General features: G+C 44.5%; 1 protein-coding gene across 1 annotated transcript; it reads left to right on the forward strand.

The window, feature by feature from the left end:
• Positions 1-23,562: 23,562 nt before the first annotated feature.
• GABRP (gamma-aminobutyric acid type A receptor subunit pi) lies at positions 23,563-50,762 on the forward strand. Its single transcript, XM_017849398.1, has 11 exons — positions 23,563-23,810; positions 24,589-24,772; positions 29,457-29,551; positions 30,013-30,131; positions 34,135-34,202; positions 35,069-35,286; positions 37,332-37,414; positions 43,296-43,433; positions 46,188-46,340; positions 47,176-47,363; positions 48,663-50,762. Exons 3-11 carry the CDS (start codon positions 29,499-29,501, stop codon positions 48,963-48,965), a joined length of 1,323 nt encoding a protein of 440 aa, XP_017704887.1. The 5' UTR covers positions 23,563-23,810; positions 24,589-24,772; positions 29,457-29,498; the 3' UTR covers positions 48,966-50,762.
• The last annotated feature ends 21,327 nt before the right edge of the window (positions 50,763-72,089 follow it).

The raw sequence follows: 72,089 nt of genomic DNA on the forward strand, positions 1-72,089 counted from the left end.
CGGATACTGATAAGTATTTGCTGGCTGGCTGGCTGGCTGGATGGATGGATGGGTGGGTGGGTGGATGGATGGATGGACAGGTTAATGGATGGATGGACGGATGGATGGATGGATGGATGGATGGGTGGATGGACAGATGGATGGATGGATGGATGGATGGATGGATGGATGGATGGATGGATGGATGGATGGATGGATGGATGGATGGATGGATGGATGGATGGATGGATGGATGGATGGATGGATGGATGGATGGATGGATGGATGGATGGATGGACAGACTGGTGGATGGATGGATGAATGGATGGGTGGAAGGATGGACGGATGGATGGATGGATGGATGGATGGATGGATGGATGGATGGATGGATTGGTGGATGGAAGGATGAATGGGTGGGTGGTTGGCTGGCTGGATGAATGGATGAGTGGATGGATGGATGAATGGGTGGATGGATGGAAAGATGGGTGGATGGATGGGTGGGTGGGTGGCTGGATGGATGGATGGATGGATGGATAGAAAGGTAGACAGGTGGATAGGTGGATAGATAGGTGGGTAGGTGGAATGATGGATGAATGGACAGATGGTTGGATAGAGAGATGTTTCCCTTGTGTCATCCTGGCAGTTTTATCTGATGCTTCCCCTCTCATTCTTACAGCTTTTCTAGCTCCTGACACCATACCCAGTATTTTAACCACTTACCTTGCCAGCTATTTTCCTGGCTCAAACCATGTGATGTAGATAATAAGACTCAAGTACTCTACATGGGGCCTTGGATTTGGATGTCAGGGAGCATCCTGGATTATTGCCTAGGTCTGGACATCTGTCCTGTCCTGCCCTCCCAGCTTTGTCCTAGCGTTGGCTCCACTCCCAACTTCAGGACCTCATGGTGATGTGCAGTTCTAATAAACCCAACCAGATACCAGTCCAGGCTACCAAACCACATGTTGGTCACCTCTGAACCAGTCAAACAAGATGTTTGTTTCTCACATTTGCTCCTGTTAGGCTAGAAGGGGTCATAGTGCTGGGCACATAGCAGGTACTCTGTTAACATTTATTTCATGAATGGATGAATAAGCCTTGAATTCATTGCCTCCTTCTTATATTATTGAAGTCAGCCTCCTGGACAATAAGACCTAAAAATATAACCAAAAGGAGGGAAACTGGAGATATCGCCCCAGACATTCCTTTTGGCTCGGCATCCACATGGCAAACACAATCTCCATAACGGTGCGGTGATGGCATTGGATGTGCCAGCCAGTCTTCCCTGGGGTAAGAACCCCCGCCTCTGTGCACAGTTTCCTCACAGATCATATATGATGTATAAGGTGATTACAAAGGTATACCTGCTCTATATGCATTTGCAGTTGCAAACAGCTTCTCCCTTTTTCCACAGCCACACAGAATGTTTGACCAATTGGCATCTTGCCAAGAATAGCCTGGCAGTGAATAGCTGTTTAATGTAAAGGCTCTGGGGCCCATTTTTCAGATGGCTGAGAGAATGGAATGTCCAGCAGGCAAACTGAAATGCCAAATCTGTGGTGCTGGGGTCCTGGACTCATTAGCCGTAGGGACACTGCCTCCCCTCGCCTCAGTTCGCCTAGGAGGGCTGAATTTTTTTTTATTTTAAAGATAATATTTAGCTGGATAAGATGCCTAATATTCACTGATGTATTAGTTTGCTTGTTTGTACCTCCTTTTCATTTGTGTAATTCTATAAGAATTCACATAAAGTGGAACGAAACAAGATTGGTTAGAAAACACAAAACTGCATATCATATGTTCTCCTGACCAAGTTCAAGAGAACGCAGAGGTGTTGCCAGGCCAGGCAGAAGGCCTAGGTGTGGCTGCTGTGTTCCAGGGCCTGCCCTCCAGCATGCCAAGCCCAGGAACTTGATTTTGCCAGGGCTCTGAGAGTTATCCAGCCTTAGAGGAAATCAGCTCATACAACCCAAGTCACAAGAGGCTCTTATACAAACTGGAATTAACTCCACTTGAAAAATGTATTCTAAGAATTAGATCACAAGAAGGACAAGAACAACAACAACAAGAGGAAAAAGAACAAGAAGCTGGGGAAGGAAGGAGAAAAAGGAAGGAAGGAGAGAAGGGGAGAAGGAGGGAAGGAGGGAAGGAGGGAGGAAGGGAGGCAGGGAGAGAAGGAGGGAAGGAAGGAGGGAGGGAGGGAAGGAGGAAGGGAGGGAAGGAAAGGAAGGAAGGAAGGAAGGAAGGAAGGAAGGAAGGAAGGAAGGAAGGATGGGAGGGAGGAAAGGAGGATAGAAGGAAGGAAGGAAAGAGGAAGGAGGAAGGAAAGGAAGGAAGGGAGGGTGGGAGGGAGGAGAGAAGGATGGAAGGAAGGAAAGAGGAAGGAGGGAAGGAAGGAAGGAAAGGAGAGAAGGAAGGAAAGAGAGAAGGAAGGAAGGAAAGAGGAAAGAAGGAAGGAAGAAAGGAAGGAAGGGAAAGGGAAGGAAGGAAGGTAGGTTATGCAACACAGTCAGTGCTGGTAACCCCAAAAACAAATTCAAAAGGGAAGCCAAATTATAAAAAGAACATCACTTCTTGAGCTGAAATAAAAGCTAAGGAAAAGGAAGTTGGTGGCAGTTAGAGGGACTGTCACCCAGACCTGTGCTGAGGTCTCGTGAACTACCCTTTCTCCATCAGTGACAACCTTTCCAATGTCCTAAAACATTTCTGGCAGATTACAGCCTCTCTCCCTTGGAAGGCCCTGGAAAAACACTACCGAATTCTTGTTCTGCGAGTTTCCTATCTCAAGGCTCCGAGCTGACCATCCCTACTGGCAAACTCTGCTGTTCTTCAGAGACCATGTAATTCTACCGAAGACATGTCAGCCTTAGTCACAACTTCTTTCCTCCGCCAGGACATTACCCAGGTCACCTCGATTAGAGTTTGGGGCATTCCAGAAACTCTTTTGCCATCCTCTTGGGTAATGTCCACAGACGATTTAATTTCCTTCACTGTGTGTGAATTTTATTCTGTAACTTTTAAAGGGTTACATTAGTTCTAAATGACTGGGGTTGGGAAGGGAGGATACTTCTCTCAGATATGAGCAAATTATTAATAGTTCAATCAGTAAAGATATGGCTTAAAGAGCAGGGACAAGCCCTGGCTTCAAGCAGGTGTTTTCCATGGTCTAATTACACATTAACCATAATGGTTACCAACACCAAAACAGCCCATTGAAAATCGAAGGTGCTTAATGGCCTGGGCTCCGGTAGAAGTCGGTGGCTGGCTATTGTTTTTCACTCCTCTGACCTTTCAGTCCAGTCAAAGAAGGAACTGGCAGCAGGCACATACACACCGCTGGTGACTCATCAGCAGAAGTGTTGCCATTTGGATTCCATTTCTCACACTATTCTAGAAATGCAGGCATCTGAACTCACCAGGCACTTGTATATTTTGACCAATTATTTTAACAAGTTCCAAGGAGAGCATCGTAGCAAAAACGAGTGTAAGCAATTGCTCTCTAGGCAGAGAAAAGGGATACGGGCCATTTTCCTTATGGTAGGAGTATAGTTGTCACATTAAATACCAGGATGCCCAGTTACATTTAAGTTTCAGATAAACATCAAATGATACACTATTTAGGACATACTCATACTAACAAAGCATTGATTGTTTAATTTAAGTTCAAATTTAACTGGATGTCCTGGGTTTTTATTGCTAAATATAGCAGCCCTAGATAGGAGTAAAAGAGAACATTTTGAATTCATCCTTCCTAGTGAGTTACGTGTAAAATACATACCTGCAGAGATGCCCCAGTGACCGTAGCAACAGATTCACCCTGAGGCAGCAGCCGAGAGCCAGAGCAGGGAATCCTGGCTGTGAGGAGTAGGAAGCCTTCCTCCCTGTTTTGTAAACTTCTCTGGCATGGAAGAAAGAAGGAGGGCTGCATTATTTAATACAGTACTCTCTACTGAACCCTCTGTTAGCATGCTCAGAGGAGAAAGGCCGCTTTTGGAGTCACACAGGTTCCCTGACCGGAACAGGCAGCAATGAAAGAAGGGGGGTGTTTTCTCCACTCCTCTCACTGTCCTGTTATCTCTTCTCGGGATATGAAGGCCAATCTTGCAGAAACTGAGAAAACATGGCTGGCAAACCAATAACCTCTGGTCTGGGGATCGAGATAATTCAAGAAGAGGAGAGTGGGTTTTTTTTCTTCCACGAGTTTCCTAAGCGATTGTATCCGTCTATCCCCACCTGTAGGTACTTTGCAGCAGTATCCTTTCATAATCGGAAGAGTCACAGCCCCACGTGTGTCTTTGGGCGTTCTAACACTGCCGTTGGCCACAAGTGGGATCCGGGGCAATTCGTGTACATTTTCAGGATCTCAATTTTCCCATCTTTAAAATAAAAGTAGGTCTTTGATCATTAGAAAAGGGGGAAAGGAGGAGGATTATTAGTCTCAGAACTCAATGGAAAAATAAAACTTAATGAAAAGATGGTATAAGACCCTTCCTGCTCTAAACTTCTGTGAGTTTATGTCGACGTTTATATATTGGCTGGAGCATGATCTACTGCTAATGATTATGTGCCGCCCTTAATGGGACAAGATGTACGTCCGGCACTGCTCTTCCAACCAGCTCTAGGGACTGAAGTTTGTTGAGTCATCTACACTTTTCTTTTTTTTTTGAGATGGAGTCTCGCTCATGTCACCAGGCTACAGTGCAGTGGCGTGATCTCGGCTCACTGCAACCTCCATCTCCCGGGTGCAAGAGATTCTCCTGCCTCGGCCTCCAGAGTAGCTGGGATTACAGGTGCACGCCACCACACCCGGCTAATTTTTGTATTTTTAGTAGAGACGGGGTTTCACCATATTGGCCAGGATGGTCTCGATCTCCTGACCTCGTAATCTGCCCGCCTCTGCCTCCCAAAGTGCTGGGATTACAGGCGTGAACAACTGCGCCCAGACATACCTTTCTTACTGGTCCACAGAGTTGATTAGCAAGGGGGGCAGCACAGTTGGTCTGCAGCCTCATCATAAAGGTTTCTCCATCTCAATCTCACTGCCTCTCCAGGCACCGACCACATGACCTGCACCCTGGCGCCCTTCTCTAGCAGATGAGCCTGTTCCCATGCTCTGTATGCCAAGTGAGCAGCTCTCCAGTTAAATCCTCTGTTGGCTCTCCATTGCCTATGTGATAAAGCCCAAACTTGTTGGCTTCTCCCAATGGGTCACAGGCCCACCTCTTGACACTCCTCTTTCTGTCTCCTACCCTGATGTCTTCCTAAGACTCCTTCTTACCCTCACAATCTCTGGCCTTTGCACAGACTGTTCCCTCCACTGAGAAGGGCCCTGCTGCTCATCCTCAAGAACCAGTTCAGGTGTTACCTCCCTACTGAGTCTGCTCAGAGTCCCAGGTAGTCACGCCCTCCCGCCTCTCTTCTCCCACCTCCTCAGGCCCCTTTCTCTATCGTGGCACTTCCCGCCTTACATCGTGGGTTGCTTGTTTACAACTTTCTCTCCTCCAGTTGTCTGTGAACCCCTCCCTCCGGGGGTCTTATATACCATGTCTTATACCTCTTTGAGTCCCCAGGACCTACCACAAGGCTTAGCCCAGAGCAGGTGCTAGCAAATGTTGACTGAATTAATGAGTGAAGAAGCCACATATAATTCAAATAATATTTCCCCAGCCTGTAAGTTATGGTTGAACAAGGCAGTTCATAATCTCTGAAGATTCTACACACACCACGATCTCACTAGCTAGTAGGGACAAGTCGCTGTGGAGTGCAAGTGCAGGACAATGTCATCATGATCTCAGCAGGCAAGTCACGGGCAGGGCCTCTGCTTCATTCTGATCTCAATCCCTGAGTCCCTCCTTCGAGGACCTGGCTCCAGGTCTTTCTGTCAGGGCCCACGGTGCTGGGGTCATCCTGGTGGAGGCTGGGGAGAGCAGCTAGAGCTCAGCCTGAGCCTCTAGGTGGGAACTGCTGCTGAGCAAAACCAGAGACGGGAGGGAGCTGGCACTCTGTGCTCAGGTCACAGTCCCTGCCCCATGGCCATTTGCCAGCTCCCAGATCCATCGTGTTCCCACAAATCAGAGATATTTTCTCATGAGTCATTGTCTGGAAAAACGAGTTAACTGCCTTGCCTGAGAGCTGGTCTGGCAGAGGCCCCTGTGGGGTTGGGGGACATGACCCAAATGGTCATATGGAACAGGAGCCAGCTGAAGTGGAGGGAGATTTACTGCAGATGGCACTGTCGGTGATGCCAGGGACAATAGCCCAGATAACCACACTGAACAGGGGTCAGTTTACACTCCTGAAGGGTCAGACAACCTCCACCTTCACACATGTGTGCGCACGCACAGACACACACACACACACACCAGCAGAGCAACCCTCTCCCTCACAAGAGCTTTGGGGCTCTGGCTTCAGGGACCCTTCAGAGGATTGTCACTGGCCCCCATCTGCCCCTCCTTGGTGGTCCCTTCAGGATAAATGGCCCTGAGGCCTCACCTCCTGGCCCATCTTCTTGGGCTCAGGGACTCTTTGCAGGTAAGGTAACCACAGACAAAGATGAGGCAGAGCCTACCTACAGAGACCCCTACCACTCTCCAGGCTCAATGTAACCTTCTCCAGGCATCGCCCTTTCCCACCTCTTGACCTAATTTGTATCTAATGACAAAGATTCTTTGCTTGATCAAACCTTCACCAGGCTACTGGACCTTCTCTTAGGTCCATGTGTGCATTTTCTTGTAAAATCCAGTTTTAGCAAGAACCCCCACCCCACCTTTGATATCTGAACACGCTTGATGTCTGCTCAGCTTCTGCACCCTCTGCCCTCTCCTAGGTGAGGTCTGATCACCCTGGCCTGCCTTCAGCAAAAATCTTTTAGGTGGGTTTAGCCAGAATCCTTCTCACTTCTGATAGTTCCTCTTAGTCATTTTCTATCCACTGACCCCACCCTGCTCCCTGGTTATAAACTCTTACTCTCCCATGGTGTATTTGGAGCTGAGCCCAATCTCTCTCTCACACTGCAAAACCCCATTGCTGTAGTTTCTCTACCTATTGCAAGCGTCCCGAAGAAAGTCTTCCTTACTGTGCTCTATTACGTGTCATTAAGTAATTTTTTTTTTTTTTTTTTTTTTTTACACTGAGACCCTTCTGCCTGGTACCGATGGAGCCTGGGGTCATTGGTAGTGCTCCTGACTACGCCTGTGCCTTCAGCTCCCTCATCTCACTTCCTCATGGGGCCATCCCAGACTCCCTCTGGATCTTTCTCCACACTCTTTTGAGGAGTGCAGTAGAAAAAGAGCAGTGGCCTCAACAAGGACCAGGGATCCTCGGGTCAGATTTCACCTCGGCCAGCGATGTGAACGTGGGCAAGTTATTTGAACTTTGGGACCACTGACTCACCTTATGTGGGGATATTAACTACTAACAAGGCAGCCGGAGCACTTGAGCCACAGTCCGCATGAATTCCTTTTCATTTCCTCTAAGCAAGTCACCTGGCTGCTTTTTGTCTTTCTAATTTCCTGACCCAGGGTCTGTGGGAGATGAGTAAGGGTGGAATGGGAGGAGGTTTCTTATGCACAAGCCATTTACAGCTATTGAACATCTATAAACAGAGGCATCCCATATTAAAACAATCTGCTCTGAGAAGCAGAAAGGTACCAGGTGCGGTCTCCAGCTTCCATTTTTCATAACTCTCTCCTCCCTACTTCCTCTCCCTCTCCCCTTTCTCATTCATCCACACCCAGAGGGTATGAGATACCAAACATTACTCAGGAAGAGGAAGGACCAATTCAAAATGACTCTGTCCATTCAACACTGAGCCCATGCCGGGAGCTGGGCTTGACTCTGGCGATGCAGGGATCATATGAGGGTCCCGAATTTCCTCCCGAATTTCCTGTCTAGTGGGTTTATATATAGGTGGGATGTATGTGGAGGGGGTGGGGGAACAGGTACAGATATACAGGTACATAAACTACTACAATATTATGTGGTAAATGTGGTAGTAGAGATGGATCCACAGGCACAAAGGAGGGAGGGGGACAGAAGGGCAAGGTCGGGGCAGGGTTCACAGAAGAGGAGCTAGGGCTGATGGGTGAGCAGCAAGTTAGCAGGTGGCTAAGGCTGAGCAGAGGAAGTCAAGGGTGCACCTCAGCTGCAATGCTATCTTAATGCGGGCTTCAGTGTCAGGATTCAGGAGTAGTGACGGGGCACACTGCAAGAGAGCAGTGTTGGGGGTGCAGGCACACTGAACCCAGCACAAGGAGGTCTTGAGCCCTGACCCAGAGCCACCCCTTACTTAGAGCAGTGACACCTCAGCCACATATGCCAAGCATCTGAGCTGCGGCAGCTGGTACAAAACGCATTCCATAAACGTTCGTGGAATGAATGAGCAGACGAATGAATGAATGTTCCCGTCTATCAAACGGGAGTGACACTATATTTACTCCAGCTCTGCCATGGGATTATTGGGAGGGTGAAATGAGATGATAGAGATGGAAAAGCCCTCTAAACTGTAAAATACTATGCAGATGTAAGGATTATAGTGTGAACTGATATGGTTGATTGCCAGAGAAAAAAAATTATCTAGCAATCAGCTGGTGATGGTGCAGTGACTTTCCTGGACTGCAGGAGGCAGCTTTAATTGGAGCTCTTAAGGGAAATCTCTTCTCTCCATCGTCGAATTACTAGGACTGTTAACGACTATTATTGGAGACATTTTTAAAATTTTTTACATCACTGAATGGAACAAATCAAGCAAGATTTTGGGTGATAAGAAATAGCAGGAGAATTGGGCACATAGTCAGGGTGGAGGGAAAACCTAAGAACGGTCGCATCTTAGCATTCCAGATGAGACTTAATGATGGCCAAGTCCCACTCCCTATTTTAGAGTGAGGGAAACCGAGGCCTGGAGAACATGCAGTGTCATGGTGCTCACCTGGATTAAGTAATAGTCATAACAGCTCACATTATGGACTGAACATCTGTGTATGAGCTTATTTGATTCATACAACAACCCTATAAAGTAGATATCATAATTATCTTCATCTTACAGTTAAGAAAACAGAGACTCACACCCAGTAGCTAGTCCAGGTGTACACAGTTAGTAAGTAGGGGTAATATACTAACAGGGTATCTCCCTGTTGCCTGAGCAACTGGAGGTCCACAGGTAAGAATATCACTGTGGGAAGAAATACATTGTTTCATTGACTTGGGGTTCGGCGAATATTTGACTAAAATGATGACCGATGTTGGACACAGAACGGGGGAACCCCTACAGTGATGTCTCTTACCTCAGCGTGAAAACATGCGCAAGGACTCTCTCAGGGTTTGGAAGCCAATCAGCTCCAGCCAGGCCCCGCAGAAAGGAGAGCTGTTAGAGGCGCTGTAACTCCTGAGCCCTCCTGCTCCCTCTCTGATTAGCTGACACCATCAATTCAAGGTTAATGCATGCCAGGTTTGGGAGCTAATTATTCCACCATTACAGATATAAATTTCCCCTGGAGAACAGCCAGAGACGGGACCCGGAGAGAAGAGGAAGAGGCTGAGGAAGGAAACAGGCCGCCCAGTTCTGACAGATGGGAAAATAGCATGTCATCATGGGAAGCGGGCTTCCCGACCACTAGAGCATGCCTCCAGGAAACCTCCGCATCTTTCCTGGTCGTTCTCCAGGCTGACTCCTCTGCCCACACTCCTATTTGCCTGGATTTCTGCCAGTCACCGAACCCCCACCCTCATCTGTCAGCCTCCATATTTCCTAAAACAGCTTGCAGAAAACCCTTCAATTCCACAATTTATCTAGTCCCTAGTCTATGCCAAGCAATGGGATGTGGGACAGGGGGTGCTGCCCACAGTGATTAATAACACATAGTAGCTTTTACTACTGGGGAAGACAAATGTGCATTCAGTGAATTCTAGCACTTGGCTGTATTATGGGGACAAAGTGCTATGGGACAAGAGAGTCACTTGAGATAGCAGGTTCTGAAAAGGAAGAGCCATTTGAAGTGTGTCTTGAAGGATGAGAAAAGTTTCAAAAGCAGGGAGATGGGAAAGGACGGGTATTACTCCAGGTAAAAGAAACAAAAGCATAATGGCAAAGAAGGCAGAAATTACTTGCTGTGTCTGGGATATAGGTTAAAGCATGCTGAAAGTGAGCCTGTAGTGGGACTAAGGACTAGGGAAGGCAGCTGGAAGAGACCATGAAGGGCCTGAACAAGCATGATTTGGAATTTAGAATTTCTATTAAGAGTCAATGGGGAGCCACTGATGGCTTCTGAGGAAGGGAGTGACATCATGGGATCTGCATTTTAGAAAGAGGGTGGGGCGGTGTGTAATAAAGGGGAGCAAATGGAGGGATGCAAGAGGACCCAGCTTCAGGAGGAGTCCTTGAGAGACTCCAACAGGAAGGAGTGGGAATTGCAATTAGTGGACATGTTGGTGACCTCGTAAAAGGAGGTGACCTTTTAAGATGAGAGAGGCTTTCATCCACCCATTCAAGTTCATTTAGTGTCTCTTTTGCGTGAAGACAGCTCGAGCCAGATTTCTGGCCAGTTGTTGTGGCTGGGCATTTCTGTGTCTGCCTTAAGGTGTCTTCTGGAATAGGCTGCCCACTGGCCAGGGCAGGTAGCAGGCAGGGTTGTTTGACCTGGAGGCCTCCCAGGGTGAGTGATGGAAAGATTCGTCATGGGCAGGTAGAGGGCCTGCTCAGGTGGGAGACAGCAGGTAATGGGTGGGTGGGGAGAGCACAGAGGCTGCTACAGCCCAGCCCTGCTCAGCGGCTGAGGGCTAGGGGACAGGGGAGTGAGCGTGTCAGCTCAGCCCTCAGAACTGGCTGCCAACCGAAGGCAAAGAGCGGTTCTCCAGAGCAGGACAGCAAGGCAGGGCACAGTGACCTGATCGTCCAGCCTCTGAGACCCTGGCAACTTTGAAGGAGAGTGTGCTCAGAGCAGCCTGGGGCAATGGCCCCTACTGTGGGTTTGCACCTACAGAGAAGAGATCAGCTCATCCAGTGAAGAGAGAAAGGCTGGGCTAAGCACTCTCCATGGAACTTCTCTTCTGGACCTGGCTCTTCGGTGGGCTATCCGGAGACCTCTCACAGGTATATTGAACTCCTGAGGCAGACAGGAAAGCATCAAGGCCCAGAGATGCTTGGGACTGGGAAGCATCCTTTGCAATCTCCTTCTGGAGTTCCTTGACATTGTTCTGTCCAAACAAGTGTGGCAGATTCCTCAAAAACCTAGAGCAAGGTGGAGCAATACTGGAGAAAAGGAAAGTTTCACTTGTGGTTGTAGGCCTTTCTAATTTTCAGATGGTGAGTACACCTAAGGATGTACATTCAGACATGTTTACAGATGAAATGCTGTGCCTCCAAATCAGTGATGCCCCGTCATCATCTTGCTGAAACTCAGACCAGAGAGAAAAGTGTAGAAATGCTCATGAGTGGATACACACACACACACACACACACACACACACACTCCATGTGCCCTATGTCCGACACAGATATGTTTGTATATTCAGGGTGGGAGGATTGAGGAAGATGATGGACTCAGAACACCCTCCTACATGCACATGAAGTTCAAAGGGAGGAAGGCCTGGACAGAGCAGGGTTACCTCCAAAGTCAAGAGATCAGGGAGATGCTAGGAGGCAGATCCTGAAAAATCTTGGCATAGGGGAATATGGAAGTCTTCAGGAAGAAAAGAAAAGGAAGGTGGAATTTCGCCGCAGATGCAGAGGATGCTCCGGAAAGCCACCGTTTATTAAGCACCTTCCATGTGCCCTGTGTTGGGCTAGGTGCTTTGCAGTGAAAACTGATTCTCACGATAACCCTATGATAGGTGTGATTATCGCCTTTGCAAACAAGAAAATCCAGGTTCAGAGGTATCAGGGAAGTGATTTGTCCAGGGTCACACGCAGAGCTGGGATATCTTTCAAAAGCCCGTGTTCTTCTGTCTACACCAGGAGTTCTCAACCGTGGCACTGCTAACTTTTTTGGCTGGATAGTCTTTGTTACGGAGGCTGTCTGTGCATCACAAGATGTTTAGCAACAACCTTGGTATCTACCCCAGGTACAAATAGCACCTGCCCCCTAACTGGGACCATCAAAAATGTCTCCAGACATTAATTGCTCCATGTCCACTGGGGGCAAAACTACCCCTGACCTAAGGCCACTGCTCTGCACCTGCTACTCCCCAAACAAAGGCATTTAGGATTCCCACCCCCAGCAATCCAGAGCTGGTGCAGATCAGCCCTCCTGTCTTCTTTCTGCCTATGGAGTGATCATCCCACAGCCTGCACACTTCATGAGCTCTGTGAGGCAGGCTCAGTCAACACCACCATGCCTGGACTCAACTCCTGACCCTACTGTATGGGGTGGAACCATCTGCTTCTCCTGTGTGTAAAAAAAAGGGGGCTGGTGGTCCCGACCGGCAGTTCTCAACCAAGGATGCACATGAGAGTCACCCAGGAAGCTGTTTTATTGTTTTGTTTCTTCTTTGTTTGTGGTTTTGTTTGCTTGTTTGTTTTTGATATTCAAAGCAAAGATACCCTTGTCCTGTCCCAGTCCTCTGATGCCCAGGGTTGCACTCTCCTGGTTGTTACGCCTGGCCTGAATCATTTCTTGGGCTCATTTCAGCCTCACCTTTCACTTCTGAGCTCCCTTGGATTCATACATTCACCTCCCAGTCAATTTTCCCTCCTGTGTGCCAGATGCCAGTGTTAAGGACTGGGGCTCAGACACGGCTGTCAGTCAAGGAGTGAGGGACAGGGAATGAACATGTCATGGTACAGGGCAGGACCTGCTGAAGGATAGCCAGGCCCAGCAGCATAGAGAAGCGGTGAGCAGCAGCATAGGGAAGCAGTGAGCAGCAGCGTAGAGAAGCGGTGAGCAGCTGCTGTTGAGGGGAGGGAGTACGGGGCTGAGGCGGGTATGTGATGAGTGTGGGGAAGAAGGGGTGGTGGGGCACATCTGCGTATGTGAGTGGGGGTATTTGGGAGGGAATACGGGACTGTGTGCATGTGGAGAGGAAGGGGTTTATGGGTGTATGTGCATATGTTATATGCATGTGACTGTGTGAATAGTGTATACAGTACAGGTGTCTTGTCTGTGTGTACAACTGCATGTCTATGTGTGAAGAATCTGGGTGCTGTATGTGTCTGTGCCCTTGTATGTGCATGTGTCTGTGTGTGTGTATACAAGGTATGTATGTATACAGAGTATCTTTGTGCACGTGTGTGTGTGCGTAGAGGGCCAGGCAGCAAGAAGGCCTCCCAGAGAGTGCAGCCCTTGTTCTGGCTCTTGTAGGAGGAGGAACAGTTCAGTAAGTGGGAAAAGAAGGGGTGGGTCTTCCAGGAAGAGGGACAGGCAGGCAGGGTGTGTACAGGCAGAGGTGTGACTGAGCCTGGCATGTGTGAGGCATGGTGGCAGGGGGGTGGGGGGTGGCGAGGAGATGGGGGCATGGATGGGAGAAGGTGAGGACTCAGTTTGGGGGGCACACTAAGTGTGCCTCACTGGAGCCCTCAGCACGCCTTTAGAATTTTTTTTTTTTTTTAAATGGAGTCTTGCTCTGTCACCCAGGCTGGAATGCAGTGGCGCTATCTTGGCTCACTGCAATCTCTGCCTCCCAGGTTCATGCCATGTTCCTGCCTCAGCCTCCCGAGTAGCTAGGACTACAGGTGCCCGCCACCACGCCTGGCTAATTTTTTGTATTGTAGTAGAGATGGGGTTTCACCATGTTAGCCAGGATGGTCTCGATCTCCTGACCTTGTGATCTGCCTGCCTCAGCCTTGCAAAGTACTGGGATTACAGGCATGAGCCACCGTGACCGGCCCCCTTTAGAATTTGAGGTGGGCTTGCCAGAGTTTTGGAGAGACAGCAGCGACAGCAGGGCAGCACCTCTGAGAAGTCCCGGGAAGAGGTCTGGCTAGGCCAAATCAGGGCCACACCTGAGCTGGCTGCAGGACTGTTTACAAAGCAAATGCATGCTGAAGGGATTAGCAACCTGAATTCTTGGCCAGCCAAGGTGGGTCACACCTGTAATCTCTGCGCTTTGGGAGGCTGAAGTGGGAGGGTCTGTGCAAACCAAGCCTCTCCACCAAATCACCTGCCAGCCTCCCACCCACCCCCAATCCCCACCCTAAGCCAGGTGTCTTTAATCTCTACTGCTGAGCATGAAGAAATCCAGCACAATCCCACCACCAGCAGCAAGTAGAGCACCAGCTGTAACCAGGGCACAGCTCCTGAGCCAGCGGGCTCACTTTTCAATCTGGTTGTGGAGCAGGACACTGAGAAGCAGCCCACAGAGCTGCAAGAGTTCAGGCTGTGAGGGGACTTGAACCTGCCGTCAGCCTCACTGGTTGTGCCTCCGTGGGCAAGGCTACCTCCCTGGCTCTCTGTTCCCAAGCAGGAATCCTGAAATGCCAGCAGCATTGAGTTGCTGTGATTCATTCAACAAATGTGTTCCCCTACTATGTGCCAGGCACTGGAATACAGCAGGGAGAAAACAGATAAAGACCCCACCCATGTGAAGCTTGTGCTCTACAGGGAGGAGGTCAATCAGTACTAAACAATCAATATAACCAATGACTCCATGGTGGAGGGTGCTAGAGGGAGATAAGGCAGGAAAGAGCAGGGTATGGCGGACAGAATGCCTGGGATGGTGAATATTGGAATATGAAATGTGGTTGACATGTAGAGGCAGTTAGGGAAATGCTGATTTTGCAGATGAGATCTTGTCATTTCCAACATGGATGGAACTGGGGGACGTGTTAAATGAAATAAGCCAGGCACAGAAAAGCAAACTTCTCATATTCTCATTCATTTGTGGGAGCTAAAAATTAAAACAATTTAATTAACGGGGATAGAAAAGTAGAATGATGGTTAACAGAGGCCGGGAAGGGTAGTGGGGTTGGGGGGATGTAGGGATGCTTAACAGGCACAAAATATGCAATGAAAGCAATACGATGAATACGATCTGTTATGGATAGCAGAACAAGGTGACTACAGACAACAATAATTTGTTGTACATTTTCAAATAACTGAGGGAGTACAATTGGAATGTTTGTACCACAAGGAAATGATGAATGCTTGAGGTTATGGAAACCCCGTTTACCCTGACATAATTATTACACATTGCATGCCTGTATCAAAGTGTTTCATGTACCCCATAAATATATATACCTACTATGTGCCATAAAAATATTTTAATAAGCCATGCTGAAAAGGGCTCCATCAAGCGATGGAGAATAAACAGAATGAATTATTCTCCACTATTTATTAATCCAGTCAACACTTACTATGTGTTTGGTTCTGTACTAAGGATTAAGGATGGATGCAAATAATTTCTGTAGGGGCTCATAGCCTGGTATGGGGGACAGGCAAGGATACCAACTAAGGATCCTGTGGTTAATGGTATGGTGGGTGCTATCCAAGGGGTCAGCCTAGAGAATGGGGAGAAAACCTGGTTGGGACAGGAGGGCCTCCAAGGGACCTACTGAGGCTGGCCTCATGGATAAGAGGGAGAAGACAAAGGGCGTTCCAGGCAGGGGAACAGCAGGTGCAAAGACTAAGGGAAGGTAGGGGTTGAAAAAAAAGAGGCAGAGTGAGCCACCTGGCGGCATTTGGAGAAGTGTGAGTAGTTCAGGGTGGGTTGAAATGGAGGAGTCACAGAGTAAGTGATCTTTGGGACCATATCCGGAAATCTTTTGAGTGCCATGCCAAAGGTGTTCCGGCTTTTTCAGAAAATAATCACTGAAGGATCTTTAAGCCGGGAAGTGACCTGATTGTAGTAGAATTCCAGGAATAATGCTGACCAGAGCAGAATGAGGGTGGAGGAGGGGAGTGAGAATAGGACAGCATTCTTTCCTTTGGGCCTCCTTTTAATGTCACCTCTTCAAAGAGACATTCTATTTTAAGTCCATCTGAATAGAACCCTCATCATGCCCCATCCCCGTTAGCCAGCTTTACATTTCTTTATAGCGCTTATTCCTACCCAACATTGCATCGACATCTGTATATATTTCTTTATTTTCTGGTCTCTTCTCTATAGGATATACATTTCACTTAAGCAGGGACTCTACCTATTTTTTTCACAGCTGTGTCACTAACACCTAGAAGAGCACCTGACACACAGTTGGCTTTCAAATTTTGTTGAAAGGAAAAAATAATAAAATTCCTACCTTTTAAGAAATGGAAAACTTTGCTGTGGGCCTGTTTTAATCTGAAGTGGTTGGCAGCTGCGACTTGGGTTTGCCCTGAGGATGGTGTTGAGCTGCTGTGAAGGTCAGTGAAGTGAGCCCCAGCCCATGAGATCTGTATCCCAAGGCTCTGGAGCCAACCAAGCAGGCCCATGCTGTTGCAGAACCCTAAGAACCCGGGGCTGCAAAGATCCCGTCCACGTGTGCTGACCCTAGCACCTTGGGGCTGGTAGGCTTCTGGCGCTGGGTGCCATGCCAGCATCTTACAACACCAAATAGTTACAGGGAGGGTGCAACTGGCTACTCAGGGCCCTGGGTCTGAAATTACAGATTAAAAAATACATTTTGAGTGGGGCGTGGTGATTCAAACCTGTAATCCCAGCACTTTGGGAGGCCAAGGTGGGCAGATCACTTGAGGTTAGGAGTTTGAGACCTGCCTGGGCAACATGGTGAAACCTCATCTCTACTAAAAAATACAAAAAGTAGCCAGGCATGGTGGCAGACACCTATAATCCCAGCTACTTGGGAAGCTGAGACATGAGAATCACTTGAACCTGGGAGGCAGAGGTGACCCAAGATCTTGCCACTGCACTCCAGCCTGGATGACAGAGCAAGACACCATCTAAAAAAAATAATAATAATAATTTAAAAAAAAAAAACATATTGAGCACAGCCTGTACCAGGGAAAATGTAAGATAGCCTACTTATACTACAAAGTAGGTATTGTTATCCCCATTTTACAGAAGAAAAACTGAAACTGAGAACTGAAAGTTGGTGATTTGCCAAGATCACAGAGCCAAGAAACCAGAAGCCAGGTTTGACTCCAATGTTTGTGTTCTGTTTCACTCAGCCACATAGACTAAAATGTCTAATCCCAATCAAGACCCACCATCTCAGAGCTCCAAGCTCAGCTGGCCTCACCGCAGAGACCTTCTATCCCCTATGCTACACAGACCCTCAGCACCCCTCACCCAGCAGTGCCCTTTAACTCCCAGGGAAAATGCCAAGCCAAGGTGTGCAGGGTCAACTTGGTGAACGAAATGGAGAAATAAGAAGCCCCACTCAGCTCTAAAACATGCTGTAGAAGATGCAGAAGGATATTTGGAATCAAGAACCCCTGGAAATTGACCAGGGACGCATTTTGATAAATGAAACTAACGCATGCATAGCCTGACCCTCTGGCAATGACATTAATGCTTTTTCATTTTTTAATGTATTTTATTATTGATTTGAGTTAAGGGAACCTGGGAAGGCTGGGTGTGCTGTGCCTGAGCTCTTTACAATGGGTAAAGTGATGCCGGGGACTTGGTGAGGTTGTTTCCCTGGAACAGTCCCCAGTCTCCATGGCTGGGATTACAGTGTTGGCCACAAATCTTTCATCCAGGCCGCCCCTCCTTGGGAGCAGCTTCCCACGATGCACAGTAAAGGGTGTGGACTGTCTGTCCTCAGCAGGGACTCAGACTGCTTTCAGGAGATCCAACCCACCTTCCCTCACCTGCCCTGGGACCCACAGTGCCAGTGATTGTGTCTGTGGCTTGAGGTCTTTAATAACCTCAGCTTCTGACAGTCTTCTAAAGGTGCCAGTGACTTAGCAGCTCAGAAGAAAAGGCTGATTGAGAGAAAGAGAACAAAGCACCAAGGGTTGGAGAGAGTGGGTGGAGACCTCCCCTGGCTTTGGGGGTTCTCAGACTGTGGGAGTCTGGCTGAACCCCAAGAGCTGTGAAAGATTCCAAGTCTAACCTGGGGTTTATGTTACCATAGCTATTCCAGTTTCCCAGGGTTTGAGATGGAGAAGCTGCTGAGGAGGCGGAAGGCCAGCCACTGCTTCTCCTCCAGTCAGGACCCATTTGCCTGGGCTAGGGGTGTTCCCTGAAACCCTGAGAGAGCTCTGCCCCAAGCCCCTGCCCAGCCTTCCTGCAACCCCTGAGAGAGATCTGCCCCCAGGCCCTGCCCTGCCTCCCCTGCCCTCCTCGACACATGGCTGACTCCTTCCCACCCTCTAGGAATCAGCTTAAATGTCACCTCTCGAAGAGACATTCCTAGGTCGCTCCATCTAACCTGGCCAGCCCTGCTCCATTTCTTGTATTTCAGAGCTCTTATCACACAGTGTAGTTAAATATGCCTTTCTTTCTTTCTTTCTTTCTTTCTTTCTTTCTTTCTTTCTTTCTTTCTTTTTCTTTCTTTCTTTCTTTCTTTCTTTTTTTCTCTTTCTTCTTTCTCTCTTTCTCTTTCTTTCTTTCTCTTTCTTTCTTCTTTCTTTCTTTCTTTCTTTCTCTCTCTCTCTCTCTCTCTTTCTCTCTCTCCCTCTCTCTCTCTTTTCCTTTCTTTCTTTCTTTTTTGAAATAGAGTCTCATTCTGTTGCCCCGGCTGGAGTGCAGTGACGCAATCTCTGCTCACTGCAGCCTCCGCCTCCCAAGTTCAAGCTATTCTCATGCCTCAGCCTCATGAGTAGCTGGGATTACAGGCATGCACCACTGTACCGGGCTTATTTTTGTATTTTTAGTAAAGATGGGGTTTTACCATGTTAGCCAGGCTGGTCTCAAACTCCTGACCTCAAGTGATCCACCAACCTCAGCCTCTCAAAGTGCTGGGATTACAGTGTGAGCCACTGTGCCCAGCCTAAATGTGTTTCTTAGGTATTGTCTGTCTCTACCTCTAAACTGCAAGCTTCAAAGGAAAGCTCAGGTGCGACTGAAGCAGCATTATTCCACCAGCACTTAGCACTGTGCCTGGCATGGAATGAGTAGGTATTCGGTAATATTTATTAACTGAATCAATGATAAATGAAATGAGAGCTCTACGTTATACCATAGTCCTCAAATTTTAGAATAAATAAGAATTATCTGGGAAGCTGATTGACATTCAGATTCCTAGGTCTCATTTCTTGATCTTCTGATTCTGTAGGTCTGGGGAGAGGCCCAGGAATGTGCATTTTAACAAGTACCCCTGGTGATTCCTTCTGACAGAAGCACTTCTGGACAGGCCACATCTTGGGAAACACTGCCTTACCTACATGGTTTGTCTCCACTGCAGTGACATGGCTGAGAAATGAGTTTTTACCACCTGCCATTGCCTTTTTTCTCTAGTCCTTTAAGCATCTCTAGAATCTAGAGGTTTATGCCTTGGAGCTGCGGCAAGGCAGGGGGTGTGGTTCTGCAGTGTAGCAAGAGGAAGGTATGCAGTTATTATTATTAGAAATTAGAAGCAGGCTGGGAGCAGTGGCTCACACCTGTAATTCCAGCACTTTGGAAGGCCAAGGCAGGCGGATCACCTGAGGTCAAGAGTTCAAGACCAGTCTGGCCAACGTGGTGAAACCCCATCTCTACTAAAAATACAAAACTTAGCAGGGCACAGTGGCAAATGCCTATAATCCCAGGTACTCTGGAGCCTGAGGCAGGAGAATTGCTTGAACCCAGGAAGCAGAGGTTGCAGGGAGATGAGATCATGCCACTGCACTCCAGCCTGGGCGACAGAGTGAGATTCTATCTCAAAAAATAAAAAATAAAGAAATTAGAAGCAAATATAAGAAGCTCATAATACTAATGCTGTTACCCAGATGTGCAGATACCATTGATTGCATTTGTTCATTGGCTCAGTAGACTTTTTGAAGACCCAAGATGTGATCAAGGCACTGACTTCAACATTAGGGATGTAACAATTAATAGAACAAGGTGCCTGACCTCAGGGAGCCCTAGCTAAGCCATTGCTTAGTGGTAGAGACAGGAAGGTCCATGACTGTTGAGCCCAGTAAGGCCCAGCAAGAGCAACGTACAAGGGCAGCACAAGGAGAGAAAGTTACCGAGGGAAGTCAAGGCGCTCCAGAGAGGAGAGAACATCAGGGCCAGTTTTAGTTTAGCTAAAGCTTCCTTGACCAGGAAGAAGATATCACAGAGCAAAGTTAGTACAAACTAGGAATGACCACAATGCACAGAGTGGGAGGAAGCCGCAAGGGACCTGTCTGGAGAGATGCACAGCGTTTTCCAGAGAAACAAGGTTGGTCTTGACCTGCTCCGAACTTATAATTGCCAGCTCCCACATAGGATCCAGGCCACAGTGGTATTTTTTGTTGCCTGTCCACGTTTACATTTTTTCAAATTGGAATGTTTTTAGGCAAAGAACTCTCCGGTTCACCATGGTTCCCACCAGTCGTTACACTCAGCCTTCATACATCACATTACCTGCCCAGCCCCTGAAGTTGCCCAGCAACTAGGGCTGCCACCCTTTGCCACCCACTCACCTCAACACAGAGCTGAAATCAGAGAAGCTGCTTGATCCCCTCTGGGTTTTTATGAAGATCAGCCTGGTGATTGACAAGAGGGGAATATATTTGGAGGCTGAAAAAACAGTCAGGAACTTCCTCAATAGCCTGGCCCAACTGTCTCCACACTTTTTTGATCCTATGCTCTCAACCTGTGTACATTAATTTATTTAGAAACTGTCTTATATCCTAATACATGGTATGTGTGGTAAGATATACAAAAAAAAAAGAAGCATTTAAATGGGTGAGATAAAGATGAAAGACAACATAACACTACTTTTTAAGCTTTTATTTTGTTGACTATACCCAGGAAAACCCTTTTCACTGAAACAAATTTTATGAAAACTAATATTTGTACCGAGGTTGTTATGTTTTATCATGTTTGTATTATTTTCATATTAAACTTTTGTATTATGATATTTAGAAGACTAGTTTTAAGTTCAAATTATTTTGATATTTAGTTCTAATCGCTTTCAGAAATGAAAAAAATGATACCTTACTAAAGTGCAGAGATCCAAATGGAAAAGGCACTACATTGGCTGTGCTCACTATAGTAATAATTTTTCTATCTTGCCAACTATGCAAATTGATAATGTAGGCAAATAGAGAAGTAAAATAACATAAAATAACATATGGTTGCTGTCCAAAAATAAGACAAACCGGAATATAAGGCTATCTTCTAGTTTCCCAATGAGGAGAAAACAGAAATACTTAGGGGCAAATCGTGTCTAAATTCAGTTAGGAAAGGTCATCTTCTCTGGTGTTGATCAATTCTTCTTCCACATTTGTCATTGGCACTTTTATATTTTTAACAAGAGTTTGAAAACTCTTCATTTGGAAGATGTTTAATTAGGTGAAGATGAGGGAACTGTCAGTGCTACCATTTTCTTGCTGTTTCCATTATTAGTGTTATCTTCTTTCAGTAGTTTGTTTTTGCAAAAATCTTTTTTTAAGCCACACATCAATTTAGGGTTAACTTGGTGAAAACAAATCATCAATCCATTTAACCTGGTCCTAAAGCAAAGGAGTGCAAGACCAAGCCCTCCATGTTGTAAAGCCCCTGCTCCATCCTCAGGTTCACATGGCTTGGCCCCGCTGTACATGACCTTGGACAGTCTGCCCATCACACTGGTGAGCAGCCAGTATCCATGCACATAGTAAATATTAGTAAAGTACAATATCTCTCCCATTGTTTGAAGCCATAGAAGTTCTCATATTTTCTCCTATAATTCAAAGCCTCATCTTGCACAGAGCCATTCAGGCCTCTTTTTGGAGATGTCCATTTCTAAGATGAGGAGATGCTGAGCCAGGCATTGGGAGATAAGACAGAACGAGGTATCAAAAGTGAGGGTCCATCAGGTGTTGAGGGTGGGGGAAGAAGGAAGACGAGAGGGTTGAGATTATCCTAGAATTTCCAGCTGGGATTGCAGGAGAGAAGGGTATTCAGTTCTGACAGGTAGTATTTCCCGGGAAGCACAGGTGCAAAAAGTAATCTTTTGCCACCACAGTGTCCCAGGCAAGGGGAAGACCCAAAGAGTTTCTCTGTCCCCTGCTTTAGTTGAACTCTGTTTCACTGTACTCCCCACTATTAATGAATGGACTTGTGGAGTAAGTGGCTGATTTGAAATTCAAAGACCCGGATTCCAGTTCATGCTGACTTCACCCCTTAATAGCTGGCTGACTAGCGCAGCTTCCTCATCTGCAAAATGACAATTTAAAAAGAAGCCCTGCCTGCTTCACAGGATTATTATATGGCTCAAAGATAAAGCATATGCACAGTCAAAGGCTCTGAAAACTGCAAAGCACTATGCAAATGTATGGTGTTATTGTGACTTAGTATCCCGCATGCATTATGATTGAGGTACAAGGCAAGACATATCTATGTACCCTCGCCTGTGTTTTTCTGGGACACCTTCTAGGACAGAGCATGACCATGTGGAGTAAGAGGTGGATACTAAGATCAGTATCCTGTGGGCAGTACATCTGAACATCCTGAACATCCTAACACTGACCTTAGGCCTCCTGAGACCAGAGGTCACACTTGGAAATGAGGTGAACTGGATGGTGCAGAGGTTGCTGGGGTTTCTGGATCCACGGAGCAAGAATGCCTGGGAATACTGGAGAAGAACCTAGTTTTCCTGGAAATTCCCCTTCCAGGCATTTCTTCATTTGATCCGAAGAAAATCTAAGAAGAAGCTGGCACTAAACTGAAGCATTGTTTGAAAGTGGGAGATAAGACGTCTTATCATACCTAATTTAACTTAAGATCTGGCTTTCCCTGACCACCAGGGGTAATCAGTCTCTTAACATATTTACTGGATGTCTACACAGAAGTACAATTCAAGCCCCTTGCAATGAAAATACTAACAATATGATTGGGAAGATTAAACAGAGGATAGGTAGACAGATTGACAGATAATGGTGATGAAGATAGATAGATAGATAGATAGATAGATAGATAGATAGATAGATAGATAGACAGATAGATAGATAGATAGATACCTGGATGGAGGTTTGGATAGATAAAGTACAAACTTGACAAGATACTACACTCTCAGGAGAAAAAGAACGATTTTTTGAGCACCTACAATGTGCCAGGTCAAGGTGCCAGGTGCTTTCAGATGTGTTAGCACATCTGTCATTGCTGACTCCTTACAGTAACCCTGTAAGGAAGCATCAGCCCCATTGGTCAGATAAGAAATGGAGATCCAGAGAGGTTCAGCAACTTGTCCAGGCCATGCAGCTAGCCAGCCCATGTTCCTTCATCTAAGTCTCACTGTTCCTGAATCAGAGGAAACCCTCCCACCCCCACCTCCCGACTCTGAATTGTCTTTGTTACTCTGGAGCTTTTGTTCTGTGTGAGAACATCTTAGACTTTTTGAGAAAAGCCCCGGATCACTGTTCATTCATTGAGAACCTGAAACCGGCTCCTCAGCCATTCCTGCTGTAGCCACCCGCAAGGTTCCCAAGTGAAAGTGAGGCTTCTCCGGAGAAAGGAAAGCGCTGTCTCTTTAGGTGCCCACTCCTTACCCACCAGCAGAGCAATGTTTTCCAGGCTGGCCAGGCTCCAGAAGCTCACTAAGGAAGTTGGTTTGGGGCCAAAGGCATCTATGGTGTATTGTATGCTGAGGCCCTCCCCTTCCTGCCCCTTCATTTGCTCCTCTTCCTTTCTCTCTCTGGGTCTCTCCCTTCCCAGCTCCTAGACTGGGTCTAGGCAGGAGCTTCACCATAATGTCAGGAGGGAAGGAGATGCCTCTAGGCCTCTCACCACAGCCTCAGCTCTCTCCCTGCCCCTCCATCTCAGTCCCTCCTGGCTCCCAGCTCCCTCAGGGTGCAAAGCCAAGCCTCCAAGGAATCCCCTACCCCCTACCTGCAGGACTGGAGCCAAGAGTGAGTTTAGGGCCACTGGCTATCATGAGGGGATGACCCAGGGCTCAGTGAGCACTGTCCAAGCACTTCTCTTAGGAGGTTTGCTTGGCCAGGGAGGAAGAAGGCCTCCCTCTCTGGGATGCTCCTGAAAGGACTTTGTGGGGAGTTAAAGAATCCTCTGTGTGAGGGCGGAATGGGGGAAGGTGGAGGGTTGGAGAAATCCAACCCATGTCTTCCAGTCTCCCCGCTTCCTCCTGCGTTGACCTCCTGCGCCCCTATCCTGCATACTGTTGCCTTCTGTGAGTCTTTTTGAAACTTCCCAGGCTGGAAAGCACTAGGTCCTGGGATGCGAAAGTCTCTTTTAACGTAGAATAGGCTTTCTATTGATCCCAAAGATGCTCTTAAAATACACAACAAGAAATCAGAGTTTTCCACACAGTCGGCTTCTCATTTTATAGATGGGAAGCTGAGGCCTAAGAAAGTGAGTGGCCACTATAGCCATTCCATTGCACCAGGATGGAGGGCTGTCCACCAAATCCAGAGCCTGGCATAGTCGGTGGGGTCACCCACTTCATCTGACTCTCATGGGTCCTTGATCTCAGGGGTCTTTTCTGGCAGAGGTCTGGGAGCAAGACTGAGACATGATCTCAGAATCAAACCCCTGGAGGCAGTAGCTATAGCAAGAGCTGACAATCTCCAGACATGCAGGACCAGATGATCTCCAGACACTCAGGACCAGTCAGCGCCCCGACCAAAGACGGGGCTTTGAGAGGCTCCGCCCACCCCTGTTTCTGCACAGCAGGTTCAGCAGCTCTATTCTTCCGCAGAGAGCCACTCTATCTGAGGGTGGCTGCGTGTCCACATACTAGGGGACAGGGCTGAGGATGGGGAGAACTCTGGGGACCCAGAAGACTGTGCCTTGCCCGAAAGTCCTGCCTGTAGGCCTGAAGGACTTGCCCTAACGAAGCCTCAACAACTGCCTGGTAAGGAAACCGCTGGCCCCTCCAGTTGCCTGGAGAGGGGAGGGAGGGAGATCTAATACAAGCCCTGCTGGGACCAAGGGATGGGTCAGGTCTGGTCTCTGCTGAACACCTAATGTGCGTCAGGGAGTGCCACTGCAGGACGAGCAGCAGAGCCAAGATTAGAGCCCCTGCTGTCCTCACTACAGCCACAGTCATTCACTCCTCTGCACCAGCCGGCCAAGACCCAGCAGACACAGGGCACAGGCCACACTACTTTATCTTCTGGGATTTTCTTAAGGAGGACCCATGGCAATAATGCCTTTCCTCACTTTAACCTAATTCAGGCTCTACTCCTGCTTTCCAACAAATGATTCTGTCTATGCTGAAGTGACAAGCATAGGAAAACAGTGCCTGCATAGGAAGGAAGCTAGAGGTGACAACTGGGAGAGTCACTATATTTACGTGGTAGAAATTCTGGGAATAGAGTAGAAACGGGAGTAGAACCCTGCACATCTTGGATTACTTCCCAGCCTGGGAAGTGTTGAAGAGACATAGAGGCCAAGAACACAGAGTATAGAGGCCCAGCAGGCCAACCCAGGAAGAGGCAGGGGAGACTGGGAGACACTGGGCTGGATTTCTGGTTCAGAAAAAGGTGCCATCAGCTCCCTACGTGACCCTAATGCCCTGTGCCTGACCCTGTCCTTCCTCGGGTGGTGCCAGGTAGCTAACACTCTGAGTGGCACCTGGGGTGTATTAGGAAGAGCTTGAGCTTTAGGTTGTGTTAGCCATAATGGAATCACTGAATTCCCATGGACGACATGGAAGGCAGAGGAGAATGAAAACTAATGTTTATTGAGTGTTTTCTATTCCCATTTGTCAGATGGGAAAACTGAGACTCTGAGAGATTAAATGACTCGGGTGTGTCGGAATCCAGAGCTCAAGGTCTCCTCTACAAGTGGAGGTAGGACCTTGGCCAGAGATGCCCTCAGGGCAGAATAATGCATGGGCTACCCCTACTCAGGAGCCTCCTAGGACCTCCTGAGTACCATGTCTCTGCACATGCAGAAGACTAGGTGCTTTCAGTCAACATCTGTGTTGCAGCTTTGGGGACAACCCTTAGGACACTGCCCTCTGGTGGCTCAGCACCTCTCCACTAAATGCCCTCCCCCAGCATCTGGACCAGAACTGGTGGCCTGAGCCTCCAGTGGAGGCTAGCCGACACATAAATAGCCACTGTGGCTCTTCTGCCACAGGGGTTGATGGCATCAGCTGCACTTGTCATTTGGGATGTGCCGCGGATGCAACACTCCATCCCCCAGATGGGTTTGGTATAAAAACGACAAGATTCAAGTGGAATCCAGTTCAGCTTGGGGGTGCTGGAGGTCCTCCTCCTAGATACAGGGCAAAGAAAAGGGACTTGGAAAACAGATTTAAATCATGCCACTTAACTGTGTGACCTCAGCCAAATCCCTTTGCAAATCTGAGATTTGACTCTAAAAATTAACACCTACTGGGCCAACAGCCATGAGAATTGAATGAAGTTAGGCACCAGACATGGCTTCTAACAATTCATGGGCATTTAGAAGGCTTGTTCCTTCTTCTCTTTTCTTCCCTTATAAAATGAGACGTGTTTAGCAAGTTAACCAAGCAAACAGGGTAGGATGGGATTCCATTTCTGGCTCTAGCCTGGGCGAAGCTTCTCAGATCACGAGACTCCCTAGAGGAGGCTGAGAGGCCCAGGGCCAAATGTTACATTTCCCTAACAGAAGTTTGGCCACCAGGAAAGCACTATGCAAGAGGAGTCTTGGAACTGAAGACTGGATGGTTCCCCAACTCACTCGATCGAGGGCCGTTTCCCATAGGAGGAGGAGGAAATGAGGAATATGCTGAAGTGGAACCATGTTCATTCAGGCCAGACCAGGAGAAAGACACAGACAGCCAAGGGCTGGTGGGAGGAGGCTGATAAGCATGTGGGAGAGAGGCCATGGGCAAGCCTCCACATCTCTGTCCAACATTTGGAGGGCCCCCACTCTCCTTTGTCCACCTGGCAAATGCAACACACTCTTCAAGAATCAAATTATCTTCTCTGTGACTTCCCTTTTGACATTGCCCCATCCTCCCTGCTCTTTTTCATACCAAGTTTCCCCTGTCCTCTGCTCCTGTTATAGGATGGCTATAGGGAATGTTCATTTACCACTCACACATGTCTCTTCCTCACTAGATGGGTGTTCTGGTGGTGCCTTTCACATGCCTAGTTCATAGGAGGAGCTCAATAAACCTTTGGAAAATTGAATGAGGCAATGGAGAGCATGGGAGCTGCTCCATGGACCCCCTTAAACTCAATGCTTGGACAGCGAAAGGACAGGGACTGGGGAGATGGACTAAAGGAAGAGGATATGGATATGATTGTTGGTAGATTTATAATGTTGATTTTACAGCTGGTATTTTCAATGAGTGGAACAAAAGAGCTAACACAACAGAGAATAGAATGATAAGAGTTTACCTGTGTGCAAAACTGTTCTTCCCTGATTTTGTAATAGTAAAACTTTGGAGATAACAACATTCATGGTAGGAGCTGTGTTCTAGAAATGTTGGTATATTCAGACTATGAGATACCTCACAGCCATTAGAAAGAATAAGGCGGATTATGGGAACTGACATGGAAGGTGTCACTGATACTGCAACACAGCATGTTTCATGGTGCACTCATTAAAAGGACTTAGGTCAGCTTGCTTAGATGCACTTTTCTGCCCCTCATGTGCTACTTAACCTTGGAAATATTCCTTATCCTCTCTAATCCTCAGTATTCTCACCTGTAAAATGGGGAGAATGTTACACCCTACTTCAAAAAGTTGTGAGGATTGTAAATATGCATGGCACAGTTGTAAGCATGCATTAAGTGTTCAATAAATGTTTGCTATAATTATTAAGTTAAAAAAGTAAGCAGCAAAAAAGCATGCTATTGCCCCAATTTTGCTTTTTAATTTTTTTGATACAGAGATATACATGTATATAAATATATATATGTGTATCTGTAAAGCAACTGTTATCAGTAGTTATTTCTGAAGTATGAGACAAAAGAGAAGAAATGAGGGGGGGTGCTTTTTTTGTGTTTGTTTTTGTTTTTAAATAGACTTCTTTTTTAGAGCAATTTTGAGTCACAGCAAAATTGAGTCTTCCCTACACATAAAACTTTCTTTACTGTCAACATCTCACATCAGAGGGACACATTTGTTTTCATCGATGAATCCATATTAACACATCATTGGGACTTACACTTTTAATTTCTGACTTGTTGCCATTTCTACAATGAGCGTGTATTGGTTTTGAAAGTAAAATAATACTAATGAATGGCTGAATCACACCCTAAGCTCCAGAATGGCCAGATTCTAGAAAGTGGCTTGTTTCACAGAGGTTGCCACAGAGAAGGTAATCAACCCAGGGCTGCCTGAGAATGGGGCCTGAGCCTGAGCACCCCCATTCTGCTGTCACCAGCATGATAGGTCACAGGCTGGCCTGCCTGGCTGCCCCCTGCTCCCTCAGAGGGAGGACTGACAGCAGTTCCTGAATCTGAGGAGGCCGGGCCCCTGGGCCATGCCCCATCAATGGTTCTCACGTACACACCAGCTGGAAGGCTTCAGGAAACACAGGGACAAGGTCTAGGAGGTGACAACAGCAGCAAGGATCCTCAGGTGAACTAAGGCCCAGGCCCCAGCCTGCTGTGAAGGAAGAGAGTACCCAGGGGAGGCAGCCAGCCCTCGATTCAAAGTCTCCCCTGGCGCTCACTAGCATGTGTCCTTCCCATGCACCTGTTTCCTTGTCGTAATAATACAGGGATTAACCCACCCACTACACAAGGCCACGGTGAGGATGGAGTGAGCTCTGTGGGACAGCATCTAACTCATGACTTCCTGACACTGGAGGCTCTCAGGTTTTTGTTTCCTGTCTACACTACTGGCCCCACAAGCCAAGACCTAGGGATAAATAAGAGAATGTCTGGCTTGGTCGAGGTGAGTATAGAGTTGAGAGTGTCCTTCCTGGTAAAGCTGGGACAAGGACAGGGCAAGGATAGCCTTGGCTCCTAGCAGATGTGGCCCAGGGGATAAACTGGCTGCCTTTCTGATGCTAATGAACCACTCTCCACACAACGTCCCAGTCTTAATCTGGGGTAGATTTAAAACATAATCCTGGGCCGGGCGTAGTGGCCCATGCCTGTAATCCCAGCACTTTGGGAGGCCAAGGCAGATGGATCACTTCAGCTTAGGAGTTCGAGACCAGCCTGGGCAACATGATGAAACCCCATCTCTACCAAAAATACAAAAAAAAATTAGTCGGGTGTGGTAGTACGTGCCTGTAGTCCCCGCTACTTAGGAAGCTAAGGTAGGAGCATTGTTGGAGCCTGGGAAGTAGAGCTGCAGTGAACCGAGATCTCATGCCTCTGCACTTCAGCCTGGGTGACAGAGTGAGACCCTGTTTCAAAAAAAAAAAAAATTTAATTTAAAAAAGAACATAATCCTCCAAAATGAAGTCATTCCTGGAGGGAACACAGGGAGAAGGAGCTGTAACCAAAAGGTATGGAAAGAGGCTGCCTCCTATGCATGCTGAGAAAATGCTGCACCGGCCACCCACCAGAGAGAGAGGCTAGCCAGGAGCCAGTGAGCCTGTTGCACTGCCTTCCACTTACCTTGCCCCCTCTGTTTCCCAGGTGATTCTTCCTTCAACCCCTCGGTGGGAACAGCTCCTCAACATGAACTATAGCCTCCACTTGGCCTTCGTGTGTCTGAGTCTCTTCACTGAAAGGTGAGCCTTGCTACCCCCAGAATGGCCCCCATCTTGAGTTGCTTTGCATTCAGGCATGTGGTGGGAGGGGCCAGCTCTTCCTACTCACCCACAGCCAGGCAAAACCTGGTCTCCTCACTTCCCTGGAGCACCAAACAATAAAACTTCCCGCCATTTACTCTATTTATAGAACACAAGCTTCCAATATGGTCATAGATGGATGAACCCTTATGTTTTTAAAGAAGACACTTGGAGGATCCCCAAATTACCATGATATTTTGATCTATCACAAATGGGTAAAAAATGGAGATACTAACTCAATAGCTGAAAACTAAGAGATTTTTCTGTAGGAATGTCACTGCTGGTACATGGGCACGGCACATACATCCACACACACGTGGGCAAACACAAGTTCAAGGGTGTGTACACATGTTGATTCACACATAAACAAGCAAATGCAACAAAGTCCATTTCTTTTCCAGGATGTGCATCCAGGGGAATCAGCTCAACGTCGAGGTCGGCAGAAGTGACAAGCTTTCCCTGCCTGGCTTTGAGAACCTCACAGCAGGATATAACAAATTTCTCAGGCCCAATTTTGGTGGTAGGTCATCCTCTGTGTCCAAGACATCAATTCAAAGGGACGAAAACAGAGACAATAAGCAGTGGAGGGCTTAGGGAGGTTTTAGTTGACTCCATTTTCTGATCTGCAGCCTGTTAAGGACTGGCAATGTTGGATGAGGATGGCTACCAATGATTTTTCACACTGCCTTGAAAAGGCACCTTGCCTTTTAGGCAAGTTCGGACTATGTCTATTTAGGGGGACTATGTCTAAGAGGGAGAATGGGGCAGGGGGAGAGGGAAGCTAGGAGAGCTGTCAGACCTACTGGTCTGGCCCCAGGGAAGGAGAGAGGGAAGGAAGGAAGGTTGGGTGGAAGTGTCTTAGAATGTAGGGCAGTCCTCGTGTGTTTGGAATGACCACCAGGGAATCTTTGAGCTACGGTTGCATTCAGAGGAGTCTCCTGTCTCTGTGCCTCCCAGGAACAGGCCGCTTTGATATCCCCACTGTGTTCAGTCTGTGGTTGGCCGTGGCCCATGAAAAGTGTGGCCTTGGGGCCATGGTGATAGATTCCAAAGCACAGTAGCCGGGGCCCTCAGTCAATCACACCTGCTCCGTTGGAGATGGGAGAGATGCATTTTCTTTCAGATTTGAGACACAATTAAGATGTGAGATCCTTACATTAAGGAACCTAAAGAGGCTTCAACATCCCCTGGTTTTCCCAGGCCCTACTGAACACGAATGACAAGCATGTGAGTCTGCATGCCTTAGTTAGTACCACTCAACAATTTCTCTTGCCTCCCAAAGCCCAAACAATTAATCCAGAACACACCCCTTCTTGTTTGCCTACTCACTGGCCAACAAGGTACGGGGTTCTCGGGCAAGGAGCTCATTCTGAGAACAGGGAGCCTGGGGGAGGCTTAAAGGGATGTGATGCCTCATCCCACCTCGAGTGAAAATGGGGCATGGAGTCTTCAGTTTAAAAAAGGGAACAGTACAACCCCATGCCCCTTGTTTTGTGCCTCTTGGCACTTCACTCCTGAAAATCCCTATACTTGCATGGCAGCCTGGAGGCCCATGGAGGGCCATTGCTCTCTGTAATATCTGTGCACCCAGTTTCCAGGACCCCAAAGTCCAAAAGAGACAAGACCTTCATAGGATTTCTCAGGGACTGAGCTAGATAAAGCAAAGGTTTGTAAGCAGGCGCTAGTGAACACTACCCAGGAGCTGGCTTTGACCTCGTTCCTAGGAGAAAGCTGCCCTCTGGTGGCACAGCTTGCTTTTATAACTCAAGGGGAAGAAAAGAGCACGCTCTGGTCCACTAAAAAAGCCAATTGAGGCAAAGCCTAGACAAAACTGTGTAGAAATAAACTGGACAGAAAGCACAGTGGGACTGGGGCTCTCATGTCTTTTCCATTCTCTACATTCTTCAGGGAGGGCAACTAACATGGATCTATGGCACTTAAAGCAGATGCCGTAACTGTGCCAACGCAACCCTCGATGGCAGGCACTTGTCTTAGTCTGTTTTGTGCTTCTATAACAGAATACCTGAGACTGAGTATTTATAATGAGCAGAAGTTTATTGGCTCACTATTTTAAAGGCTGAGGAGTCCAATATCAAGGTGCTGGAATTTGGCAAGGGCCTTCTTGCTGTGTCATCAGATGGTGGAAGGAGAGACGGTGAGAGAGAGGACAGGAGGGGGCTGAACTTGCCCTTTTATGATGGCACCAATTCTACCTCTGAGGCTTAATCACCTCTTAAGGGTCCTACCTCTTAACATTCTTACAATGGCAATTAAATGTCGACATGAGTTCTGGAGGGGACAAACATTTAAACCACAGTGGCTCTAGTGGCTCTATTTTACAGGTGTGAAACTGCAGCACAGGCCAGGCGCGGTGGCTCAGGCCTGTATTCCCAGCACTTTGGGAGGCCGAGGTGGGCAGATCACCTGAAGTCAGGAGTTCGAGACCAGCCTGGCCAACATGGTGAAACCCCGCCATTATCAAAAATACAAAAATTAGCTGGGCATGGTGGTGGGTGCTGTAATCCCAGCTATTCTGAAGGCTGAGGCAGGAGAATCACTTGAACCCAGGAGGCAGAGGTTGCAGTGAGCCAATATCACACCACAGCACCTCCAGCCTGGGTGACAAGAGGGAGATTCCATCTCAAAAAAAAAAAAAGAAGAAAGAAAGAAAGAAAGAAAGAAAGAAAGAAAGAAAGAAAGAAAGAAAGAAGGAAGGAAGGAAGGAAGGAAGGAAGGAAGGAAGGAAGGAAGGAAGGAAAGAAAGAAAAGAAAAGAAACCACAGCACAGAGAAATTTGAAATTTGCTCAAGGTCACAAAGCTGTTAGGTGGCCCGAGTGGAATTCAGACACCTGTCTCTGACTCCAGGCTTCTAGTCTCAGAGCTGCACCTTGCTGCCCTGCGAGGCAGAAAGCCACTTAGCACCACACCACTTCAGCACCTTCCAGGTTCTGCCCTCAAAGATCTCGCCCTTTTCCACCAGATATTAACATTCAAGTGTTGTTTAATTGCGTTGGCTCTAACACTTCATTTCCAAATTCCTACCTATATCCTATGGCTTAGTTTCCTTAGATTAATAAGTAGGTTGCTTTGCCCTATTCCTACCGATGAGATGTTTTTAAGCTTCTTTTGAATTCCGCCTGGCCTCTTCCTGGTTAATGCATTATCACAGTCCCCTGAGGCACCCCCAGGAGTTATTTATTGCAAGTGAATGCTATTGCATCTATTAGCCTGGTGAACAAAATTGTCCCTTTTCCAAAATTAGCTAGGATTACGGAAGAGAGGGGGAAGGGAAGGGAAATGCCATTTATTGAGTGCCTGTTATTACATGACTGATGGATGTGATGCTGGGAGATTTGTACAGATAACCAGTAATGAACACCTTCAGGATGTCCGGCTAGGCAGGCACTTCTCTTTTACTCCCTATTGCCACCACCCCACAAAGACACTGTCACGTGTCTCATCTCATTTAACCCTTCCCATGACATCCACTTGCAGGTAAGAGAACTGCAGTTCTGAAAGATTTAGTAACTTTTCCAAAATAAAGAACTGGGAGGTGACAGAGCTGGGATCTAGGTCCATTATTCCACATCTCCATATAAAGAGGAGTAAACTTCCCCGACCTGGCCTGGCTTCTTGAAGGTGGCTCTGATACCTCCTTCTCTAGAGATAGAACTGTCTCTCTCTGAAGTTCAATCTGTCTGCTGAGAGTCCAGGATTGAGGCCCAACAGTCTGCACATTGGACCAAACACAGAGGTTCTGACATTCTAAATTGTTTAGGGTTCCAGGAGAGTAAAGGAAGAGAAGCAACCTGTCAGGAGGTCAGCAAAACCTCAGCCATGAGTCTTGAATGCCTCTTGTGGTAAATTTACTTAGCCAAGGAGGGAAACAACAACTTGTGTGCACAATTAGATTACCAAACCCGTTACGTTTCTAAACAATTAGTTCCTTGCAAATGCCATAGGAAAAACCCTCCATGTAAGAAGTGGCAAATATCTCAGCACTATGTTCTTTAAAATATGCTTTAATTGACCAGCGTGACCAACATGGAGAAAAAAATACAAAATTAGCCAGGCATGGTGGCACATGCCTGTAATCCCAGCTACTTGGGAGACTGAGGCAGGGGAATCGCTAGAACCCGGGAGGTGGAGGTTGCGGTGAGCCAAGATCATGCTATTGCACTCCAGACTGGGCAAGAAGAATTCAACTCTGTCTCAAAAAAAAGAAAAAAAATTAATTAAAAAGCATTAATTATGCAGTGTGGTCTCCCTTGCATTTTAAGATACCTATGTATTTTGTGCATATTTTTCATACAAAAGAGAGGCACACCATACACAGTGGTTATTCTTGAGAGGGGATAAGAAAATTTTCTTTTATATTTATAGATGATTTAAATTTTTCTAACAACCAAGCACAACTTTCATAATTTTAATCTTTTTTAGAATGCACTGATGTAGTATTAGGACAGCTCATGTTTGTGTTTCCATTTTTTCTTGTTTTTTTTTTTTTCTTTTTTCATCTTAGGAGAACCCGTTCAGATAGCGCTGACTCTGGACATTGCAAGTATCTCTAGCATTTCAGAGAGTAACATGGTAAGCGCTGTTGCTTTGTACTCCACCCAAGTAGTCCCTCTCCGTGTATTTAATGGGAATATGCTTTCTAGCCACTCAAAAAAAAAAAAAAAAAAAAAAGCTCATGGCCCTCCTGCATTTGAAATGGCAGAAGTTGGAGTGCTGTCTCCAAACTCAAGACAATGGAAGATTCTTGTAGAGCAGATTTTCTGAGTATTAGGAAGAAAATCAGTTCAAGAGCCAAGATGATAGAAACCAGGCAATGAAGTGGATACACTTGGTGATGGATAAAATCTGGGGAAAGGAATAAAAGTGTAGTAGGCAAGCCAGGCCATCACGTGGTCTTTCATAACGGGGGAGACAACCCGAGGAAAACTGACAGCTGGTGCTGACAACGACCCTCTCCCTTAAGAGAACATATTCGAGACAAGGGCAAACTAAAGGCAGTTTGCCAAGAGGGCATGCTGTGCATTCCAGATAAATCGTGGACAACCTGAGCACTTAGCCCACAAAAAATTCAACAATTTGATGGGGCCTTAGCGATCAGTGCAATGTGAGCTGTCACGCCACATAAGTTAAAGTCTCAAACATGGGGCTCCCTTTTGGCAGGGGGAGCTATTATCTCAAATAAATAAGATGATTTGTTCTCTTATTGCAATATGCCACTACCCCAAGACTGGGGTAACCAGAGTGACTTATCAGTTACCCCAGTCTTGGGGTAGTGGCATATTGCAATTAGAATGGTACCTTTATTCACCAACATCTGTGTACTCTTGCTCTAAGTGGAGGTGGGGAGAGGAATAAACCTTGACCACTTTTCTCCTGTTTGGTGGGGTTTCCTCACCCACCACCCCCATCCATTTCCATACCCTGCCTCCCCCTCCCAGGACTACACAGCCACCATATACCTCCGACAGCGCTGGATGGACCAGCGGCTGGTGTTTGAAGGCAACAAGAGCTTCACTCTGGATGCCCGCCTAGTGGAGTTCCTCTGGGTGCCAGACACTTACATTGTGGAGTCCAAGACGTCCTTCCTCCATGAAGTCACTGTGGGAAACAGGCTAATCCGCCTCTTCTCCAATGGCACGGTCCTGTACGCCCTCAGGTACGCGGACACCTGTGACCTCAGGGCTGGAGGGCAGCAGCTGGGAGAAAACATGCAGATGTGTCTTGGGTAGTTGTGATCAGAACTCGGATAGCCACTGTGAAGTCCCATGCCTTCTTAGATCCTTGCACCCATAATAGAAGGTCTCTCTCTCTCAGTTCATCATCTACCAAACACCTGCTCTGTGCCAAGCCCCATGCTGGCCACAGGGTAGAGCTGAGTAAGACCTTGCCCTGTCCTTAAGACACGGACATGGAAACAAAGGAGGTCCCCGGTGCTGGGGCCCAAGTTGGAGAGTAGGTGAGTGGTTTGGGGGTGATGTTACAGGATGCCTTCACAGGATTCTGAGCTGTGTCTCAAAGGGTAAAAGGAAGTTAGCAAGGGAAGTAGTAGGGGCAACGGCAAGAGCCAACAGAGAGGTGCATGCAGAGAACTTTCCTTTCATGGGGCTTAGTGGAGCTGAGGCAACTCCAGAACGCAACTCTACTTGTCTGAGTCATGTCTGTAGAGAAAACCAAGGTGCAATGCCCCAATGCCTCTGCCACCTACAGCCATGGGCTCCCCTTTGCCCTCTCCCCAAATTCCTGAAGCTGAAGTTCCTTTCACCCAATTGTTCATGGAGCCGGGTTGGATGGAACAGGACTCATCCCTGCCTGTGCAAGGACTGTGCAAACCTAAAGCTCCCAGAGGCCTTGGGGAGGAGTCCAGGAGCAAAATATCCATGGGGCTGATGTTTAATCTTAAGTAAGAGTCTGAAGTTATAAAACAAGGGTTGAGCTAACCAATAAACTGAATTTCTGGACATGCCTCAACTGTACTGAGTTTTGCAAAGACCATCTCAAAGCCCAACTGTTGTTTCATGAAACATAATTAGACTTCTCTTTTGATCTCAATTCCAATCATCATTAATGTCCCCCTTCCCCACGTTCCCACAGCACATGTGTGAATGTGGGTGTGTGAGTGTGTGCATGCATTTGTGCGTGCATTTGTGTCTGTCTATATTATGGCACACAACACAATCAATGTTGTGTAAGGATTACAAATAATGAGTGATGTTTTAATAGCCTGGCTCTAGAATCATAAAGATTTGGGTACAATTCCCTGCTCTGTCCCTCAGCAGCTCTGTGACCTTAGGCAAGTTACTTGACTCTCAGAGCCTCAGTTTCAGCAGCAGTAAAATGAGAATTAAAATATTTCCTACCTAGTAGAGCTATTCAAAGGGGTAATGCATGCAAAGCACTCAGCCCAGGGACTGGCTCACAGTAAGCACTTAGTAAACCATAACTATTGTTAGTCTCTGTCTCCCTAAAGGAGGTGTGAGTGAGCATCCTGGAGGTGAGCACCATTCTGTAATCACCTCCATTTCCCCCAAGTACCTAGCACAGTGTTTAATAAATAAAGGTGCTGAATAAAAATGTATGACAATGAAGAAAAAGGAAGATAGAGGCCTGGTGAATGCAATCTCCACTGTGAGGGCTTAACTGACCTTTAATCGAACATCTCTGGAGTTAAGCCCTCAAAGCCACAGTTCCTGGGGGCCCCACAGCCCCTGCATCCTGGTTCCCATGAGGAGGCAGGGCCTCATGAGAAGACCACAGCCAGGAAACCCGGGCTCCAGCCTCAGTTCTGCCACTCAGAGCCACGTGAGCCTGTGAAAGTCCCTACACCTGCTGTCAAGTGGTGACGATACTGACGGTGAACACTGTTCTAGGCCCACCCAGGTCTGTCAGGAAGATTAAATTTAAAAACTGGATGCTAAAGCATCTTGGGCCAATGCATCTGTCTGTTCTGTGATACTGCCAGAAGTTTTGCCCCTTGAATGGCCAAGATTCCAACTTCCTCCACTCTGGACCCAGGTTTTAACCAAGCTTCATGGGCATTCTTTAGCACACAGAACCTCAAGGATGCTTTAGATGCAGGCTGCAACCTACATGTTCATTATAAGAGTTCAAGTGAAAGTCCTCTCTGAGTGGGCCTTGGAAGGGAATGTGAACTTTCTATAGCTTCCCCATAATACTGTTTTTGAATCCACTTTTCCTTCTTAGAATCACAACAACTGTTGCATGTAACATGGATCTGTCTAAATACCCCATGGACACACAGACATGCAAGTTGCAGCTGGAAAGCTGTAAGTATACATCCTACAGACTTCTGAGATGATTTTCCTGGGTTACTTAGGTCTGTGTATTCATGAAAAGTATCTCATACATAGTGGCCTTTCTTTTCTTAATGTTGATTCATTGTGGATTCAGCCCTTCTGACTGTACTTCCAGACAGATGTAGAGACTTCTCAAAGATATGCCTAATATCTTTTGGGGAGAACCATTATTCATTAGTACCAGATATCTCCACCTGTGAGTGGACAAGAAAATCAAAGGAAATGCTTTAATGTAGTTGGTGGTCTAGGTCAGGGGTCAGCAAACAACAGCTGGTGAGCCAAATCCAGCCCATCACCCGTTTCTGCAAAGGAAGTTTTACTGAAGCACAGTCATGCCCATGTACTTACACATTGTCTGTGGCTACTTTTGCACTGCAGTGGCAGAGTTGGCAGAGTTGAGTATTTGCGATAGAGACCAGATGACTCATAAAGCCTAAAGTGTTAATATTCTTCTTTGCCGCAGAGTTTTTAACAGGCTCTAATAAGCTACTTCCATGTGAAATTCCAAGAAGGCGTGGTACACTCCGCAAACGTTTTAAACCATGGAATCTTCTTTCATGAGCGTTTTGTGGGACAATCATTTTATTAAAAACATTTTGGCGACAACAAATCTAGACTAGCCCCTGAGACCTAAACTTTTAGTATTGAATTTATGCCATCTCTCTGGTTACTAACTCTCAAAGGGTCTGTGGTTCCAGATGAGTTCTATGACCATGTTCTTTGCCACCCACCCACCCTTACTCTCCCAACATCATCAAATCAGCCACAGGTCCCAGTAGAAGCTGATGAAAAAGGTCATGGACTTTTCATCAATGTACTCTTCATTTGTCAGCAAATATGTCCAGGGCTACCTTTTTAGGTCTAGAAAATCACAAAGGCTTTATTTTATTTCTTTTTTCTATGCAAAGCACTGTGATAATAAGAAAAACCTTACTCTCCATTGCAAAGGAAGTAGAGAGGCTAGTGGAGAAAGACTTCTTGGAGGAGGTAACAAAATGTGTTTTGTGACCTCAATCTGTAGTTGCCCCAGTCTCCTTGACCGAACAACATTTTTGTTAACAATAATAGTAATAATAATAGTAATAAATGGACTGGGCACAGTGGCTCACGCCTATAATCCCAGCACTTTGGGAGGCCAAGGTGGACAGATCACTTGAGGTCTGGAGTTCAAGACCAGCCTGACCAACATGGTGAAACCCCATCTCTACTAAAAATACAAAAATTAGCCAGGTGTGGTGGTGGGTGCCTGTAATTCCAGCTACTTGGGAGACTGAGGCAGGAGAATCACTTGAACCCAGGAGGTGGAGGTTGCAGTGAGCCAAGATCGCGCCACTGCACTCCAGCCTGGGCAGCAAGCAAGAACAAGACTCCATCTCAAGCAAAATATATATATATAGTAATAAATATTCTTTTCCCAATAAATACTGTAGCATCCATTTAACAATTGCTTAACCCATGTCTGGCACTGTACTAGATACCTTCCAAACAATCCTGATATATATATTGTTTTTCCCATCTTGCAGATAGAAAAATTAGGATTTGGCAATTTTCCCAATGGAAAGTTAAGTAACCACACTGGGACTTGAACCCAAGTAGAATGGCCCCAACGTCCAAAGTTCCCTGAACTCTAACAGCCCTTCCACTGGGCTGGAGAGTCACACAGGAAGTTTGTTCCAGTGGCTTGTTTGTGATCTGAGCTGCTTATTTTTCCTGAGTATACCATAAAGTGCTTTTAAACTGTAATATGGGGATAATGAAAATCTTTTAATAACTCCTTTCCAGTTTCTCCAGTGTCCATTTATTATCATCATTGTTCCCCCAATTGAGTAACCATGTGACACTTTTATTGGACTCCCCAAATCCTGCCAGAATGTTCAACTGAATAGCAACCTGATTACCACTCAGTGGTCCTAGACATATCCCTGTGCCAGTTCCCTTGCATTACTTAGGACCAAGACCAGTGTTTGTCCTTTCCTGTGTCTGTTAAGGAAAGTCTTTTTTTCTCATTCTAATACTTTAGTTTTATATATTGTCCCACTAACGTCTCCAGCCAATCTAGATAGCTGGTGGGTTCCATCTGTCTATCCTCATATAAATACATTCAATTCATCCATTCAACCATTAAATGACTGTTCTATGTGAGGTACTGTGGTAGATGTTTGCAATACACAGATAAAAGCAATGTTGCAGTCTTTGAGAACTCTACAGTCTAATAGAGGGTGTGGGACTTTAAATAATTATAACAATGAGTTACAACAATGAAAAGTAATAGGGGGATCAGAGTTTTCCTAGGTAAAGTGTCACTTGGAATGAGACGTAGGGGATCAGCTGGAATGGACCAAGAGACAAGGAGTGGGACTCAGAATCTACTAAGATGCAGGTTACGTACAAGAAGGAACACAGCAGAAGGAATGGCAAATATGCAAAGCCATCCTTGACATTTATCACTCGTGCTTCCAACTTTTAAAAGAAATTGCTTGATAGATACAAAGCTCATACAGTCATGCCAGTAAATGGGCATCTAAACTGTAATCTGGGGGTTTGCCTGTGATGAAGAATGAAGTTAATGTGTGATGAATGAACTCCCCAGCATTGTTAAGTAATCTCCTTTGTTCCTTAGTAAACCACTCTGAAATACCCACCAAACTTGGGCACCTGTGATAGGCAAACAACATTGCAGATACGATTTATGAAGGCATCAAGGCAGGGCTTGTGTGTGGAAGAAGAAACTATAGTCAAGCTCTGGAGAGCAGTGGGCACTCCTTACGTAAGGTCACAAGTGGGCAACATCTGAGAAGCATAGCCATTATGAAGCAGAAGCCATTTTTCAGAAGCAGACAATTAAAGACCCAGACAAACAGATTAATTATCTCATTGATTAAATGCATGCAGAACCTTCTTGAAGCAATACAGCTGTTTGTTGGCGGAATAAAACTTGAGGTTATCAAAAAGAGAGCTCATTTTCAGTTCCATGTGGAAAGCAATTACCTTCCATGTATCATGGCTGGGCTCATCTCAAATCCCAGGAGAGAGATTCTCCTGGAAACTTCAGCCTCTGTTTCACAAAGACCATCCCCAGTGAGCGGAGGGAGCTTTCTCTGAATGTTTATTAGCGCGTTTGGGTATAGAAACCTCACTATGGGTTTTTCTCTAAGTGCCATCTCTAGAAAAGAACTGATACCATCCCACAGTTTTCCTTATTCACCCAGGGACAGAGAGACCATAATGTAATGATTGTATGCATTTACTAGTTGTAAAGGCAGAGTGTCCAGGTAGAAACTTGTGCTACCCACTTTCATAGTTTTTTTTTTTTCTAATGTGGGATGGTAGCCATATTTAGACAGCTGGCTTTGGTACATGTTTGGCTGCTTCCGAGGGAAAGACCACAGACAATTTTTACCTGGAAATCCCCTAAGAGTTTATGACTATATTTCTCTTCCCTGGGGAGGGAGAGATAACCCTTGCTAGACAATGGATACCATCCTGTGAGACTTAACAAAATGTTAGTTCCAACACCGGCATCACATTTCCCAGCAGCCTTTGAAAACGAAGGCAATAGAGCTTTATGTTTAAGATTACAGGTACTGAAATCACTGGGTTTTGCCATCACTAGCTCTGTGACTCTGGGTGAGTAACTAATGTCTCTGGACCTCAGTTTCCTATCTGTGAAGTGGGAAGAATAATAGTATCTGACTCAGAGTTGTTTTGTAACAGCTTTATTGAGGTATAACTTATATGCCATAAAATCCACCCATGTTAATTGTACAACTCAAAGATTTTTAGTACATTTCCGAGTAGTGCCACCATCACCACATGCCACTGTTAGAATATTTCCATCACCCCAAAGAGATCCCTGTACCCCTCTGCAGCCACGCCTCTTTCCCATCGCTAGCTCCCAGGCAACGACTAACCTACTTGCTGTCTGTATGAATGTGTCTTTTCTGGATATTTCATATAAATGGAATCATGCACTATGTGGTTGGTTGGTAGGTTGGTTGGTTGGTTGGTTGGTTGGTTTTGAGGTAGAGTTTTGCTCTTGTTGTCCAGGCTGGAGTGCAATGGTGCAATCTAGGCTCACTGCAACCTCTGCCTCCCGGGTTCAAGTGATTCTCCTATCTCAGTCTCCCAAGTAGCTGGCACGTGCTGCCACACCTGGCTAATTTTTGTATTTTTAGTAGAGACAGGGTTTCACCATGTTGGCCAGGCTGGTCTCAAACTCCTGACCTCAGGTGATCTGTCCACCTCGGCCTCCCAAAGTGCTGGGATTACAGGCATGAGCCACCACGCCCAGCCCTATGTGGTCTTTTGCATCTGGTTTCCTTCACTTAGCATGTTTTTGAGGTTCACACATGTTATGGCATGCATCAGTACTTTATTCCTTTTTATTACTGAGTAGTATTCCTTTGTATGCATATATATATATTCATGTGAGAGATATGTATCACACTTTATTTATTGATTCATCAGTTGATGGACATTTGGTTTCCACTCTTTGGCTATTATGAGTAGTGCTGCTATGAAAACTGTTGTGTGAGTCTTTGTGTGGACCTGATTTCCTTTATCTTGGACAGATACCTAGGAGTGGAATGCTGGGTCAAATGGTAAATTTATATTTAAGTTTTTAAGAAATTGTTATCGTGTTAGTGTTTTCCAAAGTGGTTGTACCATTTCACATTCCCACTAGCTCATGTTCCAGCTTCTCCATGTGCTGGCCTTTGTTATTGTCCGTCTTTCTTATTACAGCCATTCTAATGGGTGTTAGGTGTATTATTGTGGTTTTGATTTGCATTTCCCTAATGACTAGTGATGTTGAGTATCTTTTTGTTTGCTTGTGAACCATTCATATATCTTCTCAAAGAGCTATATTGAGGGTTAAGTGAGATGATAATGTTGTAAAGCACTTGGAAATGCAATCGCTTATTAAATCATAAGTATTATTATCATCATCACTCATAGACTTTGGGATTGAAATTTCCTAAGGTAACTCTTTCTTGCTTGCTTTATTATCCTGAGAGAGTTATGCAACCCCTCTGAATCTGAGAGTTTTCAAGAATAATGTGGGAAAATCATTATAGTGACTCAGTTCCATGGAACAGCATTTATTGAATAATAACATTTCAGGAAAAAAAATAAGCTCTACTATATATAAAAACACATATATACACTATTATATATATTATATGGATATGAATCAACTACAAGATCCAGTTCAATTTCAGAAAATGTAAAGAAATGTCCATCTTAGAATTGAAGAAATATAGAAATGGCTACCTTGCAAGTTTACAAGAACATTAGTGACGTAATGTATGAAGTACTTACAAATGTTCAAAAGGTAACTATTGTTACTATTGTCAACTATATTAATTAAACTGCTCTGAGACTTATCTAACATGTATTTTTACATGCTTTAATAAAGCAGGTTTTTTGTTTTTGCTTTTATATTTATGCCAATATGGAAATATGAAGAGATCAGTTAAGTCCCTGAAAATATCATCAGAGCTATTATACAATCTTGAAAGGCAGTATCTTTGTGTGTTCACAGATATGTGCTTAATAAATGTAATTTAAATAATGAGGGAGGCCACTTCTAATGACTTATCATCCACCAGACCTACGCAATACCTAACACAGGACAAGCTCTCAATTGACAGCAAATTGTCCTAGCAGGTCACTTCATTCAGAGCAGACATTGCAATTGCACTTGGGAAATCATGCCAAGTTCTGCATGAGATTGTCCTTGGACTTATCACCATGAAGAAGGAACTCATGCTGTCTCCATATCACAGCATTTTTCAGACCAGTTCAATCTGGAACACCCTTGCACTGACCAGGGCTCCATTTCATTTGCCAGGGGGCTATGATGGAAACGACGTGGAGTTCACCTGGCTGAGAGGGAACGACTCTGTGCGTGGGCTGGAACACCTGCGGCTTGCTCAGTACACCATAGAGCGGTATTTCACCTTAGTCACCAGATCGCAGCAGGAGACAGGTAACTCATGTGACAAACTGTATAAATTAAAATAAGTAAACTGAGGTGTAGGGTTGCTCTCTAAGTCAGAAATATCATCTGCTCACTTCACCTCTTTGGGATGCAGTGGAGAGGGACAGTAGGGTTTGGGCTGAGCAATTCCACCTCTCCACACCCAGTATTAACATGGTCCACTGAGGAACAGACTCCTGGACCAGCTCTGAAGCCTTGCACCATGTACCTCCACATATTTTCTAATGATTGCTCAAATTCCATGCCTCCCTCATGCATGAAATTTATTCATATTTCTAACTGGAACACTGGTTCTTTAACACTGAAGAATGAAAATAAGAATACAGCTCAAAGGTGAAGAAGACAGCAGCAATGCCCAACAAAAGCACGAAAATCCTAATTATTGCAAACGTGACAGGAAGTATTACTTACTCATTTCATTTACCAGAAATGCATTTCTTGGTTTTTGGTGATTTTACATAGACATGTTTTGAAAGATGTGATGTTATATGTAAGCAGCAGGTATTTTCCTCTCACTTCCTTATGATAATATTAAGAATGCTTATTCTCATCAATATCTGCACCCTAAAAAATTACTGCATTATTTTATTTTATTTTATTTTATTTATTTGAGAATTTGAGACAAAGTCTGTCACCCAGGCTGGAGTGCAGTGGCACGATCTCAGCTCACTGCAACCTTCGCCTCCCAGGTTCAAGTGATTCTTGTGCCTCAGCCTCCTGAGTAGCTGGGATTTCAGGCATGCTTCAGCATGAAAGGCTAATTTTTGTATTTTTGGTAGATAGGGGGTTTTGCCATGTTGGCCAGGCTGGTCTCGAACTCCTGACTCAAGTGATCCGCCTGCCTTGGCCTCCCAAAGTGCTGGGATTACAGGCATGAGCCACTGGGCCCAGCCTACTGTGTATTTTAGTTGAGCCTAGATGACATTAAAAATCATATGTCACACCAAGATCATGGCTACATGAAAATTAGAAATTAAAGGCTATGTATAGAGAAAAGACTGGAATGGAAGAAAAGGTGATTTTCCCCCCTATTTTTCTTATTTTCCAAATTTTTCTTTTCTTTCTTCTTTTATTTATTTACTTATTTTTTTATTTTATTTTCTTGAGACAGTGTCTCACTCTAGTGTCACCTAGGCTGGAGTGCAGTGGCGCAATCTCAGCTCACTGCAACCTTCACCTCCTGGGCTCAAGTGATCTTCCCACCTCAGTCTTCCTGGTAGCTGGGACTACAGGTGTGTGCCATCACACCTGGGTAATTTTTTGTATTTTTCGTAGAGACGAGGTTTCATCATGTTTCCCAGGCTGGTCTCGAACTCCTGAGCTCCAGCAACCCACCTGCCTTGGCCTGCCAAAGTGCTGGGATTACAGGCATGAGCCACCATGCCTGGCCTTATTTTCCAAATTTTAAGTAATTATCATGTATTATTTTTGTAATGGGCAAATAAATACACTTTATTTTTAAAGACAACTTTGTAAATTAGGGCTATGCTGTCATAGTTTACCAAATCTGGATTCCCAAATTGGGTTCATATTAAAAATGGCTTCAGTTTTCAAAATTTTGTAATCTCATGTAGCACATAACGACCCTCTTTAGGTACAAAAGAGGGTCGTTATTTAGTCAAATATTGATTCTAAGGTTTGCTTGTTTGTTTTTAAAACATTGATTTTCAAAATCAAAGAAATAAAACAGGCAGTGTAGACTGATAAAACATCCCTGGACCAACGGGCGAAAGACCTGGTTTTTATTCTTTCTTCTAACATCAACTCCAGGTCCTTTTCAAATCACTAAAACTCCCTGTGTCTCAATTTACCCATCAATAAAGTAAAATAATAAGTAATCCCTAGGGTCTCATCAAGCTCTAAAAGTATGTATTTTTATTCTATACTATATTTATCCAGGCATATGTCTGTTGTTTAGCTATTTAATGGTATAATTTCTAATTTCAGGCTTTAATTTGGGGGTGACGGGGTTGGAGCAGCTCCCATTCACTATCCTGCTTTTCCCCAATACCAATCTAAGCCAGACTTTTCCTGTTCCCAAAGGATAACCTCTTCATTCATCCATCCACACCAATGCTGGCCACTACTGCTCACCTCCCCATAATAGAAGCACAGCAGGAGCAGAGCTTGGAACTCTAACCCATGGACATATGTTTTGTGCTACGGTAGCCTATTTGCCACACAGAATTTTGTTAATGATAGCTCTCTAGCACATGCCTTTCCCACATCTAGAATACACTGTTTCCTAAGGATGGCCCTGAAATAGTATAAAACCTGGGGTGCCTCTGAAATCATCACAAATTCACTTAAATTTAATAGGTCCATTAGGTCTATTCCATAGTATTCCTTGAGAAACAGATGGTCACAGGTAATCTTCATTAAATGGGTATTTATTGAACAACTATTTTGTGAGTGCAGAACTGAAAGATTCAGTGTTTGCCCCCAAGGGACTCACTGTCTAGTGAGGCAGACGTCAAGAAAACCAGTATTGATTGCACTGCTGTAGGAATACTGTGATGCAGAAAAGCCCAAGATGGACGTGAGGCAGAGCAGTGCCCCTATAAATCCCATTCAATGCAACAGCAATGTCTCCTGTGGAAATCATGATGACAGTTCATACAGAACTAGATTTTGATCAATGACAGAGGGCTTAATGTATATATAGTTAAGTTAAGCATCCCATAGAGAAACCACTTGCTACATGAACAGACACAATTTCCTATCCGTTGTTTACCCTTTCAGGAAATTACACTAGATTGGTCTTACAATTTGAGCTTCGGAGGAATGTTCTGTATTTCATTTTGGAAACCTACGTTCCTTCCACTTTCCTGGTGGTGTTGTCCTGGGTTTCATTTTGGATCTCCCTCGATTCAGTCCCTGCAAGAACCTGCATTGGTAAGCAGCTCTAACAGGAGATTTCTAAGAACTGGCTTGTCAGGTACTTGCTTTTTTTTCCTTTTACCATTGTCTTCATTAATATTCCTAAGGCAGTTCCAACAGTTGTTTTCTTGGGAGATTCTTTTACAGAGAAAGAGCGAGAGACAGAAAGAGACTACTTTAGGAGTATGGGTTTGTTGTTGTTGTTGTTTGGCTGGTTGGTTGGTTTTTTTTTTTTTGGAGACAGAATTGCACTCTTGCCGCCCAGGTTGGAGCGGAGTGGCGTGATCTCGGCTCACTGCAACCTCAGCCTTCCAGGCTCAAGTGACTCTCCTGCCTTAGAATCCCAGGTAGCTGAGAATACAGGCATGTGCCATCATGCCTGACTTATTTTTGTATTTTTAGTAGAGATGGGGTTTCACCATGTTGCCCAGGCTGGTCCTGAACTCCTGACCTCAAGTGATCTGCCCACCTTGGCCTCCCAAAGTGCTGGGATTACAGGTGTGAGCCACCATGCCGTGCCAGGAGTGGTATATTTTTAAACTTAAGTTTTACTGTGACAAGCAAGGGATCATTGTGCTTAGATGGTCTATTGTCAGTTCTTTTGCATACTGATCACCCCCTCCCAGGAGAAGACAGAATGTGAAAAATTTAAAAAAACACATCACTCATATCTGTACAAAATGGACAAATCAACCGTGTTCTAGAAGGTCACAGACTTTTCAAAATGAGATGCATTCTATTTCTGGGTCTTGTCCTCACCCTGCCAATTCTCAAATGGGGACACTCTGCCAGGCTATGGTGGAGGGCTAACCAGTCACTTTGTAGGAACATCCCCTGCCTGTTTTCCCAGGAGTGACGACTGTGTTATCAATGACCACACTGATGATCGGGTCCCGCACTTCTCTTCCCAACACCAACTGCTTCATAAAGGCCATCGATGTGTACCTGGGGATCTGCTTTAGCTTCGTGTTTGGGGCCTTGCTGGAATACGCAGTTGCTCACTACAGTTCCTTACAGCAGATGGCAGCCAAAGATAGGGTAAGAGTCTTGAGGGCCCTGTGTATGATCCATCACTGGTGCCAAGTGCTGGGACCACAAAGGGTCTAATCGTGAAGAATGAGGAATCAAAATGACCCAAAGATCCAGTTGCTTTTTCCCTTGTGTTTGGCTACAGTGAGTAATGTTTCACAGTCATGTCATCCAAGCACCAAAGGCAAATGACCATGTGTGCCAGCCAAAGAGGAACATGGCTTTCATTTATTTTGTTCTCTTAGGCTTCCTTATGAGGAAAGAAGGAAGTTGAATTACTGTCCCCCCACCCCCCAAAAAAATCTGGATTTGCTAGATTGGCAAAATGGGGATTGGTGAAATACTGACAGCCTCCTCTAAAGACACCAGAAAGCCCTTACTTTGCTGTGTATATGATAATCACTGCACTATGGAGTGATCACTGTGTCCTAAACATCCATCAACATCTCCTTTAGTTCATCCAACAACACAATGAAATGAGCATCATTGTTATCCCAATTTTACTCTTGAGAAACCTACCACTCATTGATGTGGCAATTTTCTCAAGAGTAAAATTGGGATAATAATGGTACTCATTTCATTGTCCTATACAGTGACATGGTAACTCCCATAAGGCCCCACACCTAGCAAGTGGCCTGACCAAGGATCCAAAGCACACTCTCTCTGCCTTCACTACACTCCCACATTCCTGGGAGTTGACCCCAGCCATGTTGGAGAATGGCAACTCCTCGCAATGGCAGGGAGCATCACTATTTCTGCTTTTGTGGCAAAGCCTTTAAGACACAGCTGATTTCTATTATCTCTCATAATCAGTTACTCCCTTCTCCCTGGAATAGAATTGAAGTCATCAAACACCTACCAGATGCTTTCCATTTTTTACCATTTAATCTTCCCATCAGTCTCAAGATGGCAATACCAATCACCATTTGGCAGGTGAGGAAATCAAGTCTTAGAGGGATTGCGGTGACTCAAGTTTCACAATAGTGAAAGGCCGAATGGAATTTGAACCCACGTCCACTAACTTCAAAGCCTGAGCATTTCGCATCTGGCACACTGCTCAGGATATCTACAGTGGGCCATGGTTACTCCTCCTGTTATATATGCTGGTGACCTACAAATAGGTGTCTCCAAACAGGGTAACAGGACCCCAAGCCTGGCTTATTGGCCAGTTTCTGAAGCACTCAATGCCACTCTCTATTAAGCCTAATTATTCAATCCTTGGGCCTCTAAATTTTTATTAGCTCATTACCTACTTATTTATTTTGCTAAGTCAAGTCTTTTAAGCTAACTGCATTGTCTATGAACTAGGGAACAACGAAGGAAGTGGAAGAAGTCAGTATTACTAACATCATCAACAGCTCCATCTCCAGCTTTAAACGGAAGATCAGCTTTGCCAGCATTGAAATTTCCAGTGACAATGTTGACTACAGTGACTTGACAATGAAAACCAGCGACAAGTTCAAGTTTGTCTTCCGAGAAAAGATGGGCAGGATTGTTGATTATTTCACAATTCAAAACCCCAGTAATGTTGATCGCTATTCCAAACTACTGTTTCCTTTGATTTTTATGCTAGCCAATGTATTTTACTGGGCATACTACATGTATTTTTGAGTCAATGTTAAATTTCTTGCATGCCATAGGTCTTCAACAGGACAAGATAATGATGTAAATGGTATTTTAAGTCAAGTGTGCACCCACATCCAATGGTGCTACAAGTGACTAAAATAATATTTGAGACTTTCTGCTCAAAGAATGAACTCCCAACCATTATTCTAAGCTGTGTAGAAGTCCTAGCATTACAGGATCTTGTAATAGAAATATCAGTCCATTCCTCTTTCATCTTAATCAAGGACATCCCCATGGAGCCCAAGATTATAAATGTACTCAGGACTGTTTACTCGGTGGCTCCCTGGTTTGCATTTACCTCATATATAGAATGGGAAGGAGACTATTGGGTAACCCTCAAGTGTCAGAAGTTGTTTCTAAAGTAATCATACATGTTTTACTAAAGCTCTGCAGTGCTTATAAAATACATTGCTGCCTATTTAGAGAGTAACATTTTCTAGTTTTTGTTTCTGGTTAAAATGAAATATGGGCTTATGTCAATTCATTGGAAGTCAATGCACTAACTCAATACCAAGATGAGTTTTTAAATAATGAATATTACTTAATACCACAACAGAATTATCCCCAAATTCCAATAAGTCCTATCACTGAAAATTCAAACTTAAGTGAAGAAAAAGTTAGTAGATCAATAATCTAAACAAATTCCTTGGTTCTAAGGTACAATGGATTCCCCACACTGGAAGGACTGTGAGGCTTTATTCCCCCACTATACATATGTTATCATTTTATTATTATACACACATCCATCCTAAACAACATCCACCCTAAACAATACTAAAGCCCCTTTCCCACGCATGGATGGAAATGGAAGATTTTTTTTTTTAACTTGTTCTAGAAGTCTTAATATGGGCTGTTGCCATGAAGGCTTGTAGAATTGAGTCCATTTTCTAGCTGCCTTTATTCACGTACTGATGGGGTACTAAAAGTGCTGGGTTGACTCGGAGAGTCGCTGTCATTCTGTCATTGCTGCTACTCTAACACTGAGCAACACTTTCCCAGGGGCAGATCCCCTATATCATTCCAAGAGGAGCATTCATCCCTTTGCTCTAATGATCAGGAATGATGCTTATTAGAAAACAAACTGCATGACCCAGGAACAAGTGGCTTAGCTTAAGTAAACTTGGCTTTGCTCGGATCCCGGATCCTTCCAGCTGGTCTACTCTGAGTGCCTTATCCTGCATGAGCAGGAGCATGCTGGCCTGAGTACTGAACTTTCTGAGTAACAATGAGATACGTTACAGAACCTGTGTTCAGGTTGCGGGTGAGCTGTCCTCTCCAAATCCAGCCAGGGATGCACATTCCTTGGCCAGGCTCAGCCAACAGTACCAAAAGTGATTTTTTGAGTGCCAGGGTGAAGGCTTCCAGTTCAGCCTCAGTTATTTTAGACAATCTCGCCATCTTTAATTTCTTAGCTTCCTGTTCTAATAAATGCACGGCTTTACCTTTCCTGTCAGAAATAAATCATGGCTCTAAAAGATGGTTTCTCTTCTGTAACTCCCTATAGCCACAGGTTCTCATTCTTTTTCCTATTATACTTCTCACAATTCAGTTTCTGTGAGTTTGATCATCTGATTTTTTAACAAAATGTTTCTAATGGGAATGGGTGGGGGTGCTGGTGAAAAGAGGTGAAATGTGGTTGTATGAGCCAATCATTTTTGTGATTTTTTTAGAACAAGTTTAAAAGGAAATATCTGTTCTGAAACCCCATTTAAGCATTATATGTAAACAATGATAAAGATGTGAAACTGTGAAATAAATATACCACATTAGCTACCCACCAAATCAAGTGGTCATCTATAGAATGATTGTTATAAGATCCAATTTGGAGAAGGTATGTGTCACAGTGCAAAGTCAATGGGCTCACATTGTTCTATCCTCATGTCCCCCCAACCCCAGACAGTACACATATATGCTCACGACACACATACTAACCCTACCATTAATATCTTCTGCCAAGCAAATAGTAAATGCTGGTGACACAGCCAATGTTTTCTTTGACATCACGGCACCACAACACTTGCCTTGCAGTTAAACAATTGAGCCTGGTGATAGTGAGAAAGCCAATTCTCGAAAAATGTCACAGATTTTCTTCTAAGCATTCTTTATCACTTGGAATTCTCTTTTTTATTGTTGAATGATGTTTTTATAATTTGAGAATACACTTTGTGGGGGGGAATATCGATTCTTGGATTTTGTGTCACTCTGCACTACATTAGAGTTCTCAGTAAAAACTTATAATATTCTAAATCTGTCCCTCGTATCCCCTACCCAGAGCAGTGCCACTGATCGTGTTGTTCAAAATGTTTACTGCTTGCGTGAAAATATCAAGAACGACCTCACCAAATTTCCAAAGGATATGAAACTAGCTAGGGCTGGGAATATTCTAAGTCATAGAAATATAATTATTAGTTAACCTGCTACTGAGACTAGCAATAGTCTCAATATAAGAAATCATACAAATATAAGAAGACACTCAGTAGCAACTAAATGGCAGATGGTTCATTTCAAATGAAAGGGAGAAATGACAGTGGGGCACGGTGGCTCACACCTGTAATCCCAGTACTTTGGGAGGCTGAGGCGGATGAATCACTTGAGGTCAGGAATTCGAGACCAGCCTGGGCAACAAAGTGAAACCCCATCTCTACTGAAAATAGAAAAAATTAGCTAGGCGTGGTGGCAGGTGCCTGTAATCACAGCTACTTGGGAGGCTAAGGCAGGAGAATCGCTTGAACCCAAGAAGTAGAGGTTGCAGTGAGCTGAGATCACACCCCTGCACTCCAGCCTGGGTGACAGAGTGAGACTCTATCTCAAAAAAAAAAAAAAAGAAAGAAAGAAAGAAAAGAAAAGAAAAAAGAAAAAAAAAAGGGAGAAATGAGCATAGCAGAAAAGGGCTGGAGATTACAGTAGACCTCAAGCTGGAAATGAGCAGGCAATACAAGGGAGTCCCCATCAAAGAAAAGTACAGGATGGCTTTCAGTGCCAGGTGATATGGTTTGGCTCCGTGTTCCCTCCCAAATTTCATCTCGAATTGTTATCCCCACATGTTGAGGGAGGGACCTGGTGGGAGGTGAGTGGATCATGGGGTGGTTTCTCCCATGCTGTTCTCGTGATAGTGAGTTTTCACTTCTTTGCTCTCTCTCTCTCTCCTGCTGTCGTGTAAGACATGCCTTGCTTCCCCTTTGCCTTCCACCATGATTGTAAGTTTTCTGAAGCCTCCCCAGCCATCCAGAACTGTGAGTCAATTAAGCCTTTTTTTGTTTATAAATTACCCAGTCTCAGGTAATATCTTTATAGAAGTGTGAAAATGAACTAATACATCAGGCAAGTGTAGTGACAAGCATAGAGATCTGCTGGTCTTTCGGCCAGGTGCAGCGGCTCACACCTGTAATCCCAGCACTTTGGGAAGCCGAGGTGGGCGGATCATGAGGTCAGGAGATCAAGACCATTCTGGATAACACGGTGAAACCCCGTCTCTACCAAAAATACAAAAAAATTAGCCGGGCGTGGTGGCACATGCCTGTAGTCCCAGCTACTTGGGAGGTTGAAGCAGGAGAATTGCTTGAACCCAGGAGGCAGAGATTGCAGTGAGCCAAGATGGCGCCACCTCACTCCAGCCTGGTGACAGAGTGAGACTCCATCTCAAAAACAAAGAAAAAAAAAAAAAAAGATATGGTCTTTCTTCAATGTTGTGCCTTACTCTTATACATAGAGAGCAGTTCTTCTCAGCTGCTGGCCCATTGTGAATTTTATCAGTTTATTTACTGCCAAAGTTTCTTGCTTTTAAAACGTATACATTTTAAAATTGTCTCTTAACAGACAAGGAACTACACCCTAATACATGATCAATGTAAGTCATGTGTGATACTTTTAAAAGAAAAAAAATTGAAAACATGTTTAATCTATTTTTAATATTAAATATATATTAAATTACATATAATTTTCAACAGTTTTGTAAAGAATTTAAATATATATCAGACTGTAGTATATTTGGGTTGAAAAACACTGAGTTCAATTTTGGCCCATACTTCTAGGGATGTACAGAAATGGGGAAAGAGAGAAGAATGACAGAAATGACTTAAATAATAGAAAACAAGTCCAACAAGAAGAAGCTTTTGTACCTTGGAAAGGACTGTCATTATTAGGTTCAAGAGAAATTTTGTGAAAGGGACATGCTGTTCCATTATTCACCTGAATAAGTGAACTGAATAAAAGTAAGTAGGCATAAACGCACCTCAGAGAAAGCCTAATTGTTTAGAAGGAAGAAAATGTGCAGGTTGAATAATGAAATGCTCAGATTCTCCATCTGGAAATTTCCCATGAGAATAAAGAATCATCTCTCCCTTTGATTTTGCCATCCACCTGCCTGAAAGCAGATGGCTGTATTTTACCAGGTAATCTTGGAAAGTTGTAGATGCAGGAAGATGCCTCTGGCTGCAGAAAATTAAAGTGTCAAAGTATTGCTAACATAAAACGAATGCCTAAGAATATTCCTGGTGGCCCACAAGGTTGAACTTCAAAATTATGATTTCTTTTGGGGGATCTGAAGTGGAATCACGTGATTCATAGCTTTCAGTGACTTGGCTATGATATGAAACTTAACCATCCAATATCATTTCTTATAACTGTGCCTTCCCAGACATTAGATAAAATGCAATCCTATTTGAAAACTAGAAAAGAGAATAGAACATGAAAAGTGGGTAAATAGCTCTCTGATGGTCCAATGTCTCTGTAATCTTTGAGGACATCTGCATTTACAAGCCAGCTAGCTATTCCTCTCTCAGTGAAGATGAGAGCCAAGGGTTAAAGAGTTGTAGAGCTAGGCAATGTTGTGTATCTTTTTGCTGTAATACATTATAGCCACGAGTACAGTTATATGCGTAGTCCTGTGAATCCTCCTAGTGAATCATCAAACCTAGCCAGTGGTCGTGGGGTCTCTGGACACACAGGCTTTGAAGCAGTGGTTCCTGAATCCATCTGATCACAAGAGTCACAGGTGGAGCTTCATAGACAACCGACCCCAGAGTCTCAACTCAAACTTATGGACTCAAGACCTGTATTTTTCCAAGCTCTCCAGATGTGAAGCCAGATGGGAAGACAGATGCCACATGCCTTGGTGGAAAAGACAACAACTTCATGAAAACTATATTTTCAGGAAGGTGAAATAATACAGTGTGTCTGCCACATGGAAAAGTCCAACAGGATAAAACTATTTAATATGAATAATATGTAGACCAGACAGAAAGCAAATTTTTCCCTCTGTTTCATTGAATCTCCTGTTAGTGCCAAGAAGGAACAGGACATCTGATATGGTTTGGATTTGTGTCTCCACCCAAATCTCATGTCAAATTGTAATCTCCAATGTTGGAAGACGGGCCTGGTGGGAGGTGACTGGATCATGGGGAGGACTTCCCCCTTGCTAGTCTCATGATGATGAGTTCTCACTAGATCTGGTTGTTTAAAATTGTGTAGCACCTCCCCCTTTTCTCTCTTCCTTCTGCTCCAGCCATGTAAGATGAGCCTGCTTCCCCTTCACCTTCTGCCATGACTGAAAGTTTCCTGAGGCCTCCCCAGCCGTGCTTCCTGTATAGCCTATGGAACTGTGAGCCAGTTAAACCTCTTTTCTTTATAAGTTACCCAGTCTCAGGTAGTTCTTTATAGCAAAGCCAAAACAAACTAGTACAACATCTATTTCTGACGTGACCATAGCATGACAAAAAAGCATCCAATGATAAATTTGTGTCTGAAGAGTGATGCAGGTATACAGGGATACAGCAGTTCTTTGTTGCAACTCCCAGTTTTTGAGACACTAAACTTTAACCTTAGTTAAAGTTAATTTGAGTTTATATAAATCAATTAAAAACCTTCACAGGAATGCAAAAGTTAGACTACCTGCAACCAAAGAGCCTGCTTTCTGTAACGGGTAGGAGGGGGTGGCTGGCTTGAATGATGCCTCACAGGTAGCCCTCAAGGTCAGGGGTATGAGTCAAAAGCTTTGCTGAGAACTCTCAGAGTAATGAAAGGAGGGAGCACTCAGCTGAGAAATATGCGATCGTCAGAGTTGTGACACAAAAAGGCAACTTCAAATTTTTCCACAAAGAATGTAGTTGCATTCCATTTCAGACTTATCCAAAAGACTAATCCAGTTTAATTTAATGTGAGAACCCAGGAATGAGAGTCAGACTTCCTTCTCCTTCTTAGGGCCTCTTTGAGTCTAGCCTGCCACTTTACTCTGTATCTGCACCCAAGGCAGAGGCCCGCAGTTTCTTTGTGGACTAAGACACTTGTGTAATTCCAAATTTTAGAAGTTTTGAAGCTGGGCTTTCAGGTTGAATACATCTATGGACACATTTAACAGACAAGAATTGTGGCTATGTCCTTAAAACATACAGAGATGAGGCATGAATGATGAATAGACAGTTGGTCTCTATGAAAATATTTCTTTTTAGGGGAAGTAGGCAAATATGTCTCTGATGGATTTTGCTTTTCAATAACAAATTATTGAACCAATTCACAAAAATATATCTTGAAGGATCGAAGAGCCCTCTTTCATCAATCAAATCTTATCTATGGAACAAAACAAAGGAAATGGGATAGGGTGACAGCGGAAACTGATAACCACAAATATCACCAGTAAAATTTAGACTCAGATGCCGTGGCATTTAGTGCCACAAACTTTAGAATGCAACAATAAAGTGAATTTTCAGAATGTAAAGAAGTCCCAGGAGAAATTATCCATTTAAAATATATGAGATGTGCTTTTTCTGAGTTTGTATATTTCTTACATCCTAACAAAACCTTCTGATTCATTTCACAGAGGAATTCAAAGGCAAATTCTCAACAAGGGAAACACAACTTTGTTTTTTATCTACTTCTTTAGGAATTTAATATAATTTATTAAGTTATTTTTCCACAAAGAATCCAGTTGCATTCCATTTCAGACTTATCCCAAAAGACTAATCCAGTTTAATTTAGAGTAGGAACCTAAGAATGAGAGTCAAGTGAGCTGGACTCTACTATTAACTGAATCTCTATTTGACTAAGTTTTGCAATATGTCAAAGGGAACAAATACATTCACTTTTTCTATCTCACAGGTTTGTAGTATGGTTAAAAATTAAGATTATAAATGTGAAAGTATTTTGGACACGGGATATCAGTCACACAAATGGGTCTTCATTAATTTGATACATGATTATACACATATTACCAACTCCCAGAAAATCAGTAGTTAGGACATGATGAAGTGCAACCAGCTTATATGATATGTTAGCAGAAAGGGTGGAAGACGACACAGGATGCGTCCAAAATCAGACAGGGCACAACCAAGACTAGCAGTGTCTCCTAAGCCTAGCATCTTTTCACTGATCTCATGACCTCCTCAAAGGATTCTGTGCACCCAGCTTCACGCTCAGCCTATGCAGAAGCAGTGCTGCAAGATTACAATATCTACAGTACAACAGCAAGCCGCGACCTTATAAAGATTTAATGGCATTATCTGTGGCCTGTGTCTTGACGATCTCTCTCACTCTGCCAGAACTGTTCCACGCCCACCCACACCCACTCACCAGAAATTTGAGGCAGGGGTATCTCTGGAATCTTTACCAGCAAAACAGATCATTCTTCCCTAGAAAGGACTTTTAAAGGCATTTGTTAGCCTAGAGGACCCTGCTTTTCACCTCTTCCGTCTGAAAGTTCCTGCAAAGGAGATCACAAAAGCCGGCATCTTGCCCACAATACATATTGGAGCAGCCTGGCTCGCTGCCTGAGAATGCAGTTAACAAGAACATCCTATTTCATCTCTACGAAGGTGAAAGATCTCAGTTCATGATTCCTCTCAGCACTACACTGGTGATTGTTTTAAAAATGCGTTTGTATGTATACACAATGCCTTCCATTGCAATGAATCTTTGACATTTTTAAAGGTAAGTTGTATGTTCTGATACTATAAATGGTAGTAAAGGTATTTCAAATTATCTCCCATTTGCTTACTATATTAACCAAGAGAGTACATAAAGGGCAATAAAGTTACATCTTTATCAGAAAAGCATACTGTGCTTTGGTAAGCACTGTGCTGTCACAGCACCACTGTCTGCTCAAAGTTTATAATGCTTTCCAAATAGAACACAGGAGTAAAGTAACTTTTATACGGTTTGCTGGGGGAAAATATTAAGAATAATCACCATAGTGCAGTCCATCAGAGGTGTTTTTATTTTGCTTTTTCTCAGATAGAGACACTTGATATTACAAGTTGCATGGAAGGACGGGAGTCCATAGTGTGTAAATGCTAGTTAATAGCTACAATTTTTTAGGTAACAACTATGCACTAAGCCCCTCACCTACCCTAGCTCTCATCCTGACAATAGTCCTATAAGGTGGATGATATTAATCCATTTTGCAGAGGGGAAAACAGTGATTCAAGGAGATTCAATGGCTGGCTCAAGGTTGTATAGTTGGGAAGTGGCAGAGCTTCGATTTGAACCCAGGTCTATTTGGCCTCAAGACATGTGCTTGGGCTGGGCACGGTGGCTCATGCCTGTAATCCCAGCACCCTGGGAGGCTGAGGCGGGCAGATCACCTGAGGTCAGTAGTTCGAGACCAGCCTGGCCAACGTGGTGAAACCCTGTCGCTACTAAAAACACAAAAATTGGCCAGGCGTGGTGGTGCATGCCTGTAGTCCCAGCTACCTGGGAGGCTGAGGCAGGAGAATCACTTGAACCTGAGAGCCAGAGGCTGCGGTGAGTTGAGATCATGCCACTGCACTCCAGCCTAGGCAATGAGAGTGAAACTCTGTCTCAAAAACAAAAAACAAACAAACAAACAAACCTGTGCTTCATCCACCTCACCATACTGCCTCATTCTTACAAGTTGCTAGAAGTCTCCAGAATCTGGATCCAAGTTAGATAATAATAGAAATGAAAGAAATGCAAACAATAATAAGATCATGTCCCTTTCACTTTCTCACCTTAGAAATGTTCACTGAACTTTCCATCTCCAAAGCCAGTAACTCATAAGGGTGATAGGAAGAAACGAACTGACCCTGTGGAGAATTCAAGGAGTATACCAGAGAGGTTAGGAGGCTGGCTTTGACCTGAGTCAACTTAGGTTTCTGCCCTGGCTCTGGCTGTTACCAGCTAGCTGTGTGACCTGACTTAACCTCTTTGTACCTTATTTCCTTCTCTGTAAAATAGGAAAAAATGTCCTCATAGGTTCCAATGATGCACTGTGTGCAGTGCACACAATGATACCGAGTGTGCAGAACACTCACAGTTCCTGGCCTATTGTTGCGTGCTCCATAAATGTTATCTCTTTTTTATTGGAACTTTGGCTGTGAGGTTGCTATATAAAAATAAAAGGCACATTATTGGTGAAACAAAACAAAATTTGCAGTTTCTGGCTTAACTGGTTTTTGTTGGCACCTAATGGCCATACACCTCTTGATTTAAGAGAGCCTTAAAAACAAAGAGTGGATATCAAACACTGGGTTTCTATTTGCAAGGACAGATGCTCTTTTTTGGGCTCAGCTGAAACTGAAGTCTAGTCAGACAGCCCAAATCAAAACCCATTTTATTTCTCCTGCAAGTTTAAGTAGGAAATCAGTGCTGCTAAGAGTGTGAAGTGAAATCTCTAGAATTTATAATGAATGGGTCAGTCCCTGAACTGTACATTCCTCCCTTTCCTATTTTTACATATAAAATTTTAGCCATCATTTCCACCATTCCCAAACTCTTCTTTTAAAAAATTGTTCTAAATAATATTATTGAAAATAAAATAGCAGGCTATCAACATATAGAGCTGACATAGGGACCACATCCGGGTAGGTCTCCTTTAAGGAAACTCTCTACTGGACCTTCGGTCTTTCCATGTATGGCTTAATACAAGAGCAAGTGAGGATATCCTCTTAGAAAGAAAGCATATTAAAACATTTACCTTAGGATTAATGAAGAATGGAAGACATTTGGGCAGGGAAGTGGGAAAGGAGAATGAAGCCATTGGGTGCCTAACACCATAAATAACTTAGAAGTCAGGCACTTAACACGAAGTTTTGCATTAAAGGTTAAAACCCAGAGTTTCCAATAAGTAAAGTCTTTATGGGAGTTTTCACCAAATATCACTTATAGGGCTGGTCCTTATAGAATTATTTTTAGGCTTAAAACTTCCCGGAGAAGCTTCTTTCCTCTCCAAAAAGCTCAAGTCCTGTGCTTCATAGACTATAGCAGTACCTGCCTTTCACTAAAAGCCCCATCACTGTGATCGCAGCTGTAATTGTACATGTATCCAAATCATTCATTGTTAACTATCTGTCTTTCCCTGAGATTTGGACTTCATACAGGCAAGGACTCTGTCTGACTTTATTCCCTGAGCCCCCAGATGCCTAACATAGTGACTCCACATAAAAATAATCTGATAAACATTTGTAGAGTTAATAAATATATTCATTGAGTACAGAAATATTGAATCAAATTATGTCCTGGAGACTAGAGTAGTGTTTCCCCAAGAGTCCTTGGAGTGAGAAAGCCTGGGTTTGAGTCTTGGCTGTGATACTTACCAGCTGTGTGGTCTTAGTCAAATTAATTCCTCTCTCTGTGCCTTGTCTGTCAACTGGCAATAATAATAGTTCTTACTTCACTGGGTTATTACATAGATAAAATGAATTAAAACATATACATTGCTTAGGCCACGGGCAGTGGCTCACGTCTGTAATGCTAGCACTTTGGGAGGCTGAGGCAGGTGGATCACGAGGTCAGGAGATCGAGACCATCCTGACTAACATGGTGAAACCCTGTCTCTACTAAAAATGCAAAAAATTAGCTGGGCTTGGTGACACACGCCTGTAGTCCCAGCTACTCAGGAGGCTAAATCAAGAGAATAGCTTGAACCTGGGAGGCAGAGTTTGCAGTGAGCCAAGATTGCACCATTGCACTCCAGCCTGGGCAACAGAGAGAGATTCTTTCTCAAAAAATATATATACACACACATAGATATACACATATATATACACACACATATAAATATATACACATATATATACATATATACACATATATATGCACATATATGCACACGCACACATTGCTTAAAGCAATGACCTGTACATAACAATCCCTGAGAAAATATAACCTACTGTTATTATGGTTCTTAAAAACACCTCTTTGGCTAGATGATCTGGGGATAAAAAGGCATTTTTAGTCCAACAATTTTGGAAAATACTGAATTAAATAAAGTTAAAGGGCTGCCTGTTTCAAGACTTGTCAGGACCTTCAAAATACTAATGTACATTATGAATGTCTAAGGGGCACATCATGTACAGTGTTTCCAAAATGTATTTGATGACAGAATTCTATTTGTGAGTAAATTATACTAGCATAACTCATGCACAGTTTATGGAACACATTCTGCGAAATGCTGGATTTGATTCTTTAGTAGAAAAATAACAAGATGCCGAGTGTAGTGGCTCATGCCTGCAATTTTAGCACTTTGGGAGGCCAGGGAGGGCAGATCACTTGAGTTCAGGAGTTCCAGACTAGCCTGGGCAACATAGCAAAACCCTGTCTCTACAAAAAGTATAAAAATTATCTGGGTGTAGTGGTGCGTGCCTGTAATTCTAGCTACTCGGGAGGCTGAGGTGGAGGGATTACTTGAGCCTGGAGGCAGAGGTTGCAGTGAGCCGTGATCATGCCCATGCACTCCAGCCTCAGTGACAGACCTGTCTCAAAATAAAAAACAAAAAGAAAAATAACAAGAAACAAAATTTGGGAGGAAATATTTTTCAGAATTGTAGATTGAAGAAATACTATTTAAGAAAGTAACTCTTTCTTAAAATATAATTAACGAGACAAAATATATGAAAGGAACATCCAGTCTTAAGTGTTTTGTCTTGTTTTTTTGAGACAGAGTGTTGCTCTGTCACCCAGGCTTGTGTGCAGTGGCATGATCTTGGCTCACTACAACCTCCAATTCCCTGGTTCAAGCAATTCCCCTGCCTCAACCTCCTGAGTAGCTGGGATTACAGGCGCCCGCCACCACGTACCGCTAATTTTTTTGTATTTTTAGTAGAGACAGGGTTTCACCATGTTGGCCAGACTGGTCCTGAACTCCTGACCTCAATCAATCCGCCCACCTCGGCCTCCCAAAGTGCTGGGATTACAGGCTTGAGTCACTGTGCCTGGCCAAGTTTTTGTTTATTTATTTTTGGAGACACACTCTGTCACTCTATCACCTAGGCTGGAGTACAGTGGCGCAATCTCGGCTCACTGCAACCTCTGTCTCCCAGGTTCAAGCGATTCTCATGCCTCAGCTTTCCGAGTACCTGGGACTACCGGCGTGCACCACCATGCCCGGCTAATTTTTGTATTTTCAGTAGAGATGGGGTTTCACTGTGTTGGTCAGGCTGCTCTTGAACTCCTGGCCTCAAGTGATCACCCACCTCAGCCTCCCAAAGTGCTGGGATTACAGGCGTGAGTCACCACACTCAGCCCAACATTCAATCTTTAAAGCCCAATGTCTTACTTGGGCTGAGGTACCAGACCCCTTATAGCACCTGAGAGCAAAGTCCCAGCTTAAGCTTGGGAGTTTGCAGAAGGGTTCAGGCACAAGACAAGGCTGAGCTCCACACCCACAGGTGCACCTGGTGATATGCTTACTTACAAATTAGAGTTTGCCTTTCTCCTTCTCCCCACAAATAAGCTAACCAGGTATATTTGTTTGCTAGGACTGCCATAACAAAGTACCACAGACTAGGTGGCTTAAACAACAAATATTAAGTTTCTTACAATTCTGAAGGCCAGAAGTCTGAAGTGTCAGCAGGGCCAGTTTCTTCTGAGACTTCTCTCCTTGGCTTGTAAGTGGCCATTCTCTTAATGTCTTCACATGGTCTTTTGCTCTGTCCTTGTCCAAATTTCCTTTTCTTATAAGAACACCAGTCATATAGAATTAGGGTTTTCCTGAATGACCTTATTTTAATTTAATTACCTCTTTAAAGACCTGATCTCCAAATATAGTCACATTCTGAGGTCCTGGGGGTTAGGACTTCAGCATATGAATTTTTGGGCAAGGGATGGAAAGGGTTGGAAATGACACAATTCAGTCCATAACACTAGCTCTGACTCCTCTCACTGGCCACCTCAAAGAGTGAGGGGTTACTGTGTGTCCTTTTCAATTTCCTGCATTACAAAACAAAAAGGACATTTTATTTTTATTTATTATTATTATTTTTTCCAGATGGAGTCTCACTCTATCACCAGGACAGAGTGCAGTGGTGCAATCTCAGCTCACTGCAACCTCCACCTCCCAGGTTCAAGCAATTCTCCTGCCTCAGCCTCCTCAGTAGCTGGGACTACAGGCGCCCACCACCATGCCCAGGTAATTTTTGTATTTTTAGTAGAGACAGGGTTTCACCATGTTGGCCAGGATGGTCTCGATCTCTTGACCTTGTGATCCACCCACCTCAGCCTTCCAAAATGCTGGGATTACAGGTGTGAGCCACGTAGCCCAGCCCACAAAAAGGGAAAATTTAAGCCCTCTGCTAAGTTACCCATCAGCATCATTTCTCGCCCAATTTTCCACCAACCATTTTAGCTCTTACTCTGTCTCCCACAAACCAAGAGAGCCCCTGTGACTCAGGTCCTCCAGTGCCTCTACCTTCCTTTTGGGAACAGCTGAGCAGCATTGTGCTTCTCCACAGATTCGCAGTGCCCATCCTTAAAGAGTCTTTGCACCACTCAACCCAATCATCCTTTTCAGATCCTGCCACTTCCTCTGTTGCCAAGGGTCTGCTATCTCCGAATAAGGATTTAAAACCCACAGAATCCCAAAGTTCTCCCCAAGTAGTGTTAAAATAGGGATAATTTTCTTTCACAACTGGGAAACACAGGGCACTCACAATCTGATGACAGCTTACAGGACTGTGAACTGCCTCAGTGCCTAACACAGCCATGGCTATTGTCCTAAAACAATGAGGATGGATTTCACCACCTTCCCTCAGAACCGGGACCTGGCTGGAGGGCACGGCTGTAAGAGTTAAAGAGGCAGGAAACACAAAACATGGCTTAACAGTCAAAGACAGGTTTATTTTAGAGAGATAAACCTGAGAGGGGCTTCTGGCCAATTGCAATCAGGAGTGCTTTCTCTTGCAGACTAAGAGTATATATTGGTTTTAGGGTGAGGGGGCTTATCACAAGCTTGGCATGTTTCTGTATGAAGGAGAAGTTTATGGCTGGGTTGGAATGTCTCTGGGTGGAGGGGAAGTTATCACGGGGCTGACATCTTTCTGGCTGGAGTGGGGTTATCTCAAGGCTGGCATCTTCCCAGCTGGTGGGGGGTTATCTTGGGGCTAGCATGTCTGTGGTCAGGGAGGAGTTTGGAATGTTTCTGATTGGAGATGTTATTTGTGGTTTATGTTCATGCTGACCTTAGCCATTAGGCTGATGCCCTTTGGATTTAGGTGGGTTTTTATTAAGGTGAATTTTAAAATGAGGTGCTTGTCAGTGATGGTTATGCTGCTACTCAGTCAACGGCAAGGCATTTGTTTTTTGTAATGGAAAGCAGGAGACTTTTTTTTTCTTTTTAATTACCTTGTTATGTGATAGAAATCACAGAGTGAAAGAAAAGTATGAAATGTTGACTTTTTATATACCCGACCTTCTGATAGGCTATATGTTTTAGGGACAGATAACTTCCTAATGAGACTTTTTATAATAAAGCTTTCATTGCTTCAAAAAATATTAACTTTTGTAGCTCTTCCGGGTAGATCAAACGGACCCTGCAGTTATAGTTACAATATCCTAAAGATTTAGCTTCTCAGTAATAATGGGTAAGAGCCTTAGCATTGCCATGGGCCAAAACTATATTATTTGAAATGAAACCTCTCATAAATATCCAACTATGAAGTCACTATCTATCAACTGCTGTTATATAAACAGGACAGAGCTGAATCTCCCATCTGCCAATATCAGAGCTGCCACAAAGAATGATTTGGTGTCCAGTACTCACAAATTAAACAAGCTCTTGCTCTGTCAGCCAATTCTGGAAAGCCAAATTTGGTTTTGGCAGCCACAGTGTAGGAGGGTCCAAGTAAGGGGCCCTGGTAGGGCCTGAGTTCCTCATGCATTTCCCTTTTACCAAAAGCTTAGACTTCCCTTAGCCTCAGTAGTTCTCTTCACTGGTATAAGATGTGATCAGTTCTTTAGAAAGAACACTGGAGCAACCAGCGTCCACCTCCTACCCCTTTTTCCACAGCTTTCTCCACACCTTTGTGTCAGAGTCAAGCCCTGGACTCTGAAAACCAAAAATAAAATTCTAAGACCCCCAACTGACTAATGGACACCCTCTCAGCCAAGGGCATGCCAAAGAAACCTGAAAACCTAATTCAGGCCACGAAGGGAAGCAGGAGTCAGGCATGCCTCACTATACCCTCCTCTGTTTGGGATTCAGGCTTAACTGACCAGCATTAACATTAAAACAGAGATCTTAAGACTGACACAACAGACTCTGTAGCAGTAAGATACCAGCATGACAGCTAGCAGGCCCTGAAAGAAATCAAAATATTTTAACCCCAAATTTATTTATTTTACATATTTTGAAATGGCCCTGCAAAGCTGTCTCTTGTGGGGAAAATCTACATTCTGTAGAGAATCCCCTTCATCTTCCAGGTCTTTTTCCTGATCCAGGAGAGTCTGGCATCTTTTTTTTTTTTTCTTTTTTTCTTTTCTTTTCTTTCTTTCTTTTTTTTTTTTTTTTTTTTTTGAGACAGAGTCTTGCTCTGTCGCCCAGTTTGGAGTGCAATGGTGCGATCTCGGCTCACTGCAACTTCCATCTCCTGGGTTCAAGCAATTCTCATTCCCTAGTCTCCTGAGTAGCTGGGATTACAGGCAGCTGCCATCATACCTGGTGGCTAATTTTTGTATTTTTAGTAGAAACAGGGTTTCACCATGTTGCCCAGGCTGGTCTTGAACTCCTGACCTCAGGTGATCCACCCGGCTTAGCCCCCCAGCATACTGAGATTACAGGCATGAGCCACAGTGCCCAGTGAGTCTGGCATCTTTTTACATCTGATAAGAAACATTTGCAATGTATTTTCTAAAGCTGTCTCTTGTGGGGAAAATCTACATTCTGTAGAGAATCCCCTTCATCTTCCAGGGCTTTTTCCTGATCCAGGAGAGTCTGGCATCTTTTTTTTTTTTCTTTTTTTTTTTGAGACAGAGTCTTGCTCTGTCGCCCAGTTTGGAGTGCAATGGTGCGATCTCGGCTCACTGCAACTTCCATCTCCTGGGTTCAAGCAATTCTCATTCCCTAGTCTCCTGAGTAGCTGGGATTACAGGCAGCTGCCATCATACCTGGTGGCTAATTTTGTATTTTAGTAGAAACAGGGTTTCACCATGTTGCCCAGGCTGGTCTTGAACTCCTGACCTCAGGTGATCCACCCGGCTTAGCCCCCCAGCATACTGAGATTACAGGCATGAGCCACAGTGCCCAGTGAGTCTGGCATCTTTTTACATCTGATAAGAAACATTTGCAATGTATTTTCTCTGAAGCCTACTACCTGGAGGCTTCATCTGCATAATAAGAACCTTGGTCTCCATAACCCCTCAACCCAGACCCTCTGTTCTATTGATTTCAGGTTTTTAAAGATTTAACTCTTTCAACCAATTGCCAATCGGGAAATCTTTGAATTCATCTATGACCTGGAACCGCCCCCCCCTGCTACAACCTGCTTTGAGATGTCCCACTTTTCTGGACTGAACCAATGTACATTTTACATGTATTGGCTATTGTCTTATGTCTCCCTAAAACGTGTAAAACCAAACTGTAAGCTTAACACCTTGGGCACAGGTTCTCAGGACTTCGTGGGGCTGTGTCATGGGTCATGGTCCTCACATTTGGCTAAGGATAAATCTCCAAATATTTTACAGAATTTGACTCTTTTCATCAACAATTTCCAGCACCAGAGAGGAACCTGATCTCCCCTGAGCAGCTTCCCTGTGTTGCTCTCACTCTACTCTAAGTGAGCTCACACCTACCTGGTCCACCATAGTTCTTTTTTGTTTTGTTTGTTTTTGTTGTTGTAGTTTTCTTTTGTTTTTGAGATGGATTATTGCTCTGTCACCCAGGCTGAAGCGCAGTAGCGCAATCTTGGCTCACTAAAACCTCTGTCTCTTGGGCTCAAGCAATTCTTGTGCCTAAGCCTCCCAAGTAGGTCGGATTATGGGCATACCTCACCACACCTGGATCATTTTTGTATTCTTAGTAGAAGTGGGGTTTTGCCATTTGGCCGGGCTGGTCTCAAACTCCGAACCTCAGATGATTTGCCCACTGCAGCATCCCAAAGTGCTGGGATTACAGGCGTGAGCCACCATTCCCATCCCAATTGTTGATCTTTTTGAGATAGGGCTCACTCTGTTGCCCAGGCTGGAGTGCAGTGGTGCAATCTCTACTCACAGCCTTGATCTCTGGGCTCAGGTGATCCTCCCACCTCAGCCTCCCAAGTGGCTAGAATTACAGGCACGCACCACCACACCTGGCTAATTTTTGTATTTTTAGTAGAGACAGGGTTTTTTCATGTTGCCCAGGCTGGTCTCAGACTCCTGAGCTCAAGTGACCAATCCACCTCAGTGAGTCAATCCTTAGAATCCAAAGTTCTGGGATTACAGGTGTGAGTCACCCTGCCCAGCCTGTCCACTGTAGTTCTAGTCCATACCAGAAATGCAGATGGGACATCAGTGGTCACACCTTGAGAAACTGCTCTAAACAGTGTGAAATCATCAATAGAATTTACTTTTAAGGGCAGGGATTACTTATTATTAACCTTTTCATATATCTTATTTGAGGGCCTGGAACATGATAGTCACCTAATACATGTGTGATGATCTGAGCTCAAGCCAAGATTATTGTTTCCAAGCTTAAGATTTTTAAGTAGAGAAGTATCAGAAGCGACCTGGCGCAGGGGCTCACACCTTTAATCCCAGCACTTTGGGAGGCCGAGCCAGGTGAATCACTTGAGGTCAGGTGTTCAAGACCAGCCTAGCCAACATAGTGAAACCCTGTCTCTACCAAAAATACAAAAATTAACCAGGCATGTTGGCAGGCACCTGTAATCTCAGCTACTCGGGAGACTGAGGCAGGAGAATCGCTTGAACATAAGAGGCAGAGGTTGCAGTGAGCTGAGATTGCACCACTACACTCCAGCCTGGATGATAGAGTGAGACGCCATCTCAAAAAAAAAAAAAAAGTGTCAGGGGCATTCAAACCAGAGCAACTCCATCTTGAATAGGGGTTGGGTAAAATAAGGCTGAGACCTACTGGGCTTAATTCCCAGGAGGTTAGGCATTCTTAGTCACAGGATGAGATGGGAGGTCAGAACAAGACACAGGTCATAAAGACCTTGCTAGTAAAACAGGATGTAGTAAAAAAAAAAAAAAAAAAAAAAAAAAAAAAAAAAAGTCAAAACCCACCAAAAACCAAAATGGCAATGAAAGTGACCTCTGGTTGTCCTCATTGCTCATTATATACAAATTATAATACATTAGCATGCTAAAAGTTACTCCCATCAGCACCATGACCATTTATAAATGCCATGGCAACATTCAGAAATTACCCTATACAGTCTAAAAAGAGGAGGAAATTTCAGTTCCAGAAACTGCCTACCCCTTTCCCAGATAGCTCATGAATAATCCACCCCTTGTTTAGGATGTAATCAAGAAGTAACTATAAGTGTGTTCAGTTGAGCAGTCCATGCCACTGCTCTGCCTATGGAGTAGCCAGTCTTTACTTTCCTTTTTTTTTTTTTTGAGATGAAGTTTTGCTCTGTCACCTAGGCTAGAGTGCAGTGGCGCAGTCTCGGCTCACTGCAACCCCTGCCTCCAGGATTCAAGCTATTCTGGTGTCTCAGCCTCCTCAGTAGCTGGAATTACAGGTGCGTGCCACCACACCCTGCCAATTTTTGTTTTTTTATTTTCAGTAGAGAGAGGATTTCACCATGTTGTTCAGGCTGGTCTCAAACCCCTGACCTCAAGTGATCCAACCGCCTTGACCTCCCAAAGTGCTGGGATTACAGACGTGAGCCACCATACCCAGCCGATTACTTTCTTAATAAACTTGCTTTCACTTTACTCTATGGACGCTCCCCAAATTCTTTCTTGCACAAGGTCCGAGAACCCTCTCCTGGGATCTGGATCAGGACCCCTTTCTGGTAACAGAAGTAACATGATCGCTTTGGTTTTAGACAGCAAATAATAGCCAGGATGTTTAAAAATAGAAAAACTTTCACTCATACTTCATTACTTCTCTGAAACAGATTAAAATACAGTGTCAATTTGCTATGTCTTTCTACAGCTTTAGTTAGAAAATGGAGAAAAAAGAGTAGAGCCCATAGTCAAGGGGATCAATTTTGACTCCTTTAATTAAAGTGGAAGAACACATTAGAATAATAATTTCAGGTATAGGAATGGGTTTCTAATTGGATGAGATTGCCATGACTCTAATGATGTACTGAACCCTATTGTAAGAGTATTTTTTTTTTCTTTTTTGAGATGGAGTTTTGCTAGTGCAGTGGTGCAATCTTGGCTCACTGCAACCTCCACCTCCCAGGCTCAAAGAATTCTCCTGCTTCAACCTCCCAAGTAGCTGGGATTACAGGGACACACCACCATGCCCAGCTAATTTTTGTATTTTTAGTAGAGACGGAGTTTCACCATATTGGCCAGGCTGGTCTCGAACCCCTGACCTCAGGTGATCCACCTACCTCAGCCTCCCAAAGTGCTGGGATTACAGGCGTGAGCCACCGCAACTGGCCTCTTTTTTTTTTTTTTTTTTTTTCCTTTTGGGAGCCACCGTGTTTTTTTAATAATCTAATTTTGGAGGTGACACATGATCACTTCTGCTATATTCTGTAGTCACAGAGATCAACCCTGGTTTAGCATGGGAGGGGAATATACAATGGTGTGACTAGCAGGAGGCAGGGGTCAGTGGAGGCCACCTTAAAGGCTGCCTACTACAACCTTCAGGCTTCTGTTTCTATCTCTTGGGGCAGATATTACCTGAATTAGGGTCATCCAGAGAAACAGGCCAATAGGATGTATATATATCTCTCTAGAAAGAGGTGTATCATAAGGTATTGGCTCATATGATTAGGGGGCCTGAGAAGTCTCACAAGCTGCCATTTGCAAGCTGGAGACCTAGAAAAACTCGTGGTATAGTTCAATGGCCTGAGAGCCAGAGACCCTGTGGTTCAGTTTCCAGTCTGAATCTGAAGGTCTCAGAGCCAGGAGTCCTGAGAGCAGGAGAAGATCGATGCCCCAGCTCAAGCAATCTGGCAGAGATAATTCACCTTCTTCTTCTTCTACTCAGGCCCTCAACAGAATGGATCATGCCCACCCACATTGGTGAGGGCCATCTGCTTTAATCTGTCCACCAGTTCAAATGCTAACCTCTCTCAGAAACACCATCACAGGCACACTCAGCAATAGTGTTTAGCAATCCAACTGGGCATCCTGTGGTGCAGTGAAATTGACACACAAAATTAACCCTGACACTCCCCGACTTTTCCTTGGATTCTTGCTCTTCCCCTTCTGTCCATGTGGTTTGATGGGACTGATCCTGCCCCTGGAGCTCCCACTGGGCTCCAGAGGAGGGCAACTGATCCAGGCCTGGACCGTCAGCTTGCTCCATACATTGGCTACCATGATAGCTTTACAGAAAAGCATGTGGCCAGGCTGATCGGATAAGAGCCAGTTACAGCATCCTCAAGAGGATGATGTCAGACAGGAGTTGTGGCTGCTATCTTTCCTACTTTGTGAGAAGATCCTCACCCCATGTGGTGACCACTGGAAAGCTGGCTGAAATAGCTTAACCATCAAAGAGAAAGGTTAGCTCCCTCTGAGGGAGAGAAAAGGAAACCAGCTCTACAGTTCCGCCTGCAGCAATCAGGATTTGGAGAAACAAGGTTACAGAGGCAATCCCTGCAGCCCAACTCTGTAGTATTTCCCAGGTCTTTCAAACACATTTAATTCTGCACAGAGAAAAAAAATGGCACCATTATTTAATCCAAAATACAATAACCACAATAGATTGCCCATGTGGGCACATAAGTCCCCTGCAGAGAATTTAATGTGCATGCTGCCTTTACCCACATATACAACCAAGGCAGTGTGAATGGGGCCAGTCCCTTCTCGTGGCCTGGGAAGAGAGAACATGGATGCCTATGGTTGTTATAACAGCAAAAAGGGGGGAAACAAAGAAAGCCCAAAGGCATAGCTGCAACTCCACTTAAGACTAATGCATATCTTCATTTTAGTCCTCAGCAATAATCCAAAGGAACATCTGATGCTACTGAAAGACTGCTGTCATCCCTGGTAGATACTCATCAATTCTTATTAAGTATTACACAGTTCAGGTCAAGATATAATATGTCTGAGAAAAACCATGGCACCTCCTTTTAATCTTGCATAGAAAACAATTAAAGCATATAAAGCACATTATTAAAATATGTAAAATTTATAATTTAATTATAAGATTGCATGGCTTTATGATCTAATAGTTCTGCTGTATTTTGCATATTAGTGAACAATTGCTTTCTTAAAGCACACAGTAGAATCATTTACTTGATGCTGGAGAATAAGTTAATTATGGATTCCCTGTATATGACTAATGGATTTAATAATCACTTTACTGTAAAATTAACTTATACTTCCCTGTGCTTATAGCACTAATGATGATATTCATAAAAGTTATATTTTTAAAAAAATTAAAGATTGGCACAAAAAGAGAAACCAGTGTACAAGTTGGTTTTCGAGCCAGCAGTTCTAAATAGATAGTTCAGAGCCATCAAGGCCCTCCTCTTGCTCTGTAATAAATCACACATACCCTCTCCACCTCCCACCCCCGCCACCAACCCTGCCTCCATTGGCTTTATTAAGGGAATTTATTTTATTTAAGGGAAGACAAAATGCTTGCCAGATACATTTAGTGAAGCTCCTGATTTTTTTAACCTTGGTTGTGGGTTGCAATGAGGATTCTTCAGTTACATCCACTTCATGAAGCTCTGGGAATCCCCATATATGCTAAGATCACGTTGGGATGCCCCAGTCTCTCTGTCTGTCCTAGTTTCAGGCTGTTGAAGCCACCCACTATTCTCCTTCAGCCAGAACAAACACAAGTGGAAGGCCTAGCAGTACTGTTCTTTTTCTAAGGAGGAGAGTCCCTAGCACTGCCTTTCCTGTCTTTTACCCTTTCTTACCACCATCACCACCACCATCATCACCACCACCATCGTCACCACTACCATCACCACCACCACCACCATCATCGTGATCATCATCTGGGTTATTCTTTCCTCATGGAATTAAATGATGGAAGACCTAGATTTTATTTCCAGCTCTGTTAGTTTATAGCAAGGAGTGACCTTGGGTTATTAAATCTCTCCCAACCTGCTCCATGGCTCTAAAATGGGAAAACCGATTACTTCTCTCTGACTCTGAATGTGCTTTTGTCCACTGTTCAGTCCTAAATACAGGCAGTGAATCATTACAGTGCTCTTTCCTACCCCAACAGATGTCACCCACCCCTTGATAAAACACTCCGCCGTTTTGGGCACGGAGGTTTAAAAATCCTGGAAGAAAACAATTAAGGCTTGTGTTCTGGTATAAGCCTTCTTGTACAGAGCTGTTCAAGAAGTATATGTTTACTAAATATATGCTGATAAATTGACTGAAAGAATGTAAATTCTTAATTCACTCCCTGAGGACCTGAGGAATTGTCATTTTCTTTAGGTGAGAGACCTGTAGCTCTTGCTGGAAAGCCTTGAATCACTGCCTTTCTGCCTCACGTCCCCCACCAATGGCTCCCAGCATCATGCTCTGCAGATTGCAAGGTCACAAATGGTGAGGATGGACTACCAGGAAACAGGATCTGGCTCCTAGAGGGGACTCGGGACACCCAAGGGCACCATGAACTTCCCCGCTGCTGGTTTCTTCAAGGTGTTGGATATCTCTTTTCCTCCTCCTTAGCATTATAAAATACAAAATTACTTTGACAAGAGAGAAATCCACATTTGTTTTACTATAACTTACTTAATACATTAAAGGGAAATTTTTAAGCTAAAATTTCAAGATTTCACTCAG

Source organism: Rhinopithecus bieti, unplaced genomic scaffold (assembly GCF_001698545.2).
Source record: "Rhinopithecus bieti isolate Rb0 unplaced genomic scaffold, ASM169854v2 scaffold_30732, whole genome shotgun sequence".
Taxonomy (NCBI): Eukaryota; Metazoa; Chordata; class Mammalia; order Primates; family Cercopithecidae; genus Rhinopithecus; species Rhinopithecus bieti.

What these genes read in the sequence shown, in the direction of transcription:
- GABRP (XM_017849398.1), top strand. Translation starts at nt 29,499, where the DNA reads ATGAACTATAGCCTCCACTTGGCCTTCGTGTGTCTGAGTCTCTTCACT. An exon ending in CTGAGTCTCTTCACTGAAAG is followed by an intron (nt 29,552 to 30,012) that starts GTGAGCCTTGCT and finishes TTTCTTTTCCAG; the next exon opens with GATGTGCATCCAGGGGAATC. An exon ending in TCTCAGGCCCAATTTTGGTG is followed by an intron (nt 30,132 to 34,134) that starts GTAGGTCATCCT and finishes TTTTCATCTTAG; the next exon opens with GAGAACCCGTTCAGATAGCG.